This window comes from Osmerus eperlanus, chromosome 14 (assembly GCF_963692335.1).
Source record: "Osmerus eperlanus chromosome 14, fOsmEpe2.1, whole genome shotgun sequence".
NCBI lineage: Eukaryota > Metazoa > Chordata > Actinopteri > Osmeriformes > Osmeridae > Osmerus > Osmerus eperlanus.
Window position 1 is genome coordinate 2782534 of NC_085031.1, and position 60948 is coordinate 2843481.

The 60948-nt window shown below is 42.0% G+C and overlaps 8 protein-coding genes and 5 non-coding genes across 21 annotated transcripts; 4 read left to right on the plus strand and 9 right to left on the minus strand.

Moving 5' to 3' along the window:
• Nucleotides 1-9476: 9476 nt before the first annotated feature.
• On the minus strand, nt 9477-15574 carry kyat1 (kynurenine aminotransferase 1). Of its 3 annotated transcripts, XM_062478730.1 has the most exons (14): nt 15376-15574; nt 15202-15284; nt 15017-15075; nt 14777-14924; nt 14523-14672; nt 14304-14390; nt 14056-14178; nt 13775-13895; nt 13551-13627; nt 12483-12572; nt 10458-10644; nt 10283-10359; nt 10070-10156; nt 9477-9990 (listed from the first exon to the last, which is right to left on the minus strand). In XM_062478730.1, the coding sequence occupies exons 2-14, from the start codon at nt 15262-15264 to the stop codon at nt 9931-9933; spliced, it is 1329 nt and encodes a 442-aa protein (XP_062334714.1). In that variant the 5' UTR covers nt 15265-15284; nt 15376-15574; the 3' UTR covers nt 9477-9930. The 3 variants fall into 3 exon arrangements, 2 of the variants coding, with proteins under 2 accessions (XP_062334714.1, XP_062334715.1); XM_062478731.1 differs by lacking the exon at nt 15376-15574 and having other exon boundaries at nt 15197-15284; XR_009932218.1 differs by lacking the exon at nt 9477-9990 and having other exon boundaries at nt 10134-10156; nt 10283-10381.
• Nucleotides 15575-16143: 569 nt separating this feature from the next.
• surf6 (surfeit 6) lies at nt 16144-18131 on the minus strand. The gene is made up of 5 exons (XM_062478733.1): nt 17734-18131; nt 17379-17615; nt 17220-17302; nt 16886-17107; nt 16144-16739 (listed from the first exon to the last, which is right to left on the minus strand). The coding sequence occupies exons 1-5, from the start codon at nt 17825-17827 to the stop codon at nt 16263-16265; spliced, it is 1113 nt and encodes a 370-aa protein (XP_062334717.1). The 5' UTR covers nt 17828-18131; the 3' UTR covers nt 16144-16262.
• Nucleotides 18132-18145: 14 nt separating this feature from the next.
• On the plus strand, nt 18146-25343 carry LOC134034294 (surfeit locus protein 1). The gene is made up of 9 exons (XM_062478739.1): nt 18146-18297; nt 18447-18507; nt 18736-18863; nt 23791-23873; nt 23976-24167; nt 24361-24433; nt 24557-24719; nt 24870-24951; nt 25147-25343. Exons 1-9 carry the CDS (start codon nt 18202-18204, stop codon nt 25211-25213), a joined length of 945 nt encoding a protein of 314 aa, XP_062334723.1. The 5' UTR covers nt 18146-18201; the 3' UTR covers nt 25214-25343.
• A 193-nt stretch (nt 25344-25536) lies between these two features.
• Nucleotides 25537-28836, minus strand: rpl7a (ribosomal protein L7a). The gene is made up of 8 exons (XM_062478742.1): nt 28813-28836; nt 28071-28191; nt 27223-27372; nt 26748-26888; nt 26460-26539; nt 26135-26265; nt 25849-25918; nt 25537-25681 (listed from the first exon to the last, which is right to left on the minus strand). The coding sequence occupies exons 1-8, from the start codon at nt 28819-28821 to the stop codon at nt 25577-25579; spliced, it is 807 nt and encodes a 268-aa protein (XP_062334726.1). The 5' UTR covers nt 28822-28836; the 3' UTR covers nt 25537-25576.
• On the minus strand, nt 25993-26063 carry LOC134034439 (small nucleolar RNA SNORD36). Its single transcript, XR_009932243.1, has one exon. It is a non-coding gene; the product is annotated as a small nucleolar RNA SNORD36 (small nucleolar RNA).
• On the minus strand, nt 26342-26416 carry LOC134034428 (small nucleolar RNA SNORD36). The gene has a single exon (XR_009932233.1). It is a non-coding gene; the product is annotated as a small nucleolar RNA SNORD36 (small nucleolar RNA).
• LOC134034440 (small nucleolar RNA SNORD36) lies at nt 26609-26681 on the minus strand. Its single transcript, XR_009932244.1, has one exon. It is a non-coding gene; the product is annotated as a small nucleolar RNA SNORD36 (small nucleolar RNA).
• On the minus strand, nt 27001-27069 carry LOC134034442 (small nucleolar RNA SNORD24). Its single transcript, XR_009932246.1, has one exon. It is a non-coding gene; the product is annotated as a small nucleolar RNA SNORD24 (small nucleolar RNA).
• Nucleotides 27462-27533, minus strand: LOC134034441 (small nucleolar RNA SNORD24). The gene has a single exon (XR_009932245.1). It is a non-coding gene; the product is annotated as a small nucleolar RNA SNORD24 (small nucleolar RNA).
• A 197-nt stretch (nt 28837-29033) lies between the features above and the next one.
• Nucleotides 29034-32612, plus strand: med22 (mediator complex subunit 22). 5 transcript variants are annotated; one of them, XM_062478744.1, is made up of 5 exons: nt 29034-29155; nt 29406-29555; nt 29738-29818; nt 30002-30210; nt 31702-32612. In XM_062478744.1, the coding sequence occupies exons 2-5, from the start codon at nt 29433-29435 to the stop codon at nt 31901-31903; spliced, it is 615 nt and encodes a 204-aa protein (XP_062334728.1). In that variant the 5' UTR covers nt 29034-29155; nt 29406-29432; the 3' UTR covers nt 31904-32612. The 5 variants fall into 5 exon arrangements, with proteins under 5 accessions (XP_062334728.1, XP_062334727.1, XP_062334729.1 ...); XM_062478743.1 differs by having other exon boundaries at nt 29085-29223; XM_062478745.1 differs by having other exon boundaries at nt 29085-29223; nt 31708-32612.
• On the minus strand, nt 32535-36846 carry c14h9orf78 (chromosome 14 C9orf78 homolog). Its single transcript, XM_062478741.1, has 9 exons — nt 36636-36846; nt 36398-36457; nt 35902-35953; nt 35717-35787; nt 34906-34983; nt 34572-34769; nt 34193-34329; nt 33872-33976; nt 32535-33521 (listed from the first exon to the last, which is right to left on the minus strand). The coding sequence occupies exons 1-9, from the start codon at nt 36713-36715 to the stop codon at nt 33424-33426; spliced, it is 879 nt and encodes a 292-aa protein (XP_062334725.1). The 5' UTR covers nt 36716-36846; the 3' UTR covers nt 32535-33423.
• A 295-nt stretch (nt 36847-37141) lies between these two features.
• Nucleotides 37142-49760, plus strand: usp20 (ubiquitin specific peptidase 20). Of its 3 annotated transcripts, XM_062478725.1 has the most exons (26): nt 37142-37447; nt 37814-37921; nt 38109-38162; nt 38303-38365; nt 38506-38643; nt 38837-38939; nt 39295-39364; nt 39565-39678; nt 39915-39993; nt 40793-41333; nt 41525-41674; nt 41852-41964; nt 43122-43294; nt 43566-43660; nt 44132-44197; nt 44475-44508; nt 44626-44671; nt 44828-45008; nt 45236-45362; nt 46235-46404; nt 46590-46671; nt 46868-46976; nt 47087-47189; nt 47301-47369; nt 47501-47663; nt 48263-49760. In XM_062478725.1, the coding sequence occupies exons 2-25, from the start codon at nt 37841-37843 to the stop codon at nt 47656-47658; spliced, it is 2919 nt and encodes a 972-aa protein (XP_062334709.1). In that variant the 5' UTR covers nt 37142-37447; nt 37814-37840; the 3' UTR covers nt 47659-47663; nt 48263-49760. The 3 variants fall into 3 exon arrangements, with proteins under 3 accessions (XP_062334709.1, XP_062334711.1, XP_062334710.1); XM_062478727.1 differs by lacking the exon at nt 44132-44197 and having other exon boundaries at nt 37143-37447; XM_062478726.1 differs by lacking the exon at nt 44132-44197 and having other exon boundaries at nt 37144-37447; nt 39915-40014.
• Nucleotides 49761-56838: 7078 nt separating this feature from the next.
• ptges (prostaglandin E synthase) lies at nt 56839-60639 on the plus strand. The gene is made up of 4 exons (XM_062478594.1): nt 56839-57160; nt 57270-57352; nt 58939-60002; nt 60258-60639. Exons 1-3 carry the CDS (start codon nt 57053-57055, stop codon nt 59186-59188), a joined length of 441 nt encoding a protein of 146 aa, XP_062334578.1. The 5' UTR covers nt 56839-57052; the 3' UTR covers nt 59189-60002; nt 60258-60639.
• Nucleotides 60640-60948: the final 309 nt, after the last annotated feature.

A 60948-nucleotide genomic window follows, 5' to 3' on the forward strand; every position in this document is an offset into this window, starting at 1 on the left:
CGCCATTACGCCTATTGAACACACACATTTCGAAGATGCTAATCACAACGTTCTGCTAGATGACGGTAGAGACTGAACAAGCTCGAGCAAAACACCCGAAGATTACACACTTATTTAGACCAGCCAGAGAGGAAGCTATTATCAACATCTCCACAGACAAAACACTACCGCAGCCGCAGGTAGCTAGCAGCAGCACGTCTTCACCAGCAACCAACAATAAATATACTTGCTTAGCCTACTTATTGGCAAGAATAACTGTTTTCCTTATCTCCATTGATTGTGTGTTATTTTGTAGTGGCGATGCTATCCTTGGTGCTGAACTATCAGAAGGCTAGCGCTGTCTTTGGTTTTGAACAATGAAAAATGTGTGGCCGCCTGCGGAAACCCTTCATATCGTGAACATTTGGGTCTTTCTGGGTATTTTACATATTTGGAAACTGCAAACCCACCTGAATACAAATCTGTTTGAATGACTCAGATATCTTTATCACAACTGAAGTTACATAATTTTAAAGTTGACCTGTGTCAAAAAGTGATAAAGGAGAAAATTGCATTCAAAGATTCCACTCTGTTTAATTCCAATTCTTTGGCGATTATGGAAAGGAAATCCTTTTGTTCGTAATCACGTTGTGAATGTATATGTCAGTTCAAGTATAGTGTGACTCCTTCCCAAACACAGTCAGACAGCAAATGGTTTCCTTTATGGGTTTTTAATGAATTCTTCTTCTCCACATCAAACCGTGAAAACTATGTAATACACGGTATCAAACACATAAGACATAACGTTAGCTGGGAAGCAAACACAGCATCAAAAGTAACACAAAGTTAAAGTAAATAACAGACAAAATACCTCGTTGGCTGCATGCTCTGAAAGGAAATCTTATCTTCTTTTATAGTCCTTTTCACCTTTTAAAGGCATTAATATCTTAATGTGATTTCTCTTAACTAACGTACTAACTAACGTGTGTGCAACGACATCAGCTTGCTTCTCTGTGTCTCGCGCTCAAACCAGCAGCTCCACCGAGGTTCCAAAATAAAAGTATTATCTGTTATTACACAGTAATGCTACATACAAATACAAAATATACTCTTCTGGAAAACCTTTACAAAAGATTAAAGTAATATAGTGGCAACAGTTACACTCCCACCAAATCACACAACCTTACTTTGAGATTTCTTACACACAGGGCCGGATTAAGGCAATGGGCTTTAGGGGCTGCAGCCCTGGGCCTCGCGACCAGGGGGGCCTCAGGTTGCCCGATGTCGAGTGAGTCAACGGCACCGCGGATAACATTAGAAACATTCAGAGTGAAAACAAAAATAATGGGCGAAAATGTCCGGTCAAAGAAAGCACGAGAGTGGGGCCAAAATCCGCGATAGGACTGAGCTCGAATAGCTTCGGCGACTTTTTATAGTACAAAATGGCTGTCGATCAAAAGGAGATGCAGTCTTTTGACAGACCCTCCAATCATCACGTGGAAGCCCAGCATCCAGGCCAGCCCACTCCTCCATTCACCCCCAGAGACGCTGAGCGTCCATGGGCGGGACATAATCGCAGCATTTATCCAATGACCGTATAGTTTCGAAGCACTGAAAAAAACTGTTCAAAGCAGCCCCATTGAAGTCCATTGAAGCTGGGCTTCAACAGGGAAATGCACTGTGATGCTACTGGACTGTATGAGAAGGAAATCAGTCAGTCGACCTGCTACGTAGCTGATTCTGAACGAACTCGTCTTCGAGATGAACGTGTTCTTAAAGCATTTAAACTGTTTAAAAACCATTTAAAAATGTTAACACAATCAATAACAACTAGGTCTGCTTCAAGCAGAATGACCAACTTATGCACAGGTCTCTCCAAGAAAACTGTCTTAGTTGTGGATTTACCCTTTTCATTCAATGTGGTGTCACTAACTAACAATCTGACCTTTCTCACCCTATCATCTGATCCTGGATAAACTTGTTATTCTGGCCAGCTTCCATTCATTACGTGGGGCTTGATTATTTTGTAAAAGCACAATGTTGTTCACTTTTAGGTTTCTTCTGTTCTTCTGCCACTTTTGTCTTGGTTGTAAACTCAAAAGATATTCCTTTTTCCATCGAATCCAAAATTCATTGGCTAGATATTGAACTCGATGCCACCTCTTTTGAAGATAAAGATCTTCCTTGATAAACTGTCCAGGTGGAGAAAGAATGATGGTGGACTTCATTGTAAGAATATGATTCGGAGTCAAAGGTTCAGGTGAGGATGGGTCATTCAAGTGTTCCAACGGTAAGTGGTCTGCTATTAATGATCGCCATCACTTCATATATAAAATTTCTGAGAGATGAGCTATCAAGTCTTTGTGCTGACTGGTCAAAAATGGCAGTGAGAACACTTCTTATAGTTCTAATTTGCCTCTCCCAGACGCCACCCATATGACTTGCCGCTGGAGGATTCATCAGAAATTCACATCCTAGAGCCTTTACTCTGTCTTCATCCATTCCTTTCATGAGTTCTGCAAACTCTCTCCTTGCACCAATGAAATTGGTTCCTTGGTCACTTCGAAGTTGCCTCTTATAGCAATGAATGCTCTTAAGGCATTGATGAACGCATCAGTCGTCATGTCATCAAGCATCTCTATGTGTATGGCTCTTGAACATAGACAGGTAAGTAAAAGTCCATACTTTTTAATGTCTTTTCTTCCTTCTACAACATGGATCGGACCAAAGCAGTCGATGCCAGCGTAGGTAAACGGAGGACTTGTTTCCATTCTATCTTCAGGTAAGTTACCCATTTTCTGTTCTTCAGTACATCTTCTGTACTTTCGACACATTAACAGTCATTCCACGTCCCTGATGATGAACTCTTTCATGGAAGTACTTGACAAGTAAATCTGATATGTGACTGTTTTTCGGAAGTATTGCTAGATGCTTCACATATGGGTGTAATGTGGCTTGACTTAAACGTCCTCCCACTTTTATGATCCCTTCTTCATCCAAAAATGGACTTAACTTGTACAGCTTGCTGTGCTTTGTCTTACAGATCACTTTCTTTACTTTCAAGCTCTTTATCTCATCTGGGAACGGTTCTTTGCTTGTCCGCTTTGTGTTCTTTTACTCGTCGTTTCAATCTGGCAACTGCTTGCACTACCCTTGACCAGTCAGAAAACTTCTCAAGGCGGTCCAAAAATGATCTGGTTTCCCTTGCCTTAGTATTCAACACAAGAGCCTTGCGGAGCTCAGGATCATCTTCCTTAACTTCTTCCACCTTGCAAGCTCTGTCAGGTATGTCCTTTTGCCAAAGAAACTTCGGTCTGGAGAACCAATTGGAGGTCTTGAGTTGCTCTGCAGTTAATCCTCGGGACGCATGGTCGGCCGGATTATCCTCAGATGCAACGTGGACCCATTGTTCAGGCTTCGTACTTGACTTGATTGTTTGTATGTGGTTGGCTACAAACACTTGAAATCTTCTTGCATCGTTGTTTATGTAGCCAAGGACGACTGTAGAGTCCGTCCAAAAGTATTCTTGCAGGTCTTGGATTTTCAATTCAGCATGTCACTGGTGCGAACTGTAACTACTGCTGCAGTGAGCTACAGTCTTTGTATTGTTGTCACTTTGGTTGGTGAGACTCTTGATTTTCCCATTACTAGACAGCAGTGGACTTCGTTGGACTCATTGATGACTCGCAGGTAAGTACATTCACCATAGCCGGAGGTGCTTGCATCGGAAAAATTATGAAGTTCATGACCCTTAATGTTGCCAAAACTTGAAGGTAAGTAGAATATTTTGATTTCCATTTCAGGTAGATTGGGTAGATCTCTTATCCAGGACTCCCACTGGGGCTTTAGGTTTTCTGGAATTTCATCATCCCAGCCAATCTTTTCTCTGCACATTTGTTGGAGAATTTGTTTTCCAATAAGGACTAAAGGTGCCATGAATCCCAACGGATCATACACAGAGGCTACTGTAGAGAGCACACCTTCTGGTGAGTGCATTGGACTTTACTTGAACTCTGAATCTTAATGAATCAGTAGTGATGCACCATTCAACTCCAAGCACTCTCTCCATATGAGGTAAGCTCAAGGCCATGTCTTGCTCTTTAATTGTGGCACGTTCTTCTTCTGGGATGGATGCCATCACATTCTCGTTATTGGAGACAAACTTGTGGAGTCTTCGCTTGCCAGCGGAGCAAAGTTCTCTTGATTCCTTGACGATTTGGATGGCTTCCTTCTCAGTGTGAACACTTGCCAGACCATCATCTACGTAGAAATGTCTTTGTATGAAGCGGATCGTGTCTTCACTGTACCGACCCTGCCCATGTGCCGGCAGATGTTTCAGGCCAAAGTTGGCACAGCCAGGAGATGAAGCCGCTCCAAACAGGTGGACTTTCATTCTGCAGGTTGACGGTGTGGTTTCCAGGTTGCCATACTCCCACCATAGGAATCGTAAGTAGTCCTGGTCTTCCTTTTTCACATGAAACTGATGAAACATCCTTTCGACGTCACACATCACTGCGATTGAGCCTTTTCGGAATCTACACAGGACACCCACTAACCCGTGTGCTGCCTTCGGGTCACATGACCCAAAGGTTCATAACGAACCATCGTTGTGTTTACCCAATTTTACCCAATACAAAAACAAATACAAATATTTTTCATTTAACCTTTGCAATGTGGGGGGTCTGAGACAGCCCAATGGTTAAAAGAAAATGCTTCACTTTGTTTTTGTATGCGGTAAAGTTGTCGCAATACGACGGTGGGTCACAATGACTGATGGGTCAGAATGACCCGAAGATAACACAAGGGCTAACAGGTTTGTCAGGTCGGGTCCAGTGAGTAGATGATCGTTAAGAGATGTTTCTTGAAATTTGGCAGAACAGTCAAATACCACACAAATTTTCCCTGTTTTTTTGCGGATGATAAACCCCATGGTGTGGAATATACCAAGCCGGGCTGTTGTCAATTTCCTCCTCAGGGACTTTCTCTGCATCGCCACGTGAAATTATGTCATTCATGAAGTTCACATAATCCTTGTAGTATGCATCATTCTTCATTAGTCTCTTTTGCAGACAATTTAGACGATGTGTTGCACATATCTTGTTGTTCGGTAGTTTTGGTCTTTCCTGTTTGAACGGTAATGGCATTTCGTAGTGCCCATCATCCTTTTGTGTGATGTTTTCTCTTATTGTTGACAGGAACTTGACATCATCTTGAGACCCAGGATCCTCTTCTCCAGCTCTTTCTGAGAAGTCTGACTCAAGGACCTTTAGGATGTCTGAGGGGGTGATTTCTTTGACTTTGGTTCTATTCACATAGTGTACTTCAGTTGTCAGACTGACGGAGGGGTTAACTCCTGGTGTCACTTGCCTCACTACTATGCGATGGCTGATTCCGATGGCATCTCCATAATCTACACAGGCATTCCCATGGCCGACTATGCTCCACCCAAGGTCTGTGCGCTGTGCATAGGGCTCATTTTCTTCGGCAGACACAACTTCTCGTGGGAGTAAGGCTTGCGAGCAGTTGTACCCAATGAGCAGACCTACTTCACAGTCTTGTAAAGGTGCCACATCATCTTGGAGGTGTTCTAGATGGGACCAAGCTTTGGCAGTTTTAGCTGTTGGAATGTGAGTTCTGTTGGTGGGAATAAAGTCACATGTGTAGGTTGGTGGTAAATAAATCTTCTTGTTGGAGTAAAAGCCCCGGACTTGAAGGTTGCTTACTCTCTGAGAGCTTACCAGTGTTGTTCTTGAAGTCATAGCAGAGTTTTAACTTGACCCGCTCTTTGTCGGCCTCCGAAGCATTAGCTACTTCACTGAGAACAAAGGTCGTGTCACTTTGTGAATCCAAAAGAGCATATGTAAGTACTTCTTGTGATGGTTGAGCGGCAGATGACAGCGAGACAGGAATTATTGCAGACGTTTGTTTATTAGTTTCCTCAAGGATTACTGCTAAACCGTTCCAGTTGTGCCTACGTCTCTCTTCCTGCTTACATCCGTGAGCCAGGTGTAACAGTCGCAAATGATCCTTTTGTTGCAACTCTTTGAGAGGTGACCGGGCTTAAGGCAACCGAAGCACAGTCTTTCAGCTTGGACAAACTTGACTCTGTCTGAGACTGCTTTTTCCACAAACTTCCTGCATTTGAGCAAAGTGTGTCCAGTCTTCTTACAGAAAGTGCAGGTTTTCACAGTATCTTCATTGGAACTTGTCGTCAGTGTCTTTGCGTTAACACTTTGATATCTTTGTTGTTTTGGCTTTTCAATTTCACCTTGTTTCAGTGACTGCAATGAGGTTACAGGCAATTTTCGCTTCTCTTATCAGAAATTCAACAAACTGACTAAAGGAGGGGAACTTGCAGCTTTTCTCTTCAACTTCTATGGCCTTCCGATTCCATCTTGCAGTTAGCCAGTCGGATAACTTTAACAGTATTTTTCTGTTTTCATTGCAGTCGTTTAGAATCTCCAATGCTTTGATGTGGACCATTGCGGCCTTGCAACTTCTGAGATAATCAACAAACTCTCTGAGCTCAAAGCTCTCCTTAGTGCCGATCCTGGGCCATGCTTGGAGTTTGTGTCTGTATGCCTTTGCAACTGTAAATGGGTTTCCATATATTTCCTCCAAAATCTCCCATGCACATAGGCAGATTCAGTCCCAAGTAGGAAATAGCCATCCAGTGCACTCTTGGCTTGTCCACTTACATATCTACGGAGGTAGTATATCTTCTCCTTCTCTTGAATATTATTTTGGTCTATCAAAGTTTGGAAAGAAAGCTTCCAGTCACTGTATTTCAATGGATCGCCACTGAATACTGATGGTTCAGGAACTGGGATTCTGTTGGCACTTGCCAGGACCTTGACAAGCTCTGTTGTGCCTTCACTCGTGGAGGTAGTGACGGCTTGAGGGGCAGGAAACACAGGCAGCTGCAGGTGTCTTGTGCAGGGGCGGTGCGTCCCATTGGGCAAGTCGGGCAGTTGCCCAGGGCCTCGGCCACCAGGGGGGCCTCATCGTATTTACATTTTTTAAATTTTTTTATAATTAAAATAAATCACTTGTCATTGCAAACGAATGACAATTCAAACTAGAGAGGGTACAATTTCTGGGGAAATTGTAGGGTGTGCTTGCTTGCAGATGGGTCCGTTTACTAACTGCTATTTTTACAACTGATATTTCTGTATATTTTATATAAAAATGCCTACTTATTATTTATGAAGATCGCATAGATTTAAAAGCATAGCCTACATTTGTTGCTGCTCATGTACAATTGAAAATACAAAAGGTGAAGTGTAGCATGTCCCTGTACTTACTGTAAGTCGCTCTGGATACGGGCGTCTGCTAAAATGACTAAATGTACTGTAAATGTAGAATGAACGTAACCTATAAAATGTCACCTTAAGTTTTTCCTTTCTACAGTAGTGATATTTTCAAGCATTTAGCCCATTCATATTGCATTCATTCATTAAGAACCACCTTTGAAACAAGCTTTTCTAAGTAAAAACGTTCTCACCGGCAGTATTATTAGCTAGATGGAATCGCGATTGAAACAGTACCATCTGCTAACTGAAAATATGCCCCAAAAAACGTAAATAAGCTTGACATTTATTTAGGCGGAAATCGCTAATTCAAAAACAGTTTGCTGGAAGCGATCATTGTCAGTAACAATGCCAAATACGACCATTTGATCTTAGACTAGAGCCCTGCACGGTGGAGAAGCTGACCTCAGTAAATTGTGCTACGAGCAAGTTAGCCTAGCTGCTGTTGCTAGCCAAACTTAAGGGGATTGTTTGACTGCGCCGGAAATGAAAAACGTTCATCAAGTTTAGGCTGTGGCATTGAAGACAGCGACGCACCACACAAGCTTGAGTTTAAATACATTATTTAATGTGACATTACTTACTGTACATGCAAGTCTTGATTTGCTTAAATGTAACCTACATGTGCTGCTAGTACACCACGGCACAATACGATACTCGCTGTGCAACAGCACATCTATGCACGTTGTATCCATACGTTGTTGCTAACGTGTGCTGACGTTATGACGTAGGCTAGCACTGAGTACCCTTTGTTAACCCTCGTGCTGTCTTCGGGTCACATGACCCAAAGGTTCATAACGAACCATTGTTGTGTTTACCCAATTTTACCCAATACAAAAACAAATAAAAATAATTTTCTTTTAACCTTCGCAATGTGGGGGGTCTGAGACAGCCCACCGGTTAAAAGAAAATGCTTCACTTTGTTTTTGTATGCGGTAAAGTTGTCGCAATACAACGGTGGGTCACAATGACTGATGGGTCAGAATGACCCGAAGATAACACAAGGGTTAACAAAAGGCACTTTTTGCCACAAAAACGTAATTTCAACTTAACCCTTGTGTTCTCTTCGGGTCATTCTGACCCATCAGTCATTGTTACCCACCGTCGTATTGTGACAACTTTACCGCATACAAAAACAAAGTGAAGCATTTTCTTTTAACCGTCGGGCTGTCTCAGACCCTCCACATTGCGAAGGTTAAAAGAAAATGATTTTTATTTGTTTTTGTATTGGGTAAAATTGGGTAAACACAACGATGGTTCGTTATGAACCTTTGGGTCATGTGACCCGAAGGCAGCACAAGGGTTAAACCATGCAACGGAAATGTAAATAAAAATACAAGCAACTCAATCGCTAGCAAGACGAAACTTTTGACATCAACGTTGTCTATGTAGTCCAAATATTGACAGATCCTTAGGGGTGGGAAAATAAATAATAATATATATGTGAGAGAACAATGGTTGTGCTCCCCGAAGGCGTGAGCACACCCAATAACAGTAACAATCAAGTTCAGGTTAACTTCATTTATAAATTCAAGCAACCTCTGTGGGTCACGCAGGTTGTGTGTGTCATTCGCAACAAAGCAGGCAAAAAAAACAACAACAAAAAACAACGCAGGATAATCGATTTGCTACGAGCCTACCTGTTTCTTCCTTTGCAAAAATCATGGCATGACAAAACCAGCAAAAAGCGAAAAGTTGATTCAGAAAATCTCAAATTTCAGACAGAATGGACTGACAAGTATGCATTTGTGTCGCGGTGGGAAGCACAAAACCATATGTTTAATCTGCAACGAGACGGTTGCCCTTGTCAAAAGTGGTAGAGCTAACGTGAAACGTCACCATGACACAAAGCATAGACACTTATCAAAATTACCCCCAGAACTCTGAGGTAGGGCCAGAAAAATAAACCATCACTGTTCCGGACCCTGAACTGAATGGAAATTTGGTGAGTGGACCTTTTGAGTTTCTAATTGAGTACCGCTCTACTAGATGATGTAAGATGGGTCTGTAAACCTCTCCCCACTCTGCCTCCGATTGGCTGTGAGGTTAAGGCATTAGGAGTGACCATTGGTTCCAGAGCCAATTGTAAAGTTGGGAAGCACGGGTAAAATGCTGTGTATATGTGCCACCATATTGAATGAATGAAAAAACTAAGGATGTCCCTTTCCTCATGAACTACCAGCATCAAATGATAATAAACAATGATAATTTTTATTATTTATTATTATTATTTTTAGGGGAGCTGAGATGAAATGTAGGGGTGCTTGAGCACTCCTAAAAAGGGTCTTAAATCGACACTAGTGCATAATAATGAATTAAAACAACATTTAAGCAACATCACCTGATCAGACCAGTATTTCTTGGGACCAATTCTGTCCCAGCAACTCGAGAGCACTTAGACAGCAATACAGCAAAGTAGAACGATTTGTCATTTCATCCAAAATAATTTCCCATTATGATTTTTTAAAATAATAACAATTCAACAGACCTGATGCACAAAACATATACATTTGTCCAACAGAGATAGTGCTGAAGATTTTCCTGAGGACGGATTAAGCTGAGCTACCTAGCAAGGGTACTATGCAAGGCTAGACAAAGCCAGTTACAGGGGGCTGTAAGTGGATGCTTTTTAATAGATTTTTCACTTTCCATCACTCCACTTCCTTAAAATGTCCTCAGCAGCATTTAAAGTAGAGTCCTCCTGTGGGAGAGAGGCATGTGAGAGGGACGGGTACAGAGATAAATTTGATTTTAAATGCTTTATATTATCAAATGTTCACCTTGACAAAGCAAAACCTGATGTAGTTTTGAAAATCTTCACGATGCTCCGGGCTATAGAAAGCTGAAACAGGAATTGTCGCCAAACCCTACGAAATTTAAACGAGACATACATTATATACTGTATATATCTACTGTATATGGGAATTACATTTATCTTAACATCATCATGTTGATCAGACTGAATCCAAGCTTTAGCATCTGCTCTTCTTTACCTTCTCTTTGATCAGCCACTTCACAAATCTGTAGTCATGAGGCTCATTTTGAGTGTTTGGGTCATTGAAGTCAACCTCTACACAAAAACAGCAATAAAGCTGAAATCGGATCATTTGTATTAGAAAATAACCCTCTTGGAAAGTGATACAGTAGATTTTCGGAAAAGATACTCACTGATCAAGGAGATGTCTGCAATCATGAAATACCCTCCCTCTGGAAGGATGGGATGCAGCCCCACGCTCTCCAGACACGTGGCCAGCTTCCTGCGCTTGTGGTGCAACCTATCTGGCAGCTGCTGGAAATAGCTTTCGGGGGTCCCAAACTGCTCATACTCCCTCTGGAAACCCTGTGCTACTGCCTCCTGGAGAGATTGAGAGTGTCTGAAAGTCAGTAAATCTTGGAGATTAATTATTCCCACCCCATATTTTGTGCTGAATAATGTTGATTCAATTAATAATATTTTTTTTAATTGCATGTAAAGCATTTTTCATGCTTTATTGAACAGTTTCTTTCAGTGAAATTTGACAGTAAAGGCACAGAGAGAAAGGCTAACTTTTGAAGGGAGTTGTGTCGCTTTTTCTTGTAGGATGCCCTCGCACAACTCCCTGCCCCGCACACACATACACAGCCACACACACACAAGTGAGGAAGTTTGTTGGATATTTCTATGCTACAGTAGATTTAACAATGTTATTTTTGCAGTATCATGATTTTTGATCACCATACATTAATTAGCAAGCTAATGTAATTGGGATTATTAGTTTCATTAGTTATAGTTACACTGTACCTAAGAAATTGGAGATGTTATTGTTGCACTGTAGTGTTCTTGTTTGTTCACTAGTCTGTGCCTAGTAGCTGAGATGTGGTTACTTTGCGATGTGGCCAGTAAATATAGACTGCTCCTTGACTATCTGCATTTCGTATATTCACTTCTTGTACGTCACTTTCGATAATAGTGGCTGCTAAATTAATAAAACTAGTGCATAGTGCCAGTGATGCAGTCGGTGATTAAGATGTCTGTGAAACACGCAAATACAGATTACTTGAACTATAGATAGTGCACAGTGCCCACACACACACACACACACACACACACACACACACACACACACACACACACACACACTCCTGGAATTATAGATAGGGCACAATGCCCGTGATTATGTCGTTGACACACACAGATGTCTGGAATTATATAGTGCAGAGCCCATGATGCAGCTGGTGATGACAGTTCTTCTCCGTGGTTTTGGTACCTATATTTCTCAGATCACAACTGAAATTACTTGTTCAACCTCCACACCATCTATTCTAGTAAAATTGCCAATGCTGTGGTAGCCTACATTCATGAAACTGATTATGTAGCCTTCATCCGTCTGCTGTTTCCTACATAATAAATTGCTTATTTTGTGCTGATAAAAATTTACTATTTTGGTTTTCTGTTAATTGTCTTACCACCAATGGTTGAGCCAGTTGTCATAATTGTAAACCTAATTCACCATACAGCGCTTGCATGTACATTTGCAATGTGCAGGTAAACACATTCATTTATATAATAAAATTCACTGATCTATTCTGAAAGTATATCCACTTTATATTGTCGTTCTGTTAGCTAGCCAGCAAACCCCTTTGAAAGCAGCTGATCGGTTGTAAAAGCAAATCTGCTTCTAAATAACTAACAGAATTTCCCTAATTTCCTTACTACAAACTCCGGTGCGTTAAGCGCTTAGTTTCATTTCATTGAGAATGCCTTTGTTAATTGCATTAGTTCATTATGAAACTAAATTCACTGAAGCCATCATACAGCCTCCGATACAGCCTCCTAGTGCACGCGCTAGTGAAGCGTATGGTGCGAGGGATGACCAGAGGGCCAATTACAGTGAAGGTGCTGTGAAGGGGCTGGGATGAGTTCCCATGATGCCTGTTGAGGCACATGAAATATGGGGATTGTTTTTTAAAATGTCGAAATGCTGACCCAAACAATGTCAATCGCGGCACTGCACTCCATTGGATTATAAAAAGGACACCTACGAAGTTTTGAACTTTGCAGAGTACCCGGTTCTTGAGATAACCGTTGGAAACTCAGATACAGATGTAAAATGTAACAACATGAGTCTAAAAACATGTCATATCAGTCCTATAATATACACATCAGTGTTATACACACTGATGTATGTATAATAATATAATAAGTCATTTAACCTGAGCAGCGGTGGCACAGTGGTACACAGAGTTCTGATGGACGGTCTTCAGGTGTTTCAAGATGTGGCCAGAACCAATGGCCCAGCCCACCTGAAACACAAGCCAATAATTACATACAATCGGAATCTGATATATTACATTACCCCTATAATTAACCTGTACAATTTCACCTATAGTGCATCTCTTCGGCGGCTCTTCTCTCTGTACACCAACAGCTGCACCTCTAGTCATCCGTCCGTCAAACTCCTGAAGTTTGCGGACGACACCACCCTCATTGGGCTCATCTCTGGTGGAGACGAGTCTGATTATAGGTGGGAAGCGGCCAACCTGGTGACCTGGTGCAGCCAGAACAACCTAGAGCTCAATGCTCTTAAGACAGTGGAGATGGCTGTGGACTTCAGGAAGAATACAGCCCCACTCGCCCCCATCACCCTGTGTGACTCCCCAGTCAACACTGTGGAGTCCTTCCGCTTCCTGGGCATAATCCTCTCCCAGGACCAGAGCAGGCTGTAGCGTATCATCCGCACTGCTGAGAAGGTAATTGGCTGCAATCTGCCTGCCCTCGAGGACCTGCACACCTCGAGGACCCTGAGGCGAGCGAGAAAAGATTGTGGCCGACTCCTCCCACCCTGGTCACTCCCTGTTCCAGTCACTCCCCTCCGGCAGAAGGGACCAATACCACACGCCACAAAAACAGTTTCTTCCCTTCTGCTGTTGGCCTCCTCAACAAGGCCAAGGGTTCACTTGACTGACTTCATGACTCAATGTCCTTAAAACACACTGCTTTTTGCACTGCACTACACAATCTTGTACCATTTGTATTTTCTGTAATATTTGTATTTTTTTTTTATATTGTAAATTACTGCAACTTATATTTTATTTTATATTTTATTTTATATTTTATTTTTATTCTAATTCCACTTAGTATTGCTAGTTATGTACCCTTAGTATAGTTAGTCCTCATATTTAAATTTTAGATTCCTGCCAAAGCAAATTCCTTGTCTGTGCAAACTTTCATGGCGAATAAAACCCATTCTGATTCTGATCAAACTGAGATTAACTTATTACCTTCCATCCAGTTGCACTGAAGCTCTTTCCAGCACTCCCAATAGTGACAGTCCTCTCCCACATTCCTGGGAGACTGGCTTTGCAAAAAATAAACAAATAGAACCTGAGAGTTACATCAGTGTGAGATGCAGATCAAACAGATGCAAAGTGTCATCTGTAACACCTGTCAGTTTAAAATATGAAAGCTTTCTACAAGAATCTTGATGTTATCAGTGATATCTGACCTATCTTGACATGCTCAGCTCCATCGTAGGTTAGCCACTCATACACCTCGTCACTGATACACACCACATCATGTTTTATACAGAGGTCAGCTATCACCTGAAGCTCCTCTCTCTTATACACCTGTAGGTAGCAACAACAGTGAGACGTTTTCCTCAAGACGAAGGTCAGGTTTCCTTTGTCATTTCCCACACTGTGAGCTATAATATGTGAAGACAAATAGCATAAAACAAATATAACCAGACAAATACCTCACACACACCCTATAACATTATTATCTCACTTTTCCTAGAGGGTTGTTTGGAGTGTTGATGACAATGGCTTTGGTACGCTGAGAGAATTTACTAGCCAGCTCCTCAGCAGGTAGGACCCAGTCTTTACTAGACAGAACCTTTCCTTCAGCTCTCTAGGAGAAAACAAACATTATCATACTTCTAAATTTTTCATTTCACAAATTACAATTTTGGTCACAATCTAGCAAATTCATGAAGAGAACTTTATGATTGCCATCTGATCAATTTGACAACTCACTGGCCTTAGCGGAACATAGACAGCCTTTCCCCCTGCCATCATAACCATGGGTTGGTAGCAGTCAAAGAACGGTTCGATGATGATGACCTGACAAACCACGAGGAGAAAGACTACATTTTTGCTGTAGCTGAATATGAGTCAACTTTGGTTATGTTCCAGTTGCCCCTGACAGTCGAGATTAGGCTATGGCTACTCCTGAATAAGTGTTGTTGTCTGTACCTCGTCTCCCTCGTCAACCAGAGCCTGGAAAGTGCAGAAGAGAGCTTGGTACGCCCCTACAGTGACTAGAATGTCCTCCATGGCATCCACCTCCCTTCCCACTATCATACCAAAGAACTTGGCCAGAATTTTTACCAAGGGGGGGTGGCCCTGTAAGAGAGGCACACAAACAGTGTAAATCTTTTTCATTCATTCATTCTTTAAATCTACTTCTTCATCAGTCACTTGCGCATGCAGGCAAACACTTATCTTACAAAAGCTCGGGTGTATTGATGCATGGAACATCCTCCGGTCAATGCTTTGCAGAACGCCTCCTGGAGGTAGTTTGGAGGGGAGAAGTCTGGGAAGCCCTGTCCTAAATTAACTGCTTTGTAGTCGGCGGCGAGTTGGGTGAACTCTACCCTGTGAATGAACAGTAAATTAATCATTACAGAGGTTGTTGGTAGTCACAGAACACCATATATAAAACATGCATTTAGAAATATTATGCAAACCATATATTTTTGTCAACACCCTCGATTCTGCGAGCATGGAGACGGCGTGACATTCTTAACTGAAATAAAAAGCAAGGTAAAGAGCCTTAACATAATGCAAATGTCATAAACCATTAAGATTAGTTGTTTGTCGTTTTTGAGGATATTGCCTCATACTTGGTGTATAACACCAATCCTTACCTTACCTCAAATTTCGCAACGTTTTCTATTTTACAATTTACAGACAGACTCGCTATTCTTCTTAGCATACCAGGCCGGGACAGATTACCTTGAAATAAAAGTAAATCTTATATGGTTGCAATGTCGAATGGACGTGCATGCAATTGTGGTAGCCTACTACTTAACTGTGAGTTACTCACTTTGCAGACCGTTCGTTTTTCGCCGCTACCGGTTATAGGTCAATGAGCCACTAATCCTACGGATTTAACCAAGCAAGAATTATAAAAAGTGCGTTTAGGTTACATTTCGCTCTATTTGACAATAAGTAAGCAACACCGTCCCTCTCAATGCTGTTCAACTGCGATCCTTTAGCTGTGAGGTCACATGATCACTAATTTCTTACTTTGATCGCCCTTGTTTTTTTTGCACTTCCTGCAGAGGCGGGACATTGCGATCCAAGACCCAAAACCCCTGCTGACATTATTTACAGCAGTCGTGGCCAAACGTTTTGGCAGTGACATACATACAAAAATATACATAAAAGAGGGGACTTTAAATGTTTTAACTTACCTAATTAACTACTTTAACTTATGACACGCATATTATTGTTTTCCAATATACCATAGACACTTGTGAAAAAAGTATATACAAATACCGAACCAGCAAACATAGCTAACAAAATTTGTCTCTGCCAAAATAATTTTAGCCATAACTGTATGCATATAGCATCTAACATTTTAAATAATATGGTAGGATAGGTATTGAGACAGTTTAGGTGAATGTTTAAAATGCAAATATAAGCCTGGTGTGAATTCTGTCCCATTTCACCAACAATGTATGCTGGGAACATACAAGTGAAGTGTGTTATAGGCACCTCCGCAGGACAATGGACATTTAAAACCAAAATACTAAATGAAGGGTAGGCTACAGTATACACGTGTGGAAAATGTAAGGGAACTCAAGTCTCCCATTTTATTCGATACAGTGACATTATGAATCACACCTACAGTCTAGGTACCAGACTATAATATCCACAATTTACAGTCTGTTTTACATAATCCTAACTTGCCCTATACCCATCCTTTCTTTACAAGGCAGCCTTCTTCAGATCCTGTGGCAGCACTCTGCCCTTCTTTCGTGCTCTCTCCTTCTTTTTCTCCACGTTACCCTTCTTTCTCTTCAGGATGTTCCTTCGTCTCTTGTCCTGCCTGTGCTGCATCTTCTGTACAACTGTCTCACTACGCTCTGTCCATTTGATCTTCCTCTGAGAGCGCATCTTCTCCTTCCTCTTCAGGGAGGTCCTAAGGAGGTTCTCGTCATCTTTGATCTTGAGGCCCTCTGCCTTGTACAGAACGTTGGTCCATTTCATCTTCTCCTCCAGCACTTTGGCCTTCTTCTCATTTGTCTCTCTTAGGTGCTCCAGCTTGGCCTTGCGTGCTTCCACACGGCCCAGAAGCTGCTTGTAGTTTTTCCCGGTAAGAGGCGTCAGGTTGCCCTTCACGCTCTTCTTCTTGTCCTTTTTCTTCTGCTCCTTACTCACAAAGACCTCCTCTACCATTTCCACCTATTGATGATCACAATGGAGAAACATTTTTATCATCCACATATTTTGAAGGCGGTGAAGTAATTTCGTGGGAAACTTCTAGTACAGGTCAAAAATTAGATATTTTTATTTGAGTAAATCTGTCAACAGAAATCAATAAATCAAACCTTGTTAAAAACGATGGCAGTCTCATCCCTCTTGCCAGTTACTGGAGCAGTGACCACAGGGGTGTCTTCCTGTTTGATCTCCTGAGCAAGTTCTTCTCCAGCTTTCTCTGCCAGCTTTTTCATCAGAAACCCCTTCCTTTTCCTCTTCTTCCGTTCTCTCTCCAACTTCCGCTTGGTTCGCTTGGCCTGAACAGCTTCTGAAGATGGATCTTTAGCTGCTCCCTAGTGGTTGAAGAAATTGAGTTTGGACTGCAATTTACGGAATGGTGGGTTTTAAATAAAAACAGCTTATCTCCATCTACTAGGTGCTCCACAGCCCCATTGAGATACAAACCTGGCCTCTTGACTCCTCAATCTTCTCATGGAGCCTCTGTCGTAGAATATCTACAGTTGAGAATGTTGCCCCTGTAGTTCCACCTAGAAGGCGATAAAGTTATGACTCAGAAAACAATGTCAATAGAGTAAATGGAAAACTGTCAAACACCAGCTTTACCTTCAGGCTTCTTTTGTGTCCTGTTCATGCCATTATGAACTTTAGGTTCAGGGACATTCTGTTCCTTAGTCCCAAATCCATTCTTCACTGTGCTTGTTTTTGCCTTTTGAAAGGGAATCAGTGGTGGCTTCTGGTGCTGTGTCTTGTTCATATTGACGTGCTTTCCTTGAGTGTTTTTCTGTTTGCCTCTGTTCTTCTTCTTAGGAGGACCAGCATCACCCCCACTTCGAAAAGGTACTATGAAGAAAAGAAAAAAAGCCTCGTAAAAGGAGTACTTTATACACCTCCCCAAATAAACATAGCATTACTTAAGCTAGTTTGCGTTTGCAACTAAACAAAGGCAGTAAACACTTACCAAATGGACTATTCCTTGGTTCTCTACTCGGTTGAGCACACACTTTACTGGCTAACATTTGTACATAGGAGTCCTTGGAAGCAAGACTTGCCATTTCGGAAAAAAACGACTTGAGCTACTTTCCAGACAACACCACAGTAGCTAGCTACCTATGTATCTAGCTAAATAATGCACCTGGTGTGCACTACTATGCTAGCTTTAAAGCTAACAATAATAGACAATTTTCTCAAATCAGAGTAAATCTAACTAAGTACCCTATTCTGCGATAGTAAAATACAGGATTTATGACTGCAACATAATTGTACAAAGGATAAACATAAGTCAGAACGCGTGACAAGTTCCTCGCTGAAATAAGCACACGTGGGTAGGATCATGTGGGCGTGGTTTACAGGTCGTCATTTGTTTGACAGGATGTAGTTACATTTTAAACGTCCCCCCTGCGCAATGAAGATGTCAGTTATGTAGTCGATGCCTTGGCCGATTACCGTGTACAATTTCGTAAAAATGAACGGTCTGCAATTTATCTTTGCATGTTCTGCGAAGAGGATAATCAGAAACAATATGGTGAGTTACCACTGTTAATCAAATTATTCCACTTTCATAGAAATTAGACTAGCTAACATGATTGTTTCTTTCCACTATTTAACGAACAATTAACCCGGTAAAATATGTAGGCTATACCTATTCATGTGTATATATTTTATTCTCTGCAGATACGCATCTACTTAAAGCGAACTTTCGTACTGACTAGACTGCCTCTCAAATGTTCCGAAGGTAAAGTGGACAATGGTTAATTTCACATACTACTGCCAAAATGTTGCTGATGAGACAACTGCTCCAGCAGGGCTCTCTTGTATTTCTCAGCGTGAGAAATACAAGGTCTTGCGTGAGAGCGTGTGAACTGGTTGTATTTATTGCAATTATTTGAGAGCCCTGTGCTGTACATTGTTACCGTGTTGCATAATTCCGTTGCTTTGTCACTGTTCCGGTCTCAATATTTAGGACAACTGATCCATGTGGGACGACAGTCAAGCTCTACAGCTGCAAGTGCAGAGAAAGGAGAGGACTTCTTCTTCAAATGGTTCTTGCTTCTCATCCCTGCAACCACGTTTGGGCTTGGGACGTGGCAGGTCTGATCCCTTACCTTTTGAAGTACCTTCAGTCAACATAAAGGCCTCTGCACACTGAGTCCGAAATTTTTGTATGCGTTTTTTTGTATTCGTCCAGAGCTGCCAACTTTTCCAAAAACCTTGGAGTGAGATTTGGTATTTTGTGGGGCCAATAACAATTTTCCTGCAAAGCACCAATGCGTGAGAGTTGGCAGCCCTGTTCGTCGGCCTAAAAATTTGTCACCAACAGACACCTTGCACACTAAGTCCGATGCGTATTTATTAAACCTTTGCGAAAAAATACTAAATGGATTCGTCAAGCAGTGAGGATGGTTTTGTTGCCCTCTCTCTCATTAAAAAGAGAGAGAAAAAAGGGAGAAATAGGAAATATTGGGTCCATCCAATCCTGAGATTGCACAGAGGAAGGAGTTTCACCTCCTTATCAAGGAGCTGAGAAATTATCCTGAGAAATTGAAAATCGATTCTGAACCAATCGATCCTGAACAGAGACTGGCTCGATGGGAAGCATGTCAAAATCGAGGCCCCTGCAAACACAGGTTCCCTTTCTTTCTTTTTTTTGTTGCAAAGGCACCTTTTTCAGCGTCCTCCTTGCATTAGTAGATGCTGATTACCGTTTCCTGGCCATCGATGTGGGGAGCTATGGTGGGAACAGCAACGGAGGCATTTTTGCTGATTCTGCACTGGGACGGGCCCTCCAGCGTGGGACCCTGAATGTTCCATCCCCATTGGAGGTCACGTCTGCGCCTGAATTGGGGAAGGTCAACCATGTTATCGTGGCAGACGAGGCCTTTCCCATGAAGCCGTATTGTCTCCGACCCTACGGTGCAAAGCACCTTGAAGAAGACAAGCAACATCCACCTGTCAGGAGCGCGTCGCATCTCTGAAAATGCATTCGGCATTTTTCCCCAAAGATTCAGGGTTTACAAAAGGCCAATGGAGGTGAACCCTGACCTGGCAGACAGCATCATCAAGGCAACCTGCATCTTGTGCAACTACCTGCGCCATGAAGTGGGACAAGCCAGCCAGGGTGACAACTTTGAATTTGACGATGCTGGCAACGCGTGTCTACAGGAGTTTCAGAGGCCAAGGGGCAAGTTTATATGTCTCCCATTAGACCACTCTAGCGCCACCAATGGGTCAAATTTGTACTTGTGTTTACACACGCAACTTTTGAACCGTATGACTGATTTTCAAAAATGAGGTACCATTGGATTCCCTGGATCAAGACAAGTTCAACTTGAGTTCAACTATGACGTCAATTTCCGGTTATATAGGCCTAGATTTCCGCCATTTCCGGTTTTATCAAAAACCTTTGAAAGCCTACTCCTCCTACAATTTCCCAATCTTCCCCAGAATTGGCACACATCATCATCAGAGCAACCCTCACTCAGGTATTACTTTTATATAGCATTTTCAAAACCATTTGTCCGGTACAGCCAATCAAAATTGGCAACAAAGCAGCCAAAAAGGAATTTGGGTCAAATCTCGTCAAATATTTGAGATATCAACACTAAACTTGGTATATCGGTGGAAGACACTACAACATGTTACCATGTTCAACGGCAACTTCATATCTCCAAAAATGATTGATATGAAGCAACTCGAATTTATTGCTAACGCTAAAATAATGCTTTACACATCCGCCGGTCAAAAACTGATACTCTGATTCAATCACAAGTTCATATGAAGACTCTTGAGAATGTTCAGTACACAAATCTGAGAAGTTGACTGTAAGATGAAAAATAGATTTATTGTGAATATTTGAAAAAAGCATTCTTGGCTAATTGCTACGGATATTTCCAATGAAATGTCTCCCCTTGCTCCTCAGCGCGCGCGCTCCACATTCTCACACACTCAGCCTTTCCCTTGACACGCGCGAGCCTGGCGAAACGCACACACAACATGTCAGGACATTGTGGGCTGAACCAAAGCCCCCACTCATTCAGAATCAGAATGGGTTTTATTCACCATGAAAGTTTGCACAGACAAGGAATGGGGTCCTCGAGGTGTGCAGGTCCTCGAGGGCAGGCAGATTGCAGCCAATCACCTTCTCAGCAGTGCGGATGATACGCTGCAGCCTGCTCTTGTCCTTGGCAGTGGCAGCAGCTTACCAGATGGTGATGGAGGAGGTGAGAATGGACTCAATGATGGCTGTGAAGAAGTGCACCATCATTGTCTTTGGCAGGTTGAATTTCTTCAGCTGCCGTAGGAAGTACATCCTCTGTTGTGCTTTCTTGGTGAGGGAGCTGATGTTCAGTTCCCACTTGAGGTCCTGGGAGAGGATAGTGCCCAGGAAGCGGAAAGACTCCACAGTGTTGACTGGGGAGTCACACAGGGTGATGGATGTGAGTGGGGCTGTATTCTTCCTGAAGTCCACAACCATCTCCACTGTCTTAAGAGCATTGAGCTCTAGGTTGTTCTGGCTGCACCAGGTCACCAGGTGGGCCGCTTCCCACCTCTAATCAGACTCGTCTCCACCAGAGATGAGCCCAATGAGGGTGGTGGCGTCCGCAAACTTCAGGAGTTTGACGGACGGATGACTAGAGGTGCAGCTGTTGGTGTACAGGGAGAAGAGCAGAGGAGAAAGGACGCAGCCCTGGGGTGATCCAGTGCTGATGGACCGGGAGTCAGAGACTTGTGTTCCCAGCTTTACGCACTGCTTCCTGTCAGACAGGAAGTCTGTGATCCACCTGCAGGTGGAATCAGGCACGTTCAGCTGGGAGAGCTTGTCCTGAAGCAGGGCGGGGATGATTGTATTGAAGGCAGAGCTGAAGTTTAGCTGTAAACCAGGGTTTGTCGTTGTTGTAGCTCACCCTGGTGCGTGTTGGTATACAGCAGTCCTCACAGAAGCTGATGTATGATGTCACAGCCTCTGTGAGCTCATCGCCTAGCACAATAACCAAGGAATCCGGATTTTCATGCTCCACACTCAGTATCTGGCTGGCGAGCACACGTTGAGCCTCGTTGACGCTAGCCTTGGCTTGAAGCGAAGGCCCTTGTGGATCTTGATGGTATTGCATTTTAGATTTTGTATCCCAATGGTAAGTCTGCAGCATGAATCTAATTGCTATGGCTTTTTCCCAAAATCCTCTCTCCCTCTGCTCCTCAGCGCGCGCTCCACATTCTCACACACACATTCTGTGACGCACACACAGCATTTCAGGACATTGTGGGCCGACCAAGCTCCCACTCACTCCTTGATTTCAGCATAGGCCCTAGAGGACCTTGGTGTCATTGCATTTCCGATTTTGTATGCAATCAGTGTTTCCTCTATGATTTTTTTTAGCAGCAGGTCTGTTTATCCAACAGACCTGCCCATATTTAAATTAGCAAGAACTATAGACTAATACAATAACAGGCTTAAATGAACTGACAACATAAGTTATACGACTTACAGTTCTCAAGGACGCACACACGCAATCTCAACTGCGGTGTGAAGCGCATGTCCGTGCAATTCTCCGACATGCACTCTAACAATCACTGCTGATAGACGGCCTACAATTTTGTACAGCCTTATTTCTGATACCGTGGCGGCCGCCACGGCAAAATCAACATAGAGGAAACACTGGCAATGGTAAAAAGTTCTCAAAATCCTGAAACATTAATAGTATAGGCCATGAGTAACTACCACACCACAAATGACACACCATAGGTGGCGCTACAGGCCAAGCCCTGACGCACAAAGATACCGCTTTCTGGAATGGGTGGGCTGACCAAGCCCACACCCTTCACTCCTTGGCTTGAAGTAAAGTCCCTTGTGGATCTTGATGGTATTGCATTTCAGATTTGTTATCCCTTTGGTAAGTCTGCAGCATGGATTTTTCTATACAGTGACAATTTGTGAAGAATATACATTTTTCAATGGTTCGCAATGTTTGGAGGAATCCGCCATTGCTGCTTGCAGTTATATTATTATTATTATTATTATTATTACATTCAATACAACACTGAACCACAACTTGTTAAATGCACATACTCTGTACAACATGTGTATACATAGTTTCTAAATTTATATTTTGTACATACAATATGTATTCATTTTTGTATTATTGTAGTATTGTTATACAATATTTTAATGTCGAGTCCTGTACATACTCTTGATACAGATCAGAATCCATCATATCTTGGACTAGCCTGGCTCTGCCCTCCTACGTACTTCTGCTCAATTTTGATTTTGCTTCTGTACTAGGTCTGGCCATTCGGTACGTAAGATTTTTCAGGTTGATTTTCAACCGGCCAATCAGCAAACAGAGGGAGTGGCTGAGAACGATGACGTTGATGTTGTGCGCTAGTTTGTGTTGTAGTTCCGTAATGGAGGCGGAGAAAGATGCGAGCGAAGCCATTCGGTCCGTTGTGGCAACGCTGCCGAATATCCATAAGCTAAAGCCAGAGCAAGAACAAATTTTGCTGAGTTTTGTTGGTGGCCATGATGTTGTGGCCCTCCTCCCCACGGGGTTCGGAAACAGTTAGATTTTCGAGCTACGGCAGCTAGCTCTGTTACAGTAGTGGTGAAGGAATTGGCTAAGGCGAACGCTAGCGATTGGTTATGGCAGATCAGAGTGGCTCTGGGCAGATCCAATGGTTTTAAACTTTAACAGAGTACACGCCTACAAGGAAGTCAACGCTTGTCAATGGAGTGAGGCCAGACTCTCTGTACAAATGAAATGTACGAGAGTCTGGTTAGGACCAGGCTAATCTTGGACACCCAAAATCAGTGAATCTCACAGCCAAATTTCAAAACAAACAAGTGGAAGACTTGACTAGGTCTGTGAAATAAACTATTAAAAGGGATTTGATGATCACTAGTCTAGTGATTACGTTATTCTGTGTTGTCATCATTCAGTTTTTTTGTGTCAATATAAGTTATTTGCTATGGACAAAGAACTGATGTTCAAAGATAAATGATGCAATTTCTAAAATCATCTAGGTTAGACGGCGACAGTGGAAATTGCAGATGATGGCAGATTTGAAAAACCTTACCTCAGCTGAACCCATCCCACTTCCCATCGAGTAAGTCTCAGCCTACAACACTCACATTATACTTTCTCTCCCTGTGCATGTTTGATAATGCCTGACCATCTGTTGTTTATCCCCCACTGTGTCTGCCACCAGTCCCCTGGAGCTGAAGGACTTGGAGTACCGCAGGGTAAAAGTGAGAGGTCGCTACAACCACTCCCAGGAGATGTACATTCTACCACGCTCTCCTGTCGACCCAGAGAAAGAGGCCAGGGAAGCGGGCACCCTGTCATCCAGCGGGGAGACTGGAGCCAATGTCATTACCCCATTCTACTGCACTGACCTAGGGTAGGAATTAATGGTTATAACCACACATATGTACATTCATTATTTGTTTGATTTTCTCATGACTCGTGTAGTTAGTTACTTGGTTGTTACTAGTTGACACTTACGATTAGGGAGTGAACTCCTATCTTACCCTATACGGCACCCCTGTCCATTGTATGAGTGGATTCATTTTCTACATTATTCAATCCAACAGGATCACAATCCTTGTCAACAGAGGATATGTACCGAGGAAAAAGATCAGACCTGAGACCAGGACAAAGGGACAGGTCAAAAAAAAAAAAAAACGTTCTCGCCCCATCACTTCAACTATTCCTGTACCTCTGCAAAATCTATTATGTTGCATCCCATGTTAATGGCTGACTTGTATGGACTTTCTCTTTACTCTCCAGGTGAATGATGAGGTGGAGGTGGTGGGGGTGGTGAGGTTGACAGAACCCCGTAAGCCCTTCGTGCCTCAAAATAATGTGGAGCGGAACAGCTGGCACTACCGGGACCTGGAGGCCATGTCTTCAGTCACGGGTGCAGAACCCATCTTCATTGATTCCGACCTGGGTAGGTCTGGCTTTGTTACCAACCAGTCATTGATTTCATAATTTGTATATTTGATTGTAATATACTGGTTATATAACCAATGGGGAACTGAGCATGTTATATCAGAAACACAATGTGTAAACCTTTACCTGGTGGCATGTGTACTTTCAGCCAGTACCATTCCTGGAGGCCCAATAGGAGGACAGACAAGAGTCACGCTGAGGAACGAACACATGCAGTACATCATGATATGGTACGGGAGATTCATCAATGTGCATAGTTGATAATGAACCCCTTCCTTCAGCTTGAAGCAAATTGAATGCAGTTCTACAGTATTTTAAATGCATCTTAAAGTTTGGATGGGCAATTGTCCACCCTATAGACAGACATGTAGCAAAAGTCTGACAATAATCCAAGTCCTCATTTTGTAATTGTTCCTTTTTCCCAGGTATGGCCTTTGTACAGCTACCTCTTACATGTGGTACATAAAGTTCTTCAAAAAGATTAAGCTATAAATGCCCAATCTGGCTCATGTTGGTTTACTTCAAGACTTCAATCACTTCTGAAGCTCTACAGCTCATCAAGAAGTTGGTTTTATGTGAAAAGTTGTGAAATACTGTCAATAAATGTATCGTGATTCACAAACTTCTTGTTTTGCTTGAAAGTGCGTTCTCCGGCTCTTAACATTGTGAAACATCACCAAATCACATTTTAAAGCCTCCTCAGCAAACTGATTTGTCAGGACTCAAGATTTGATGCCATTGAACAGAACAAAAACATCACATTTGTGTAATTAATTCAACCTTGAAAAGTTACACCTTTAATAAAACAGACGGCGTCAAGTTTTTCTTGGGACATTTATTTTAATATCAAACAGTTTATCCGAGCTTGGTGGCCAGCTCCTTGGCCTTTGCCTTCTCCAGCTTTGTGATGCGAGCGGTGGACTTGGGGCCCATGATGCCACCTCCCCAGTGACGACGGATCTGGAGGAGATAGTCAGTGAATTGCATATCAATGCAAACTGTACATTAAATAAAGAAGGTTAACCAATGTAAAGTGCAGTCATAGGTTAACCCCCCCATCACTGCTAGTTCTAGTTCTCAATCTACCGAGTTTCATAGAGGACTAGTCGCAAGATCTTAACACTCACCTCCTCATATCTGTCATTGTAGTTGGTCTTGATGGCTTCAACAAGCTTGGCAAGTGCACCTTTGTCCTCACTAAAATAGAAAAATGTTCCATTTATGATCACTACTGACACTTTACCATAAGTGTAAGGGAAGTATTTTCATCTTTGGCTCAGGGTTAAAAAGCTCATGGAACCACATGGTTTGTTCAGGTGAAGAAATTCAAACATCATAGCCAAAGTGTTGACACATTCCCATCTACATCAGCAATCAAGAATCGACATTACCAACTCGTCACGTTTCACTTACGGGTTGGTCTGTGTAAAGGCGACTGAAGTGCAGGTCTTTCTGTGCACCAGTCTTCCCAGCCTGGCCTTGCCCTTCACAATGCAGTATGGAACACCCATCTTGCGGCATAGGGCTGGCAGGAACACCACCAGCTACAGAGAAGGGCAAAAATGGCATCAAATCTGTCCAATCTATCCAGGGACAAATGAATCCTTAATTCACATGATCTTTGCTCAGGGTTAAAAAGCTCGTGTTTTAATCCACATAGAGAATTCAGGTGAAGAAATTCAGACATCATTGCAAATGACCATATTTACAAGCAACAAAATTAGGTTCAGTGCACTACCTCGATAGGGTCCACATCGTGAGCGATGACGACCAGCTGAGCCTTCTTGTTCTCCACCAGAGTTGTAACTGTGTTCACACCTTTGGGACAAAACACAAGCCCAATTACAACTGCTCTATGTCTTTTGGTAAGACTGTTCTATGCTGGTTGATGCTCAGTGTTAAAAAGCCCTTAAAACTACATGCTTGGTTTCAGGTGAAGAAATTCAAGACATCATTGCATCAAAACCATGTTTTACTGAATTACAGTTTTAAACCCAGTCCTCCAGTTGATCAGTATGTAGCGTACCTGCACGGAGTACAGGAGGCCTCTTGGTTGGGGTGTCTCCTTTCCCGGCAGCCTTCTGCTCAGCACGAGCCAGCAGCCTCTGCTTCTTCTCCTGCTTGGTCTCTGGCCTATACTTGTGGGCCAGCTTGAAAAGCTGTGTGGCTGGGAGGGGAGGGCATGGTTGATAAATTACAATAATTTAAGAACTGATGGCAGTAGCAACCGTGTGAAGAGTTACAGGAATTTTCAGATTAAGTCAGGGCGTTAAGTAGGATGCATCAGTGATCTTGGTGGAAATGTCATCATTGCTTTAAGATAGCAAATATTCTTCACATCATCTGCACACCCCTGAAATTCAAGGCTGTGTAAACTACCACCACAGGGGGTAAGTCAATCCCCCCCTCCCCAGCTTGTCTTATGAGATTGAGATTCAACTTTATTATACCACTTCCCCAGTACTAGTGTGAAAAACAGCACCCATGGTTCAACGTCTTACCTGTCTGACGGTCCAAAGCCTGCGTGAACTGGTTGATTGCAGGGGGAACCTTCAGGCGCTTGTACAGAATGGAACGCTGCCTCTGCAGGCGGATGTAGCGGGGCCATTTCACAAAGCGGGTCAGATCCCGTTTTGGCTGGACGTCCTGACCTGAACCACACAAAATCAGGGAAAAGAGAACGAGCAGGCAGGGGAATTTAGAATCCATCATCAATCTAGGGTGGAAACAACTCTTTATGTGCATCAGCGATCTTGGTGGGAGCTGTCTGCATAATTATTAAGATAGCAAATATTATTTTACATCATCTGCACAGGAATATTTTAAGTACCAATACAAATCCAGCACTCTTCCACTGCATATTACCAGCTTGACCAGACCCTACATGGCTTTTCAATTGAGCATCACCTCCATCTTTGTTCCAAGCAAGCTTAGGCATTATCAAAAGGTGACTTAAACAGTATGCTACTGATTAGCCAGAGACCAGCAACATAGGGAATTGTGCACACACCCACCATCATTTAAACATGCAGGTTACTACAGCAGCCACAATTTATTCCCTGGACTGCTCGGTTAAAAGGCAACCCTTAAAACCACACCATAGTCAATTGGCGGTGCAGACATTCTTCAGGTTGGTTGCCATCAAATGGATGCAGGGGGGTGTTTGTCCTGTCTAAAATTACATGGCAGTGTCATGTGGTATCAACATGACAACCAGCTACATTGAAGGGGATCTAATCTGTTGTGGAAAACAAAGTACCCGTTAACAAAAGTGAGTTGGGTCAAGCCGGTATCATGCGGTAGAAAAGTGTCTTCAGGTACTGACCCATACTCATTTAAGGTTACTCACCAATGCCATAGTTCTTGGGCCTCTTCTCAAAGAGGGGGTTGACTACCTTCTTAGCTTCATGCTTCTTGGCCACTGAAGGGGCAGGTGCCACCTTCTTCCCCTTAGCCTTCTTTCCCTTAGGCTTTCAAAAGAACAAAATTACGTGTTTTAAACTGCAGCAACTAGTTTAAATACGACAGGATTGAAGATTTAGCACAAAATAAGTGAAGCCACATTTTACCAAGAACCGATTCTGAAAGGGTAGCCTCATATTTGCTTTCTTAACACGAATAGCCAGCCGATCAAACTACTAGGCTACATTTAGCAAATCAGGGTCCATCACTTCATTACCATTCAATCGTTTTTTTTTTTTTACATTTAAATCATACTTGATAACAAAAACTACCTCACCCCTTGCTAATTTTTCACCTAATTCATTCCACGTCAAATGCGTAACGGGCCTACGTCGCTACACCAGTTAGCAAATCGTCTAGTCCGCTTCCTTTAACACTAACTTGCACCGTAGAAAAATTATACTAAAACCCCTAAACACTTGCAGATTATGAGATGTACGATAAGATACTAAATAACCGCTTCAAAAAACCGCAGAGTAGGTGGAAATCTGTCCCATAACACGTTGTAACGTTAAATCTCGTGTGTCGTTTAACCGACAGCACTATGGCAATTTCTTAACAGGATTTAATATCAATCAAAACATCATACATTACCATAATAACATGACGTTGGTATTTACATGATGTACAATTGGCATATATAGCACATGTCGTGATTCAATGTAGTTACAACGAGATGTTTTAGGATGAAAACCTTATAGTTTTCTTCCCAGATGAAAAGTCTGCACACTCACCATGTTGGATCAGACAGAAAGGAAGGCCAATGGATTGTGGGTAATTTAAGTACCGCGAGAGTTTTAGTTCCTTGTACTTTTGCTCAAGAGCACGGATCTGGGGTCCGCTCATGCAGTTACAAGTGTACTTTAAGTGTACACATAACTGACTCAGAGTCGGTATTCAGATGGTACTCGGAACCTTGCCTTTATATACGTCATCATCAGTCGACAACATTTTCGTTCCGTTTTTAGCACAGTAAGGAGGATTAGATGTTTGTGTTTTTATATATCTGCCAACGTTCTTCAAAAAATATGCAATAGCTGGTAAGTGAGGAGATTTCGATTTATTGGTTCACAGGCAGTAGATGACCGTTGATTGACCGTTGTGGGTTAATGTAATACCTTTTTTTTCAATAGGCCTGTGTTTGATAAAAATCCAGCTTGTATTTAGCCCCAGTGTGATATTACTCATGGAGTGCATTTTATGTGTTTGTGGTACGGGTTAGGTTTTCTGCTTTCTTCTCTCCATCAACATGGCCGCTCAGAGAGTGCTCCCTCAAAGTAAAGAAACGCTTCTTCAGAACTACAACAAAAGACTCAAGGATGATATCCGGTCCATTCTAGACAACTTCACAGAAATCATTAAAACTGCAAAGGTGTGTTTGGTAGTTTCTGAGTACTACAGTATCTGAAGACTGATTTTGAGTCAGCAGTTTTTCTCCTGGACCAATTTCAAGGACACACCTTCATTTAATGCATGCACGAAAATACAAAATCCCTCCATATATGTCATGGATAGAGATATTCAAATGAACTTTTAAGTGATTTTGTTTTACAGGTAGAGGAAGAGACCCAGGTCTCTCGAGCTACCCAGGGGGAGCAAGACCACTATGAGATGCATGTCAGGGCAGCCAACATTGTAAGTCCATGTCAGACACTTTCTTGCACCCTCACACATCTATCTTGAGGAGTACTTGAATATTAATTGCTTTTGTAGTATAGTCTGTGCAAAGTGGTGTAAACCCTAAAATGGCCTATTCTTCCACATGGTTATCCCTCCCAAGTGATTGTGTGTATTCCTTTGCCACTGTTGTGGTAACAGGTGCGTGCGGGTGAGTCGCTGATGAAGCTGGTGTCCGACCTGAAGCAGTTCCTGATTCTGAATGACTTCCCATCCGTGAACGAGGCCATCAGCCTGCAGAACCAGCAGCTGCGCTCACTGCAGGAAGAGTGCGATAAGAAGCTCACTTCCCTCCGCGACGAGATCGCTATCGACCTGTACGAGCTAGAGGAAGAATATTACTCCTCCAGGTACAAGTAGAAGGCTCACACCGCCACTTAGTTAGCCCCCCACCCTGTGCCTACCTATTGCCCCACCCCACCCATTCTCCCTTATCACCACTCATCACACCACTTTGCCTTATTAGTTGTTTCCCACCATCTCATACTGTTTTCAACTTTGATTAGATTGGCTGCACTTACAGTAGCTAAACATCCTATTGAACAGTAAATACAATGTTGCAGATGAGAATATAAAGTGGCTGAAGTGCAATAGCATCAGTGGTTCAGGTCATGATGTCACTTGGTCAGTATTATCTATGGCCCTACTTATGTGAATTAAGTGCCTTGTTCTATATGACCCAGGGAGTTATCATGGGTGTTATTTCAGTCTGTTTGGAAGGCAGGAAGTCCCAATGTGGTTATAAGGAGTTTCTCAAATATGTGGTAACAATGAAAGAACTGTATTATAAAAGCACTTTACAAAAAGGTATTGTGTACATTTTAAGGACTTACAGTTATTGTGTAATTAATACTTTTATGCAGGGCTCATGGATGTTAAGATCTAGACTGTACAGATTTGTGAAACTTCAAGCATAAGGCTTTGGATGGGGAAGTTATCATATTCTACAGTACCTCCCCATGATGTACCAAAATTTGTAAAGATAAAACAAATTTATAAATAACCAAAAACAATATAAAAATAATATAATCAAACATATCTCGGACCATTATTGTTGATATGTATGTTTATTATTATCAGCTGTGTATTCATAGCCTTCCTGATATTTTTTGATTTGTGTTATTTATTTTCTATAGAAAGATGTATGACTATCAAACAAAGGAAGAAAGTTTCCTAGACCTTGCCTTCTGTAAACAGAATCTAGCATGTTGTATTTCTTTACAGATGTCTCTATCCCTCAAAGTGACACTATTCGTAACTGCAAACCATGTCCAGCAAGCATGCACAGTTGCACACTCATTTACCATACATGGCCATGTGTATCCCGTCTGTCAGCTATTTTCATAGGCTTATGCTCTATTTAGTCAAAAATAAAATAGAGACAAAATAATGAAGTAGTTTGTCTAATTTGTTTTATTGAGATACCTGAAAGCTGTTTTTGAATGCTTCTTGGCCACGCTAGGTATGGTACTCTTTTTTACAGAACCTGATTTTGCACCTTGTTCTTTCTCCTGTATCAGGCCCTCAAAATGCAAATCATTATGCCTCAGAAATATGTATATTTCAATACATTGTACCTGATATCCTCCTTTTTTACAGTAATATTTACAGCATAAACTGATACTGGCCATGTTAACCCTGCAGTATCACAGCGCCAGATGTGATGCTCTGCCATTCTACTTGCTTGCCCTTTCTCACTGCTAATCCTAACCCTGCCTGTCACTTGCAGCTGTACCTGTGTATTTCAAGGGTAGCTTTATGTGTGTGTGTGGATGTACCTACCTGCTTGCTTCTCTGCTGTGCTGATTCTATGCCTCCCCTATGGTTTGTGTTCTGGAAAGTTACAGTCAGTGGGAAAGTACCGACCTGCCCCTGTGTGAGGCCTACCACCGCCGGGACAGTTGGGCCTCCCCAGGCATCGCCTCTGGTTCTGCCCAGGGGGCTGCGGAGGACGCCGAGGGACCAGACTCTCAGGAGGCCACGCCTAAGCACCATGTGAACGGGCATGGGACCAGCAACGCTGCCGCCACAGAGAAACCCTGATGAGATGAAGCTAAGACAGAGACTGTGCAACACAGAGAATCACAAGACAAGAGTTCTGTCAGCTTAAAACTAGTCTCTATAATGTAGTCTCATAATAGGTAGGGTAGTGGGAATGTAGTCCCGCTCAGCAAGGCAAGCCTTGCACTGAGCATTGTCTCTGGCGCTGAGGCCAAACATAACAGGACAGGACCTGTAACTGCTCCCTGGGCATTTCCTCTGTGCAGTCTTCCTAGAGACATGGCCACAGATGCATACAATACGAGAGAACTCACCATATACCTCCAATTGAAGTCAGTGCATAAGCTGACACTCAGATCAGCACAAGGCATCACATTAACCGTTTAGACAAAAAACAGGAAATTCATCCTGCTGTTTAAGTTCTTGTAGCTACACTTTGTTTTCCATCTTCTCAATATACAAGCACACTTTAAACAGTATTTTAAATATATTAAAATGTTGGAATACATGAGTTTCTTCCATGGCAGCAGCTTCTTCCCAGATATTTCCTTTTTGTATAATAAAATATGAGTATAGGACTGCATTTTATGTTCATGTTCTTGGATTTATTTTGTGAAATTATTTTTGTATATGTACGTTCTTATTTTTGAATAAATTACCATCATCAATAAGAAGACAAATGTAATTGATCTCCCTTAAATTTCTGACACAATTACAAAATGTAACACTGCAACATACAAGTTATATACACTACTGTTCAAAAGTTTGGGGTCACCCAGACAATTCAGACGGTTTTCCATGAAAACTCACACTTTTATTTATCAAATAAGTTGCAAAATGAATAGAAAATATAGTCAAGACATTTACAAAGTTAGAAATAATTATTTTTATTTGAAATATTGATTTTGTTCAAAATTTGCTTTTGTCAAAGAATGCTCCATTTGCAGCAATTACAGCATTGGAGACCTTTGGCATTCTAATTCTTCTAATCATCCATTAGTCTTCTAAGGTAATTAGCAAACACAATGTACCATTTGAACACTGTAGTGAGAGTTGCTTGAAATGGGCGGCTATACACCTATGTAGATATTTCATTAAAAAAACAGACATTTCCACCTATAATAGTCATTTACCACATTAACAATGTATAGTGTTTTTCTGATTAATTTAATGTTATCTTCAGTGAAAAAAAGTGCTTTTCTTTGAAAAATAAGGACATTTCTAAGTGACCCCAAATTTTTGAACGGTAGTGTACATATATAGATATATGCACACGCGCGCACGCGTACATATATAGATATGCACGCACACACACACACACACACACACACACACACACACACACACACACACACACACACACACACACACACACACAAACACACACACACACACACACACACACACACACTTATTGTAGACATTAAGGAATGAAATGTGATACTTACATCATACCCTATCTTTAATTACATGACTGATATACATAATCACATCGTAGGCAAAACTTGAGAGAAATAGAATGGTGGAAAAGAAGTAACTATAGAAGATGCTCAAATGTTTCCTCAGTATCGGCGATTCATCTTCTTGAACTTCTCATAATGGTAGTCATCAGTGGCCTTCTCATTGTTGGGTCGTTTGCGATAGTTGACTGGAGATGCAGCTGTGAAAATTTAGATATGGTTTAAGTTTCAATTCTCTTTTTGGTTCAGCATTGGTAGATAATGGGATTCAAATGGAGTAAAATTGTACACATCTCGGGATAACAGAACGGAGCTAGGTACAGAACGACATTTACTCCTATAGTATGTACTATGTGCATGTTTACATCCTCAGATATAATAAGTCTTATTCAAATGGCTTTATTCTGATATTTATTTACTTCTCATGCGTATTCAATGGGTTACTTCTTTTGTATTTATTCAGTAACTGCAGAGTTACTTGAACACTGGAATTTTCTTTTGGGATGAAAAAAAGCAAAGTCAATTGACCTTCCAGTCAGTCTTCTCTTACCTTCTGGACCAGGTTTCTCTGTGTCTCCTACCCTCAGCGGCCTGGCTTTGGGCTCTTCTCTGTGTCTGTGGTGTCTCTGGGGGGCATTCACGTCCTCATGGTAGACTGAAGAAGACATATTCCAACCAGTTAGTTAAGGTAGTATTGCATGGCTTTGAAAATCCACATGACCACATCCTAACCCTGACAGCTTTCAGAAAGCCTTGTGAAATATTTTGAGCTGAATATAAATATAAATAAAAGTCCTGTTACTTAGGTCCATATTCTGTCTGCAAACATGTAAAGAACATTGTGTGACAGATGAACACAGACAGAACTCACAGCGGTTGTGCTGTACGTAGTTGACGGCGATGTTGGTCGGTACAAATGATGTGCCATTGTCCTTCTTCTTGTTCCTCTGTTCTGCCAGTAGTTTGGCCTTAGCTTCTTCTGTGTAAATTATGTTTTTTATCTTTGCACTGAAAGGAAATAACAGTAACAGTGCAATATAAGGATGAGGCCTGCAAAATATACGTTTTAAAAGTTGAAAAATATTCAGTTTCAGCAAAAAGAGGAAAGGAGTTGAGAAAGAACCTGTTCTAAAGCAATGGATTATTTTACTGTAGCGACACCTGGATATGCAGGCATTTTATTGGATATTCAGCTGCACTAACTTGGAAATGCCAGTCATCTCATAGGATGTTTAGTTGAGGCTACTTACTCAATTCCCAGGTCCACCTCAGGAATTCCACTAAGCATCTGATTGGACAACATCTCCTCTGTCTTCTTGGCAGAGTTGACCCGGATGTTCTCCGGCAGCTCATACAGAAGGTCTTCAGCGTTTTTCACCTTCACCTTCTGTTCCTCTGCCTCCACCAGTCCTTTCTTCTTCTTCAGTTCTGTCTCAATGTACTTCATCCTTAGAAGTAGAATTACATTGTCAGAAATAAAGGAAGAATGAAAGAGGAAGACAGGAGGGAGAGTAGTGAGATTTAATACATTTGCAGTTTCAAACCATTTAAAAAGGTTTTGTAGCAATGAAAGTTAACACATACATGTCAGCATCTTCATCTCTTCTGTTTGTTTCTGCAGAAAAAGAGGTACCCAAATTCAGGTCGGTCTCATCCTCTGTCCTGAAAGTAGAAAATGTATTTGCATGTTAAACGTGACAAAACACAAGCCTAAACATATACAAACAAGAACTATGATAATATTAGCAGAGAATGCCTAATAAGGGGAGAACTGTCACTCTCGGGAAACTTCCGGCTTCTGAACTGGTTGCTGTTCCACGAGGTTCCATATGAGGGCGCTCACAGGCGAATGCAGAATGAACTGAAGTCTATGGAGCTATACCCATCAAAATCCACTTTTCTCAGGATATATTTTTTTTTAAATGTTCTTGTAATTTGAATGTTGCATTCGAAAGGAGAGGCAAAGAAAATACACACTGCTGTGTGTTAGATTTCGCTTTTTGTTCTAAAAGCCTTTTAAAATGTCAATGACGTCATACTCAGCATTCATTGGCAGAATGCTAGCGTGTTACGAGCAACAACGACTCACCCTGTAAGAAATCAAAAGGACATAAGTACTCGTTCATTCAACTTTCGACCTATAATCCATGTTGAACTTGAAATCAGGCGAAAGAGACAAATGTAGCCGTCTAGCTCCATAGACTCCCCTTCATTTTGCACTCGCCCGCGATCACCCCCAGTGGAACTTAGGTGGAACTGCAACCAAATTCGGTACAATGGGGCTTAATAGGGAGTGAACAGGCTCTCCGACGGGCTCTGGTATGAGTGTAATCTTATTTTAGGCTAAAAACGAAAAAACAGGAAAACAACTGAAGCCATGGAATGGTATGCTCACATGTCTCTGTTCCTGTCTTTGACTTTCTTCATGTCAACAACACCTCCCGTCTTCAGTTTGAAAGGGTCATCCTGTCAGAAGACTTACATTTCATTGTTGAATCGTATTAACAGGTTCTATTACTGAACTACGAACTGTACCAATTACATAAAGGGGAATAGGTGGAAAGTAAATGGGTATGTTACGTCAATCGCAGCTTCCAGTGGTAGCTTCTCTCCCACCAACAAAGCGGCCACGCTAGACAACACAACAAAAACAAAATATGAATATAGCTGCAAGCAGCGAAGCGGGTTCCTGAAACATTGTGAACTGTGAAACAATGGACAATGTCACAAAGTTTCCGAATGTTGACAAATGGGGTGGAAATGCCATCATTTTTTTATTTATTTTATATTTGGCTGAGACCTGTAGCGCCACCTACGGTCGAATATGTGGTGTGAGTATGAGTGGTAGGCTATCAATGTGCCAACTCTAGTAAGACTAAATGTAGAGAAGTAGAATTAATAAACTCATCAAAAACAATAGGTTCCCTCCTCACGGGGGAACCCTAAATAACCAGTTATTCACATCACATCGCAGTAAAAACTGTGATATACGTGTTGTAATGATAACTGCGCATCCTGCTAGCTGTTGTGCGACTCGTGGAGGCAAGAAGATTGACAGAACTGTACAGTAGATTACCTGACTCCGGTCTGTCTTTTCCGTAAACTTTGTAGCTCTTTGGCTTCGTCCAGTTTAGATCTGATTACGGAAAATGCATTAGGCCTATTGATCATTTGACTAACATGACCAACTTTAACCTAAGCTAGCTAGACTAGCTAGTAAAATGCTAAATAACAAAGCCAGCTAGCTAGCTAGCAAGCAAGACCAACAACGCAAGTGTGTTATTGTGGCCTAACAATGTAAAGTAGCTACCTACCTAACTTCAGCAGTTATCTCGTCTTCCTCTTCTTCTGAAGAACTTTCTCTTCTCCTCCTGAAATTCTTACCAGACGGCATTCTTGTAGTGTGCTAGCGAGATAGTTTAGTTTTATGTGTAAGTCTACTAGTACTGGTAGAGCTAGTAATTCCTAAAGCCAACAATGTTATCGGAACATCTAAAAGGGTAGGATGGAGGGTGAGACTAGTGGGGAAATAATTTAACGACGGACCTATTTGATTGTTGTAGTAAACTCGATGACTATCTCCGTGCCCCATGGTACACGCCGAGTTTCATTTGGTACACAGTTTAGCACATTACACATATTGAATTATTGTGGGATTAAATGGAAGGATCCATATTGGTAAATCACTTTTATTTATAAAATCAGTACAGTGTCGTAACAGGTAGATACAAGCACATATACTACCTTATACCCGCATCAAATATAGCTTGCGGTAAAACCTTTTATACAAAAGGAATAGACCTCTTCAGACGCTGACTTTTATTCTTGAAAAGACATTTGATATAGTCAATGCTGCGGCCGGGAATGTATTAGCTAGCTAGAGCTAGCTGGCTATCACAACAGCCACTACCTTTAGCTAACTACCAAAGCAACTCAATTTCTAGCACTTTGACTCTAAAATGAAATTCTCCCAGTGTTTATTTTATATTGATTGATGTTGGTAAATATAATTCATTTACTTTAGAATGATTTGTTGAGACTGTCATCAACGATTTGTGAGATCGCAGTTGGAAAACAGGGCCTGTTTACTGTAATTTGCTGCAGAGCTGTCATTTGTGGTGGACAGGTTAGCGAGGTTTCTTCTACAACATGCTTGCTATATCGGTGTTTTCAAATTGTAGTCAGAGGCAGTGATATAATGTCACATTATTTTTGTACAAGCTGCAAATACGTGTAAATTGTTGTTGGTGTTTTTTCTGTTTTACGCCCACACAATGAGCTAGCTAGCTGATGAAACACATTTTGTAAGATACGATGGTATACTGTAAGCTAGTTACTGTAGCTAGCTCTCTAATGTGTCAGACATAGTCTAGCCAATTAAAAATTTCGCACGCCTGGCTCTGTTTCTGCTGGAGTCTTTCAAATGGTTACGTTGCCATCTTCTAATGCTTTTCTAACCTCCATGGTCCTTTACACACCTGTGTTGTGATAGATCTGCATCTGAAAACATTTAACAGATATGGAAGATCAGAGGGACAACTGTCCTCATCTGGATTCCATAGGAGAGGTCACTAAGGAGGAACTTCTGCAAAAATCCAAGGTGGGATCTGTTGAACCATTATCCTCCCTGACATACAAGAAGTGGCTTTATACATTTTAAGTAAAAAATCAGACAATCCCTATCATTCCCATTGGATGTCAACATGTTGGATATATAATTACACTAATGAGAAAATAAAGGGTTCCAAGACTATAGCTAGTGTAACCTACTTTTCTGTCTTCTAAAGGGAACATGCCAGTCATGTGGAGCTGGAGGTCCCAACCTCTGGGCCTGTCTGCAGGTAAAAAAAAACAACCTGATGTTTCCTCTGTCTGTACCATTTTTTGTATGACTAATATCAGGTATCATTAAACTTTACTCATGGATTCAATTTGGCTACTGTATTATTCAACCAGTAATGCCATGTGTTCCCATTGTTAGAGTGACTGCCCATATGTTGGGTGTGGAGAGTCGTTTTCAGATCACAGCACATTACATGCACACGTAAGCACAATACTTCGCTGCTCTTCTGTCTGTACTTCTATAACTATGGTCCTTTACCTTCATTACTCACTTTTGTAGACAGAAGTCTATGATAAATTAATGGTGGGTGTTTGTGCCTGTGTCTATGTTTGTTTCCCCAGGCAAAGAAGCATAACCTCACTGTGAACCTGACCACATTCAGGATATGGTGTTACATGTGTGAGCGGGAAGTCTTTTTGGACCAGAGACCTGTGGCACAGGCGTCCTTCACCCACCACCACCGCAAAACCTCTGAGCAGGTACGGGCTCGAACCAAGATCGGCCCAACCTGCTCACCTACAAACTGTCTACAGGTGTTTTTCCAATCAGAAATGACAAAATCGCATCAATATGATTTTCTTTGGACTGGAAGAGTCAGAGCAGCTGTTGGTTTTTATTGTTGGTGTGACTTTATGAAGTTACATTCAGTTATAAAACATTCTGATGTTATAGGATACAGTGCATCACAATGTAGGACACAATTTGAAGGCAGTGCCTATCGCGGTGGCAGAGGAGGAGGGGTCCGAGTCAGAGGAGGATGAGCTCAAACCCAGAGGTGAGTATAGACCTCCTTTTGTCACTATTACCAAACTTGCTGTGGTAGACTAACTAGCCAGCAAGTTAGCTTGAGAGATGTGCAAACTCAACATCTCATGCTTTAGTCAATGGAAAGCTATTTTTATGAGTGAGAAAGTAATTAGATTAGTTCTGACTATTCAAATATCTTCTATTATGTTTGTATTAATTAATTTAGCAGATGCTTTCAGCCCAATCAACAAACATGTTGAATATTGGAAGTACAGCAGATAATCAAGGACTGGAAATGTATGGTTCAGTAAAACAACATTGGAAAACAACTGCTGTAATGAAGTAATGGTCTTGTTGCTCTGGTCGCTTGTTCCTTTCCTAAGGCTTGACGGGAATGAAGAATATCGGGAACTCTTGTTACATGAACGCAGCCCTTCAAGCCCTGTCCAACTGGTGAGGTCACTTTCTGTCTTTGGAAGGTTTACATTTTCTCTCTCTTTTCTAGTATTTTTCTTTATACAACTTGTTAACATCCTGATATGATTGATGTTTGGCATGTGGCCTTGTTGTTGTTTGAAGTGTTGTTTCTGATTTGTTTGTTTTTTAACTATACGTTCCTCTTTATATTCACTCTATCCTCTCCTTTTTTCCAGTCCTCCTCTTACTCAGTTCTTCCTGGACTGCAGTGGGCTGGTGAGGACAGATAAGAAGCCGGCTCTGTGTAAGAGCTATCAGAAGCTCATATCTGAACTCTGGCACAAGAAACGGTAAACAAACCACGTGTACAGTCACTTACACAAGACCCCATGTCTAATTTCTATCCCCATTGTTGCAGGACTGATTCAATGAGATAATGAACTGTAGCAGCAAAGATATATACTCAGATAAAACTCAAAACACTCCCATTAAAGAACATTGGTTGAATGAAAATGATTTGTATTAATTGCTGACAAATTCAGTGAGTGGCCATCCTCACCCTCCTCCTCTTCCTCCCCCCTTATAGGCCCAGTTATGTTGTGCCCACGACTCTCTCCCATGGTATCAAACTGGTCAACCCCATGTTCCGAGGCTACGCCCAGCAGGTAGGGGGAACATCCCAGCAGGTAGGGATCCAGCCACGGCCGACTACACACCCCTCTCGAACCCCTGACCTAACCGCCATCCCTAAACCCTTTCAAGAGCCCACATAACCTCCCCGAAATGACCTTCCCCTGTGTTGCTGAACGGCTACTTACCACTGCAGTTATTGCTATTTCAAAGTAGGGTGTGAGCAAGATTGTGAGGTGATCTAGATCACCCAAAATCCAATGCCTGTGTTGTTGCCTTGTTTGGGTGAATTTGCCTAGAATAGTTTTGGCAATTGCTATGGACATTTATGCAAGATGCTGTTTAATTGTACCACTATAGAGCCAAGATAGTGTCAGTGTTGGATTTTATTTATTGTCTATTGATTGACATTGTATCCTACACACACACCCATACTCTTACAGACTTTAGATACTGACTGCAAGTATCCAAAGATGTGTCCATAGGACCACAGTATTATAAATAAATCTCAAAGCACTGTTCCTCCCATCTGTAGTTTCTATGGAACAGGCCTCGTAATGGCTTCCTCCTCTGTAAAAAAACAAAACAAAAAAATAAACCCACACTCTCCCTCTGTTCCTCTGTAACTGTGATGTATAGCTAGTTTCTTTCTATCTGTAAAACACACTTCCACCCATGCATATACGCACAAGCGCTAGCTAACCAGCTGTGCTTCTCCTAAATCCTTACATCCATCCCTCCACCTCCCTCCTATTTGTTGCTGTGCCTTTCATTCTGTACGTGTGCATGTTAATGTGTGTAGTTTAACCAGACCACCACTTTGTTTCTCTGCAGGACACCCAAGAATTCCTTCGCTGTCTGATGGACCAGCTGCACGAGGAGCTTAAGGAGCCTCTAACTGAGGGTGGGGGGGTGGGAGGGGGGATGGGCTTGGGTGAGGGGGGTGACGTGGACGAGCACCGGGATGGTGACCGCTCCCCCTCAGAGGACGAGTTCCTGTCCTGCGACTCAGGCTCCAGCAGCGACCGGGGAGAGGGCGGGGGTTTGGGGGACGCAGAGATGCTCATCCAGGACGAGGGTGTTGGACCAAGGCCTGGGGTGGGGGGTGGCGGGGGGCCAGCCGGGGTAATCTCGGAGAAGGAGAGGCTAAAGGAGAGGAGGGTGTCCGGCTCACCACTCCATGGGGGGTCCCAGGAGATGGACGAGGACGCAGACGTTGACACAGCGGCAGAGGACAGGACTTCTGAAAGGGGGGACAAGGAGGAGGAAGAGGAGGAAGCGGGGGTGACCCCCCCCAGCCCCCGGACCCCGGCCCCAAGTCTGGAACCAACGCAGGCTGAGATACAAGGAGAAGGACAGAGTAACAGTATTCCAGGTATGAGCTTCTAATGGGAGTGTGGTGGTTTTCTAGAGTGTGTCTTAAGTTTGTGAGTTGCAATGCATTGTTTCTTGAACTTGTGGTTTTATGTAGTGGATTACATCATTTATCCAGTGTGACAGGTACTTACATCTCATATACATATAACCCCACCCCCTTTTTTGTTGACAACATTGCCCCCTCTGCAGAGCCAGACAATGAAGCATCAATGTCCCACGCCCAGTCTCGCCCCTGCAGCCCTGTTCGCGCCGTTCAGGAGCTCCACCCCAAACTTTCTTCCAGCCCCCCACGGTCCAGCCCCCTCCGCTCTGCCCCCCCAGCCTACTCCTTCAAGAAAGGTACTGTCTGTGTCTCTTTTATACAATTGTTCTGTTTCTATCTTTCTCTTTCCTCCACATATTAACTCTCCATGCTTTTCTGCGTCCACCTACACATTTAAGTGCTAAAAAAGACTTTAGCAAACTAGTTATTTACTTTTTTGTCTCTCCTTCTTCACCTCTCTCTCCCTTCTCCAGCTCAGCTCCTGCTGGGGGCTAAGAAGAAGAAGCAGTCTCGTTACCGCAGCGTCATCTCTGACATCTTTGACGGCTCCATCCTCAGTCTGGTCCAGTGTCTCACCTGTGACAGGGTGAGCTGTGCTGTACATCAGGGGGCACTACTCGCATGGGAACCTCGCGATACCCATTCACACCTGAACTAGTGCCCCTCTTGTACACAAACAGTATTGAGATATGTAATAGCTTGAGAATGCAATGCTTATCAAATGCTACAAAATGCCTGAATTATGTCTAGAAACACATTGCATTTCTTTGACCCAAGGAAAAAAAGAAAAGAAAAAAAGGTTGATGGTTGGAGAGTAGTCACATATAGGGATGGAACGTTGTATTTGCCACAGAGCCAATCGTTTGCAAATGCGCTGGTTGGATGCGGCAGATAATATTCAATATAAGAATCATTTTCGTGCCACATGAAAGTAATTCTGTTGGGCTGCATGCAGAAGTTCTGAACAAACTCTCTGATGGGATGTCCTACAGACCCGTATGGATTTGTACCAAAATAGAATTTATGGCTGGCTTCTATCTAGAGTTTATATGCATTTATTAGTCATCTGAGTGGAGAGAGTAACAGCAGAGCATAATTATGACTTAAGAATAATAAAAAGATCAGACATGCATATGGTCTGCTGCAAAGTTTCTCTGAGGCATGAAGGTCAGAGGGCACACTTTTTATACGGAACTAAATGATAACAGAAGAAATACAACCAACAGGTATTAGCCTACAGTGCATGGTCTTAATCACAGACAAGACGGTTATCATATATCAGTCAGGCTCAACCAGCTCAATCAGAAGGCCTCCTTCAGCCACAGGGCCAAAATACTTAGAAACCTAGGCACTGGCCCCTGACTGGCCCATTGATGGTCTCTTGCAGCTGAGTGGCCTGTCCTCTACAACCGTCCCTCTATAATCAATGTGAATCAATACATTTACATTTAGTCATTTAGCAGACGCTCTTATCCAGAGCGACTTACAGTAAGTACAGGGACATTCCCCCCAAAGTAAGTAGGGTGAAGTGCCTTGCCCAAGGACACAACGTCATTTGGCACGGCCGGGAATCGAACTGGCAACCTTCAGATTACTAGCCCGACTCCCTCACCGCTCAGCCACCTGACTCCCAATACAATCAATAAGACCGAGAAGATGATGCTAAATAATATGATATAAGAATGATGATAAAGTACTACTTGTTCTCATAATAACTCAACAATTTGATTATCCCTCCGGTAGGTATCTACAACAGTGGAGACCTTCCAGGACCTCTCCCTTCCTATCCCAGGAAAGGAGGATCTGGCAAAGCTCCACTCCTCCATCCACCAGAACCTACCCGCCAAGACCGGCGTCTGTCCAGACACTTATGGCTCCCAGGGCTGGATCTCCTACATCATGGACTCCATACGGAGGTCAGGGGTCAGGGGTCAGAGGTTACAGAGCAGGGTCAGGAAGGACTTGGAGGAGGTTAGTATATAGTGGGCAGTGTTTGAGGGGCTGAGGTAAGAGTAGTTGATGACTTTTGGGGGACTTGAGTGTATGCTTTTATAAGAGACTTGCTAAAAGAATGCAGCGTGAGTTAAAAAGGAAAGATCCAATGTTAAAAAAAAATCGGTACACCCTGACTTGATTTGTGTGGTCCTTGACTTGGTCCTCTCCTCTTTCCTCTCCCCCCTCCTGCAGATTTGTTGTTTCCTGCATCCCCAGCTGGTTCTGGGGTCCCATGGTAACTCTGGAAGACTGTCTCGCTGCCTTCTTTGCTGCTGATGAACTCAAAGGTAGGAAGAAGAAAAAGAAACAGATGAAGAAATATACCTCTACTCGTGCTTCATCCACAGCAGACTCTGCTCTAAACACATCAGTTACATGCTTTTGAAAATTTCAGTGAACACTCACTCATTTAGTTCAAAGTTTCTACCCCAATCTTCTCAATGTTAAAGGTGGTGTATGCAAGTTTTGCAAAGCTAGCTATTTTAGCTTCTATTCCAAATGATTCAAACCATAAAATCCAACCCCCTCCCTTCAAAGCCATTCCCGCAAAACACATGAAGCCGGGAGACCAGTCAAGTTAGTCCACAAGAGTTTTTTTTCACAAATTACCCCATGTCGCATTCACATGTAAGAACACACAAAACACTATCATAATGAACATAAACATGGCTAACGTTAGTACCCACTACTTTCATCTTTTAACTGTGAAATCTGGAACTGAATTTATTGCCTGCTCTTTCTCCACCATTCTTGCCTAGCCTGGTTGAAAACCACAGTAACGCGCAATGAGTGCAGGGGCAGAGTGCACGCAGGTAGACAGACAGGTAGCCCGTCCAATCATTAGTCTCAGAATGGTCTAAATGATTTGTCATGTTTATTACAGTCCTGCAAAGCCCACAGATGTCAGATAGATTTCATATTACCATGAAACCTTTAGATGTATTGGTTGCTATCAAGATGTGAAGTTTATTTTGGCAAATATGACAAAAGGTGCTTCTCAACAACATTGCCTACACCAGCTTTAACTAAAGTGGCTGTATAACTCTGGAGTTCAGTGTGCCTGTTCTACAAAACTCATATCCCTATGTCATTGTTTTACAGGGGACAACATGTACAGCTGTGAAAGATGTAAAAAGTGAGCTTTAAAAAAAGTTTTTCTCAAGTTGTGAAATATTTACTCAGAATTCTAGTATTGCGATGACTTTATCATCAAAGGAAGATCAGCACACGCCTTTCCGCTTATTTCCGGCAGGTTGAGAAATGGTGTTAAATATTGCAAAGTGCTTCGTCTACCAGAGGTAAACATTTCTTCTGCCAGCCTTGGTCATGTGTGGACTTCACCACACTGACATCCTGTTTTAAACCCTGTTGGTGAAAGTGTGGTGAGTGATAATTAAGCATTTGAAGATGAGTCATATCCTGTTTCATCAGTGCGTGCGTATGTCCTGACACAGATTCTGTGCATTCACCTGAAGCGCTTTCGCCACGAGGTCATGTACTCCTTCAAAATCAACAGCCACGTCTCTTTCCCCTTGGAGGGCCTTGACCTCCGACCTTTCCTGGCCAAGGAGAGCCCCTCCCAGATCACCACCTATGACCTGCTGTCCGTTATCTGTCACCATGGAACTGCAGGAAGTCAGTTTTCATTCTCTACATAACAAGAACTGCATGAGCTTAATTCATCTGTAGGACTGTGCTTACCGTTAAAAGCAGCCATTTGTTAAATACTCAATCTCTCCTATCTCTTTCATCTCTTCCACGCATTTCTTCTCCTGTGTGATTTATCTCCCCATTGTTGAGGCTTTCTCTCTACCTTTCCTCTAATCTTTCTCCCTCTCTCTTTCAACCCTCTGTCTTTCCAGGTGGCCACTACATAGCCTACTGTCAGAATGTGATTAACGGCCAGTGGTATGAGTTTGATGACCAGTACGTGACCGAGGTCCATGAGATGGTGGTGCAGAACGCTGAAGCATATGTCTTATTCTACAGGTCAAACATCAGACCTAACATGCAGACACAACTTTTACAGAACAGCTGAAATGGAAGATAACACAAGTTAAAGCTGGTCTATGGAATGATGAAATCACGTTTTTAATTTATTAATATAAATACCGTAATTTTCGGACTATAAGCCGCGCCTTTTTTCAAATTTTTCGACCCTGCGGCTTATATAACGGTGCGGCTAATCTATGGGTTTTTACACCTAACGGCCACTAAGATATCAGTAAATTTTCTCTTTTAAATAATATAAATATTCAAAGATGTGCACACTTTTTCAAGGTTTTTCAAAAATAGCCAAAGTTAAGTGGTTAAATGATTGAGACGCTATTAACTAATTTTGCTGGGGAACCCCTAGCACTCCCTCAAGGACCACTGGTTGAAAACCACTGCTGTAGATCACTGCCGGTATGTGCGCTGGGAGCGCACCGTTTAAGTTTGAAAGTTGAAAAGTTTGTGTCTGAAACGCTATGTGATACAGTACAGTTTACACAGCACAGTATATGTTCTGTAGCTACTATTGCACTAAATGGTAACACTTGAATACGTTATGCAAATATGCAACTTGTTTGTTGAAATGTTAATAAATGGGAGCTTCCTCAAGCAGCCATCTCTTTCCCGACAATCCCCTCTGTGCACGAACCCTTACATATGGTAATTAAACATTAAAACACCTGCGGCTTATAGTCCAGTGCGGCTTATATATGTACACATCATTCAATTTAGCTGCTGCGGCTTATATTCAGGTGCGCCTTATAGTCCGAAAATTACGGTATATAATTTTTTTCAGATTACATGACTGTGTGTGTGTGTGTGTGTACCCATACATGTGTACCCATACATTTGCCCATGTGTTGGTACAGGAAGAGCAATGAGGACTCTGTGCGAGAGCGTCAGAAAGTAGTGGCTCTGGCCAACATGAAGGAACCCAGCCTGTTACAGTTTTACATCTCCAGAGAATGGCTCAACAAGTTCAACACTTTCACAGAACCTGGCCCTATTGGCAACCACACCTTCCTCTGTCAGCACGGAGGTGAGGAACCAATCTAGCCTTCAACGGGGTCTCACACACATGCAAACACGTGTAAAGCCTATCAACAGCAAACCATGTCGTGCTAACTTTGGAAGTACGTTTTCAGTAAAGTCAAGGTCGGAGTGACTGACAACCTTGATTTATATAAGGTCACATCATGAGAACCTTGTGTGTGTTGTGTCCAGGGATTCCTCCTACTAAGTACCACTACATAGATGACCTGGTGGTGATCCTACCCCAGAACGTCTGGGAGTACCTCTACAACAGGTCAGCTGTCAGTTGGTTGGTTCTGTCTGTAACATTCTGTCTGTCTCTCACTGTCCCTTCATTCCTGAGCCGAAAATACGGTTAGAACTTATGCACTTCTGATGCTTGATTTTCTGCTGTACTTTCTATTTGTATTTTTTACTCAAGCGTTTCCAAAATGAAAAAAAGGAATGTGTTGGTTTCTCTGTATCCCCAGTTTTGGAGGAGGCCCAGCAGTGAACCACCTGTACGTGTGTGCCATCTGCCAGGTTGAGATTGAAGCCCTGGCCAAGCGCAGGAAGGTGGAGATTGACACCTTTATCAAGGTAAGCCCGAGGATTGTGTGTTTATTTGTGTGTGTGCCTCACCTTTTTGTTTGTGTGTGTATGTGTACAGTATGAGCTACTGTGTCATTGGTGTGTGCGCGTGCATACAGCTAAACAAGGAGTTCCAGGCAGAGGAAGCACCTACCGTCATCCTCTGCATCAGCATGCAGTGGTTCCGGGAGTGGGAGAGCTTTGTCAAGGGCAAAGACAATGGTACGGGCAGACAGCACCCAAAACAGTCAATACCTCTCCACACCCTACAGCCGTCTATCCACTCGTACACTGTGTTTAGATGTGACTTGATTGTATTTGTGTTGTTTTCAGAGCCTCCAGGGCCGATTGACAACAGTAAGATCGGTGTGATGAAAGGAGGACACATTCAACTCAAACAAGGCAAGTAACAAAGTTATGGCACATATTCTTATATGCTGGTGCACATTTGCTCTGTCTCAGGCTATGTCTGTCTCATGGTGCCTCTTACTGTGGGTCCGTCCTGTCCCCCCCCCCATCTCTCTCTCTTATAGGGGCCGATTATGGCCAGATCTCAGAGGAGACCTGGCTGTACCTCCTGGGGATCTATGGTGGAGGGCCAGAGATAGCAGTGAGACAGACCGTGGCCCCGGCCAACACAGAGAGCTTGTATGGGGAAAGGAAGATTGAGGCTGAGACCAGGGCGCTATGAGAGAGGTAACTCAGTGTGCGCACACACATACACGTGTTTACAAACACTCGGATTACACATCTGACTCACATACACACGTTGGAGCACTTCAACATCCTTGCTTCCAAACATACTCAAACAAACACTTGGACGCAAACATACGCAGTCACACACACACATTTACATGCTCACACACACAAGCACGCTCACAGTCACACATTATAGACATTAGCACACATAGAGAAGCCAGTTCTTTTTGTAGGGGGTGTGGAATGGATAAACATTTCTGGCTCTCACAAATACCTTCCCAGAACCCTACCAGGCTCCTGTACTTGACTGGTACTGGTCTTTATCAAGCTGAACATGATCTCTCTTCTCACTACATTCCTTTAGTGCACCAGAGGGTGTATGTGTGTGTATGTGTGGAAATCACCATATTTACTCATAAATAGCTTGTAAATCTGAAAATCACAGTCTGCAATGAACCTCTGGTTTCGGTCAGCGGTGGGGCTGTCCATTTGTTCTTGATTACTTATCCTTGACTAGATTTTCTCAACTTTTTTTTTTCCAACTTTCTCCCTCTCCTCCATGTTGTCTGACTCCATCCTCACTCCTTCTTTCACAGGAACCTTGGATGAATGTGCATGAAAGAAGAAGCCTTGTTGGGAGCGCCATGTTTAAAATGTAGCGTCTCTTTATCGTCCCCTGTGAAAGACATAGTGGTACTCGAATACTTCCTATCATAACTGTAGTGGAGTGTGCTATTTATTGAACCAATCTTAAGATGTTTAAATGGAAACAAAGAACATGTCATTCCTCCTCTGTGGGGCATTGTGGGTAGCTGTGGTGTGTTAAAATGGCCACTGTATTTGCTAGCTAGTGTGTGTGAATTGTTAAGCTTACCTGGTCTTGCTGGCACCGGACCAGATTGACTGATGTCACAACCCCTGTAGCCTCCACTACCAGGTTCCAAATATCTACCTGGTTTGGAATACTCCAGGTTTTCTGTCACAATCTGAATGCTACCAGGTTGTGACTCTATTTTACGGTGAATATCACCAAATCTGGGAGTGGCGATATCAGTCTCCTGCACCAGGCTGAGGGATGAGAGGGACATGTGTTAACTGCTGCTTGATGACTGTGCCACATAAATAACTCACAGCTGAATAACTCTAACGTCAGCAGCACTCTGCACCATTTTAGCACTTTTTCCTTTTTGTTCCTGAGACAACCATAGTGAATTGATTGTTGTACATATTTATGAACTGGTTATGACCAGTCTTTACTTATTATGATTTGTGCAGAGTTTGCAGGGTTTGAGTCACTCAGGACCTGGATTACCACAGTTGTATGTAGATAGTCAATCTGTTTTAAAGAGTTAATTTATTGAAAAACGAATAAATGGATCGTTTTAATGTGATCCGAGGTGTCCTAATGTAAGTTTACATGTATATAAAAGTGTTCTATAAGTTATTTATTTAATGTTTAGAGACACAGGAGACATTGGTAGATGTAGCCTTGCCATCACAGAAGACTACATAACCCACAATGCACCTTTATCACAGATGACTCACTAGCCTGCACCGTCCAGTGGGGTTTCTCTTCTGCGAGAGAATAGAAGACAACTCCACCCTCACAATTTCTGTTAACGTACCCTTCAATCCCATCCAATTATGGATATATGCATATGCACAATTGGATTGGATGGCACTCGTTGAAATAGGTTTGATGTTATTAGAATCAATAAACAATCAAAACGACTTTGAGGACGAGGACTAGTAGGAACATGAACATGGAACTGCCAGGCAGAGTGATTACATTTTGATTCTTCCCTTCAGCCTTGTGAAACACAGGAGTCTCAGTATTCTAGATTACCATGAAAGGGTGAGTTGACAGAATGTGTTTCAACCAGTCTTTACAACAGAGTTGACCTCAGAAAACATTTCGGGCTACATTAGCTGACCAATTTACCCAAAATACCCAGATGATATCCAAGTGTACATTTAAAGATAATCTTCCTATTTTAGGATCCCTTGTCTGCAATTCATTGCTGTCAAGTTTGGAGACTATTGAAGTGACCCATCCCTTTGTTGTGTAAAAAATACAGTGGATTACACTATTAACCCTTGTGCTGCCTTCGGGTCACATGACCCAAAGGTTCATAACGAACCATCGTTGTGTTTACCCAGTTTTACCCAATACAAAAACAAATAAAAATAATTTTATTTTAACCTTTGCAATGTGGGGGGTCTGCGACAGCCCAACGGTTAAAAGAAAATGCTTCACTTTGTTTTTGTATGAGGTAAATCTGTCGCAATACGACGGTGGGTCACACGGCTGATGGGTCAGAATGACCCGAAGATAACACAAGGGTTAAATAAAACAAATTATACCACATACCACAGTGCTTGTGGAATTGATCAAGATATTGTTCAATTGAGTAATTACTCAGTTTCAGAAGAGTACACAAAAATGTGTCCCTTTTTAAAGAAATTATTCATGATTACTTTATTTTCTTTTTTTCTGAATATGAATATACAGTTAGGTCCATAAGTATTTGGACATTGACACAATTTTCATCATTTTGGCTCTGTATACCACCACAATGGATTTGAAATGAAACAATCAAAATGTGCTTTAAGTGCAGACTTTCAGCTTTAATTTCAGGGTATTTACATCCAAATCAGGTGAACGGTGTAGGAATTACAACACATTTTATATGTGCCCCCCCCCCCTTTTTAAGGGACCAAAAATAATTGGACAAACTAACATAATCATAAATCTAATTGTCATTTTTAATACTTGGTTGCAAATCCTTTGCAGTCAATGACAGCCTGAAGTCTGGAACCCATAGACATCACCAGACGCTGGGTTTCGTCCCTGGTGATGCTCTGCCAGGCCTCTACTGCAACTGTCTTCAGTTCCTGCTTGTTCTTGGGGAATTTTCCCTTCAGTTTTGTCTTTAGCAAGTGAAATGCATGCTCAATTGGATTTAGGTCAGGTGATTGACTTGGCCATTGCAGAACATTCCACTTCTTTGCCTTAAAAAACTCTTTGGTTGCTTTCGCAGTATGCTTCGGGTCATTGTCCATCTGCACTGTGAAGCGCCGTCCTATGAGTTCTGAAGCATTTGGCTGAATCTGAGCAGATAATATTGCCCGAAACACTTCAGAATTCATCCTACTGCTTTTGTCAGCAGTCACATCATCGATAAATACAAGGGAACCAGTTCCATTGGCAGCCATACATGCCCATGCCATAACACTAATGCTTCACTGATGAGGTGGCATGCTTTGGATCATGAGCAGTTTTTTCCCTTCTCCATACTCTTCTCTTCCCATCATTCAGGTACAAGTTGATCTTGGTGTCATCTGTCCATAGGATGTTGTTCCAGAACTGTACAGGGTCTTTTAGATGTTTTTTTGGCAAACTCTAATCTGGCCTTCCTGTTTTTGAGACTCACCAATGGTTTACATCTTGTGGTGAACCCTCTGTATTTACTCTGGTGAAGTCTTCTCTTAATTTTTTACTTTGACACAGATACGCCTACCTCCTGGAGAGTGTTCTTGATCTGGCCAACTGTTGTGAAGGGGTTTTTCTTCACCAGGGAAAGAATTCTTCTGTCATCCACCACAGTTGTTTTCCGTGGTCTTCCGGGTCTTTTGGTGTTGCTGAGCTCACCAGTGCGTTCTTTCTTTTTAAGAATGTACCAAACAGTTGATTTGGCCACACCTAATGTTTTTGCTATCTCTCTGATAGGTTTGTTTTGATTTTTCAGCCTAACGATGGCTTGCTTCACTGATGGTGACAGCTCTTTGGACTTCATATTGAGAGTTGACAGCTACAGATTCCAAACACAAATACCATACTTGAAATGAACTCTAGACCTTTTATCTGCTCCTTGTCAATGAAATAACGAACTCCCATGAGGGAATAACATACACCTGGCCATGGAACAGCTGAGCAGCCAATTGTCCAATTACTTTTGGTCCCTTAAAAAGGGGGGGGCCACATATAAAATGTATTGTAATTCCTACACCGTTCACCTGATTTGGATGTAAATACCCTGAAATTAAAGCTGAAAGTCTGCACTTAAAGCACATCTTGATTGTTTAATTTCAAATCCATTGTGGTGGTATACAGAGCCAAAATGATGAAAATTGTGTCAATGTCCAAATATTTATGGACCTAACTGTATGTATTGTTGAAAATGTAACATTTGTATGTTTTCTTTTCTTTTGGAGAAGTGCAATAACAAATGCTGCATAATACATTTTCAAAGCTTGAGAAGGAGGAAAGCTATCTGTTTTAATGGTTTTATCAGTTGTGGTACCTACTGCAGTGATACAGTAACATTTTACAACTGTCAGTGATATGTCTTCATTATTGTCACATCCAAAACTAGTGCGTGTGTACGTTATGTTTGGTTTTCTACACAGTGGCACACACCCATGTGTATGTGTGTGAGAGTAGAGTCCAAGTGAACATTAGAGCATATAGAAGTTGGGAAGGATTCATGAAACACATTTTTGTTGTTATTTAAAAAAGCAAAATCGGACTTTGTGTTAAATTGTATTTCAGTGTATGAATCTCTTCATGATTCTTGCTGGTCAGAGTAACTTTGATGCTAACAGTTATAGACTACTGGGTCTGAGGCATGCAGTGTTCTCTGATGTCTATCTGTAAAACTGATGTACTCATAACTAAGGACACAACTAATAAATGCCTGTTTTTTTCTTTCATTTGCATTAGTTTTTGGTGTTCACTTATTTGCATCTTTCAGGCTTACTAAAACACTCTTGGAGGGGATCCAAGAGTGCTTTAGTAAGCACAGGTGAAGAAAGCACTTTACAAAGTAAGTAATGTTTTTTTCATTTCAACACACGTCCGGATAAAATATTTAGTCTTGTGAAATATCTTTACAGCTAAAGAATGATAGCTCTTTGACTTTGTACATGTATGTACTGTACAGCAAATTAGCGCCACCCTCCCAACTCCAATCATTAGAAAAATGTATTTTAATGATACTAGTCACATAATAGCCCTATCCCTGTTTGTCTGGATTTATGATTGATGGGATATTAGACTTTTTGATAGGATGTTTCTGCCAGTGTGAGTATTCACCAGACCAATAAGTAATTCTAAGGGATCAGTAACTCCTCATTGATTAAGCTCTTAGAGTACTGACCCCTGCTGCATGCTGGGAAATAATGATATCATCAGAGCAATCCTTATGTTTTTTTATGTTAGTTAATCATCCATTAGCTTGTTCTGGTGTGTATGTCAGAAGAATGTTTGTGACTATCGGTTTACTGTTTCAAAACATTAGTGTGTGTTTCACTGTCCTAGTGACATAGTATGACACTGAACTTGTTAATGAAGCTGTTAGATTCTCTGTCAGGACTGCTTCACAACTATCACATACTAGATGCATGCATGTTTGGTTCTGATATCATTGCTTGTGTCAAAAATGTTTTGGCAGGAGATGAACAATGGTAACGGTTTTAATGTTGTAGATGAGAAACAAGAAAGAAGGAGATACAAGTTTATCAAAGTTTTCATATGCCTGATCAAGGATGTAGGCTCAGGCTAAATAATGGGCTATGCTGGAAAAAAGGAAAAGAGAAGTAGAAAAAGCATCTTCATAGCTGCCAGATCTGCCCATATTTGGTGTTGTCTATGAGCTGGGGTGTGGCACCTTGGCAGCCAGACACTTAGCAGCAGCCCACTTTCTCCCACTTACCCCTGCAGATGACATCATTGGCTGTTCAGTTATTTGTAGAAAAGGAGACATGCTTTGCATGTAACTGTGACTGAAAGGAATGATGTCATTATTTCAGCGGAAAGGTCACTGTTTGGCAGAGAAACGTGTTCAGATCTGCTCTTGTGAGCCGGAATAATCACTCATTACTGTAATCACTTATTAGACAGGTTACATGGAGATTTGTAGTGCCGTCTCCGCCTTTGTAAGAGGAAGTTACAGTGGCACGCAATGCGGGATGGCAATAGGGTACTAAAGGGCATAGTAAATGGGATGACTACTACAACTACATCAATATTTCAGTGGAATATTTGGCTGGTGAAAATAACTCTGCCAGTCTCTGTCTGTTTCGAAGTAGTTGATCATATTAGTATATTAATATTAGGTTTTGATGCGCCCCTCTTCTGTTTCCCTCCCTGGGATATTCAATTAAAGCGATCGTATGTCTACCTGAAGGGATCTGAAGATCAATGAAGACAACGCAACCTGACTGCAACACAACCTGACCTCAAAAACCTGCCAGAACCTAACCTGACCACAATCCAGCCAAATTCAAAATGACAGTGACTATAAATGGCCATATTCATGGTGATATGTAATCCCTTCACTGTGTCAGAGAGCAGGGCTCTGGATGAGAAGAAGAATAACCTCTTGTAAGGAAGAAGATGGTTCCACAACTGACAAAAACACACTAAAAGCTCAAGTATACACACTCCAGTATTCTTTCTGTAGGCCAGGCTAGATCTGTTGGCAACTTTTTGTGGAATTAGCTAAATATTTACATTGTTTACTCTCAGATACAGTGCGTCATGGGAACAACTCTATGACCCTGTGACCTCTGAATTCTCTGTACCCACTGTGGTATCCTAGAGCAGGACTGGAAGCAAGACAGCTGTCTGGGTGTGGTTAACCAGGAGAAGAAAATGAGAAACCTGGTAAACACAGTAAACATTTTCTCTCATCTCTACTCTCCTGTGCTCCACCCCCCTAGGGCCCTAGGCAAGAGTTTTGACGGGGGAGAAGCAGGCAGAAACACATTCCCGGAAGAAGACACTCACAAATACATCAATGCTTACACACACACAAAAACACTCACCTACTTCATCACTAGCCTACGTCAAATTGGGGAAATTTGATTTGGTAATATGAGGGTGTTGTGTGTTTTCAGTGTCTGTCTCCTTCACTTTTCTGTTATCTCTGTGTGTCTATGTGAGTGACAGTGAGTAACCCGTGACACGTGTCTGTCTAGGACCAGACAAATACAGCATTTAGTTTGTAATTACGCCTTTGTTGCTTTGTCAGTGAGCAATCATGCGTGTTGCTGAATTCCTGTGTGTGTCTACCTGGGCTCATGCACAATGGGCTGTACCATGTGTTCCCAGCTAATAGACATGTGGAGTGTGTCAGAGCGACATTTGACCCGCAGGGCGATGGAGCTTACTGCACTGCCTGAAGCAGCCCAGGGAAGGTACCATCGGGCTATGGGTCTCCACTATATGTCCTCCTTCTCGGATGCTGAAGACTGCTGCGATGACACCAGCACCAGTAGCTCCCTCACCATGGAATGGCAGGCAGGGGCTGGGGACTGGTGTGCAGAACCCGAACTATGCACAACTCACTGAGCCTACAAAGATAAAAAAAAAACATACATTTACATTTAGTGATTTAGCAGACACTCTTATCCAGATCGACTTACAGTAAGTACAGGGACATTCCCCCCGAGGCACGTAGGGTGAAGTGCCTTGCCCAAGGACACAACGCCATCTGACCCCATACAGAAACAAATGGATGAAAACAGAAGAAACTGGAACCATGTACAAATGTTTGTGTGTGTGTGTTGTGAGGGTGTGTGCAAGAGAGTTGACTAGATTTATGGATTGGTTATTTGGTTATGGTTGATTATTTTTCTGAGGTGTCTGTGCTTGTTTATTTTTCAGTCTCTCAGAGGAGGGCTGTGTTGGAACGGTCTCTGAGCATCTCAAAAGAGAGGGGTAAAGTCATATCAAGATAACCCACTAAACCCAATCTGAGCTGGAAGAATGTATGTAGAAATTTCAGAATTGCAATTCAAATATCAAATCAAACCATGAACTGTAATAAATAAATAGACTTACTACATCAACACAGATTTTATAAATGTATTCTGTTCCTGTCTGAGGACAAATGTCTAATGTCTAGTGCAAATCACTTATGTGAGAAATGCCTGTTTGGTTCGTTGACATGAGGGTGATGAGAAAATCTCCCCACCTCACTGTGTATTCTATTCCAACCAGACACTGAGACCAAGAATACTTTTGGCTGAAATGAAGAATATCTGACACCATCTGTATATGAAAGGAGAAGACCAAACGTCTCATTTAATGGACAGAACTTTAAGAAAACTTTCCATCCCTTTTTTCACGCCTCAGGGGTCGTTTTATTGACCCAGCAGGAAACCTTCAGAGTTGGGAATGCAGGCAATCACGAACATGTTTTTTTTTGCTACAGCATGTTTCTCCTACAGCTTACCAGTTGATTGAAGTTTTGTTCAATCAAATGATCTCAAAAACATGTAGACATGCCATTTTTTAAATATTACATGTACATGTAGGCTATTCATTTATCAGACTTTAATCTAAAGCAGCACATAGGGCTAAAACTTAGACCTAAATCCAAGCATTTTGGTTCTATTGTTTGGCTCCTAAGCCTTACCAGGGCTGGTCTCAGAAAAATATTTTCTTCTTGGGTTGCTTTCACATTGGAGAGGAAACCGTTTACTTAGCATGTCCAGTTGATGTAAAAGTAACGCATGTTTGGTTCTGATATTATTGATTATTTATTATTGACAGTAATGATGAAAAACGGTAAGCTTGGTAAATCAAACCACTGCAGCAGAAGTTGCTAGGAGCTGGGATGGTTAAAACTGGTTCATATGGTGTCGCTTATGCGAGGGGCTGCAAAGCAGAAATCACACCACAGCAAAGATGTCACAGGGATTAGATTTATTCACGCATTTTACCACCTGCCTGTCTAACAACTGTGCTAGACTTGTAAACAGTAGGCCTACATGCAGGCCAAAAACAAAGTTCAACAACCACACACGCTTTCCGAAATTATCTTTTTTTTTTTATCGTCCCCCCCCCCAATGTTGACTCCATTGCTACGGCCTTGCTCTACACACAATAACGATTGAAACATGCAGGATCCTCCAGAAACAGTATTATGCAAAATGTTATAGTTGGGTTAATTAATAATAAGTTCAAAGTGTAAAATAATAAAACTGTGGTATTGATGTGCTTGGTAAAATCGAGTGGTCCAATTCCTTCCAACATTGGCATCTCCAGCTTTGCGCGTCTGAACAAACACATTATACACGCTCCACATAAACCGAGGCTTTTTTTTGGCTCGAGATAGCACTGACAGGGCACTATTAAAATTCCACCTCCGCAGCGGACTAACTTGCGTGAGACAGGGAGAGAGAGGGAGCAACTGAGAGATTGAGGAAGAGAGAGAGAGATGCTTCAGGGAGGGCAAACAAACCCTGCCAAAGTTAAAAAGCTCCAGAGCCAATTCCTCTCATTTACCAATTAACAAGCTGACAGCGCACACTTACTTAACCGACGTGGATTTCGGATTCTATTTTTCTGCTTCGGAAGAGAAAACATAGGAGTAATCATGTTGCTGAACACTGTGTTCTCATGCTTCGTCTTTTACAGTGTTCTCCTTGTATTGAAGATGTACATCATTGCCATCATAACTGGACAAATGAGGCTGCGCAAAAAGGTGAGTGGTGTCATGACATACCTATCAACCGGTTATGTTATCTATATCATATCAAGGCAAATCCCACGGCCTCTTTGTAGCCTACATACACGTTTTATCCCCGTTAAAGGCATTCGCGAACCCGGAGGACTCACTGAGGCACGGAGGCTTAGATCATTTCAGAAAGGACCCTGACGTAGAGCGGTGCAGAAGGTGAGACCCAAACTAGTCCTTTTGCACTTTTACTATCTAGAACTATCCATACACCTGCTTCATGCTGAACTTGATAACTGGTCTGTCCGGCTAAGGACTTGGACGTCAACAATGCTTTTAGACCTCCGACAAAGGAATTGACCCTCATTTGTATTCGTGGGTATGGATTATTTTACTAGTAATGGGCTAACACGTACCCCAAAGGAATCGACACTATTTTGTATTCGTGATATGAATATCCTAATTTTCATATTACTTAAAGTGCAAGCCCGGGGGCTGTGGGTAACTGTCTGTGTTTGTTTTAACTTGTCGGAAAAATCCGCGACGTCGGGTAAAACATGTTTTTCAAAGAAAACTTTCCATCCCTTTTTTGTCACCCCTCAGAGGTCGTTTTATTGACCCGGCAGGAAACCGGGTTGGGAATGCAGGCAATCACGAACATGTTTTTTTCAGCATGTTTCTCCTATAGCTTACCAGTTGGTTGAAGTTTTGCTCAATCAAATGATCTCATAAACATGTAGTCATGCCGTTTTTAAAATATTACATGTAGGCTACATGTAGGCTATTCATTTATCTGACTTTGATCTAAAGCAGCACATAGGACTAAAATTTAGACCCAAATCCAAGCATTTTGGTTCTATTGTTCGGCTCCTAAGTCTTATCAGGGCTGGTCTCAGCAAAATATTTTCTCAGGATTTGCTTTCACACTGGAGACTCTGGACTCTGGACTCTGGACATGCAAAGTTTCCTCTCCAGTGGAGAGGAAACAGTTACTTTGCATGTCCAGTTGATGTAAAAGTAACTGGACGACATTTTTTGGCAAGGGCTAGAAAGACTAGAGTTTACTTGGGTTAATTTGTCCTGTAAGACACACTTTTCCAGATCTATCTATTTAGTGATGATGGAACCATACTAAATAATGACCTGCAAACTCTCAGAATACATGAGATTCCCTCATGACAGGCAAGAATATAGGCTAGAGAAATATTGTTTCATATGTGAAACATTACTGTTGTGCCCTCTCTGGGAACTGAAGATTATCCACAATTATTGATTATTTTATTGTTGATTCTTTATGATTGTCAATGATTTGCACCTTATTTATTAATCATGGTCTTTATTATGAATTACTGATAGTACTCCTTGATGGCCTTAGCATAAGGAGACAGCAGCTGCCTGCAGATGTCATACTGTACAGACATACAGGAAACCCCTAAATTAATATTTTTATTTGAGTCACAAAATATATTTCACCCCGGGGTTTTAAAAATGCTGAAAGAATAATATATAAGATGAGGAAAGCAGCCTTTTGCTAAACCACAGATTTGCCTTGATTGCATTTGTCTTGATTGCCTAATCGAGAAAATTCCATCCGCGTGTGAATCAGTGGATGATGTATTTTTGTTTTCTGACCCTCTGTTTTTGATCAAGCCCAGGAAGGCTGCGTCAAAACAATTAAAATCTCAGTAAGATTTTTAATAAGAAACAGCTGTTTTACTGAGGCCATGATGATTGTATATTACAGCCCAGCACAACTTCCTCTTTGTAAATCTATCAACCTCTCTGTTTGCTTCTCTCTGTTTCAGGGCTCACCGTAACGACATGGAGAACATCCTCCCTTTCCTGTTCCTGGGTGCTGTCTACTCTCTAATTAGCCCATCTCTGTCTGTGGCGCGCTGTCACTTCCTAGTTTTCTTTGTAAGTCGTCTTGTTCACAGTATGGCATACCTGTGCGCCCTGCCAGCGCCCACACGTTCCCTGGCCTATGTTGTTGCCCAGGTGCCTTGCGTGTCAATGGCAGTGCAGGTCCTCATGGTGGTGGCCTCATACGCATGACTGTAGTGCTTCAATGCCACACTCTTAAAAGGGTGGCTAGTAGGTTGTTAAAGTTAATTTGTAAGATCGGATGCACAGGAACTACCATACATAGAATATGTAATTTGTCATTGTGTACCCTAGGAGCTACACTGGTGTGATGTTCTGTCCAAGTTAACGACCAACGTAATGTGTGACTCGTCGTAGAGGTCATTTTGCCTGCATACAGGCATCCAGTATCTCCCATGAAGGAGACCCTAAACACAGTACATACAGAAGGGAAAATAGAAGACTGCTGCTTTTTTAGCTGTCTATTCTATCTTCCTTTTTGTTACTGTCAAAATTGTGTTCTTGCTTTGTTGAATACTGTTTGACCACACTGTGTTTGTTGCTGGCTTATACTGCCTACGAATCCATGTCCAAGTCTTAAACACTCACTATCAGCAGGCAATGCTATATTTTAAAAGAAGATTGTAGTTTTTGAATGTATTTTAAAGGCACAAAATGAAGGTTATTTAATTACTCTTTTATCCTTTATTATGGATGGTTTAAAACTTGAGAACTCCAATGTGGGATGTTGTCCTACGTCTCAGCTCACAAGGGTTGTCCTACAACATGACCCAAAGAGCAGAGAGGTGATAACTGACAGCTCAGAGCCATATTTCCCTTTCATGAGTTTGTGTATTTACAAAGCAACGGCCACCATGTTGGCAACTGATCTTGCAATATGGGACTTCATTCTTACTAGAATATGAAGGCTGTCACTGCTCCTTTACACTTGGTTGCCCCAGACTGTGGAAAATAAACTATTTGTAAGTCGCCTTCATTAACCCTTGTGTTATCTTCGGGTCATTCTGACCCAACAGTCATTGTGACCCACCGTCGTATTGCGACAACTTTACCGCATACAAGAACAAAGTGAAGCATTTTCTTTTAACCGTTGGGCTGTCTCAGACCCCCCACATTGCGAAGGTTAAAAGAAAATTATTTTAATTTGTTTTTGTATTGGGTAAAATTGGGTAAACACAAAGATGGTTTGTTATGAACCTTTGGGTCATGTGACCCGAAGGCAGCACAAGGGTTAAGACAGAAGTCAGGGGCAGGCAACACTAATGCTTCTATTAGTATATCTGTAACATATGTAACATTTGTGAATTCTGAAGACATAAATTCAAATTCATATTTATGCTAAGTTATTTTGGACTGTGCTTTGTTATTGAATGTTTCTCTTGTTAAATGAAGAAACCAATGTTTTTGGCAGTGAGCTGAGATTTACACATCAATGAGGAGCCAAGTTTTCATAGACAAGTTAAAACAGTTTACTTGAATTGAATCTGCTCTGTTTCACTCTCTTGGATAATCCTTTAAGAACTATAATGGTTGCTTTACTCAAATGAGATGTAGCTCTGCCACTAAAGCAGTATTTTATTATATGTATATTTATTTAAATAAATGCATTTTCCAAAAGTACAGATTTAATCCTTGGCCTGCTTATTTGCCCAACATGGTAGTGTGTACCTTCGGAGCCACTGCTAGTGACTATTGCACTCATTTGGTTGTCTCTGGTCTGTAGTGGGGTAAAGACTTAGACATTCCTATGACCTGACAGAGGGGGAGGGAAAAGCAGTGCGGTTGTGTACGTGATATGATCTTTCTGGTTTCACTCTGTGTCTGGTGATGCAGAGTACAGGGCTGAGCTCCAACTTACCTCTTCCTTTTACATGATGCTCTGTGCTACAAGAGATCAACAGAAAGAATCTTGGAAGAATAAGTGTAAATCT

What these genes read in the sequence shown, in the direction of transcription:
- rpl7a (XM_062478742.1), bottom strand. An exon ending in GCCTCCTGTACTCCGTGCAG is followed by an intron (nt 26,540 to 26,747) that starts GTACGCTACATA and finishes TTTGTCCCAAAG; the next exon opens with GTGTGAACACAGTTACAACT. An exon ending in ACAATGACAGATATGAGGAG is followed by an intron (nt 25,682 to 25,848) that starts GTGAGTGTTAAG and finishes TATCTCCTCCAG; the next exon opens with ATCCGTCGTCACTGGGGAGG.
- kyat1 (XM_062478730.1), bottom strand. Translation starts at nt 15,264, where the DNA reads ATGCTAAGAAGAATAGCGAGTCTGTCTGTAAATTGTAAAATAGAAAAC. An exon ending in AAAACGTTGCGAAATTTGAG is followed by an intron (nt 15,076 to 15,201) that starts GTAAGGTAAGGA and finishes TTTTTATTTCAG; the next exon opens with TTAAGAATGTCACGCCGTCT. An exon ending in AGCTGAGCATGTCAAGATAG is followed by an intron (nt 13,628 to 13,774) that starts GTCAGATATCAC and finishes TTTTTTGCAAAG; the next exon opens with CCAGTCTCCCAGGAATGTGG.
- med22 (XM_062478744.1), top strand. Translation starts at nt 29,433, where the DNA reads ATGGCCGCTCAGAGAGTGCTCCCTCAAAGTAAAGAAACGCTTCTTCAG. An exon ending in AAATCATTAAAACTGCAAAG is followed by an intron (nt 29,556 to 29,737) that starts GTGTGTTTGGTA and finishes TTTGTTTTACAG; the next exon opens with GTAGAGGAAGAGACCCAGGT. An exon ending in ATGTCAGGGCAGCCAACATT is followed by an intron (nt 29,819 to 30,001) that starts GTAAGTCCATGT and finishes TTGTGGTAACAG; the next exon opens with GTGCGTGCGGGTGAGTCGCT.
- surf6 (XM_062478733.1), bottom strand. Translation starts at nt 17,827, where the DNA reads ATGGCAAGTCTTGCTTCCAAGGACTCCTATGTACAAATGTTAGCCAGT. An exon ending in TTGAGGAGTCAAGAGGCCAG is followed by an intron (nt 17,108 to 17,219) that starts GTTTGTATCTCA and finishes TTCAACCACTAG; the next exon opens with GGAGCAGCTAAAGATCCATC. An exon ending in CTGCCATCGTTTTTAACAAG is followed by an intron (nt 16,740 to 16,885) that starts GTTTGATTTATT and finishes GATCATCAATAG; the next exon opens with GTGGAAATGGTAGAGGAGGT.
- LOC134034294 (XM_062478739.1), top strand. Translation starts at nt 18,202, where the DNA reads ATGCCTTGGCCGATTACCGTGTACAATTTCGTAAAAATGAACGGTCTG. An exon ending in TTGGGCTTGGGACGTGGCAG is followed by an intron (nt 18,864 to 23,790) that starts GTCTGATCCCTT and finishes AAAATCATCTAG; the next exon opens with GTTAGACGGCGACAGTGGAA. An exon ending in AGACCAGGACAAAGGGACAG is followed by an intron (nt 24,434 to 24,556) that starts GTCAAAAAAAAA and finishes TTTACTCTCCAG; the next exon opens with GTGAATGATGAGGTGGAGGT.
- c14h9orf78 (XM_062478741.1), bottom strand. Translation starts at nt 36,715, where the DNA reads ATGCCGTCTGGTAAGAATTTCAGGAGGAGAAGAGAAAGTTCTTCAGAA. An exon ending in GAGATAACTGCTGAAGTTAG is followed by an intron (nt 36,458 to 36,635) that starts GTAGGTAGCTAC and finishes TTCCGTAATCAG; the next exon opens with ATCTAAACTGGACGAAGCCA. An exon ending in AAAGACAGGAACAGAGACAT is followed by an intron (nt 34,984 to 35,716) that starts GTGAGCATACCA and finishes TTCTACTTTCAG; the next exon opens with GACAGAGGATGAGACCGACC.
- ptges (XM_062478594.1), top strand. Translation starts at nt 57,053, where the DNA reads ATGTTGCTGAACACTGTGTTCTCATGCTTCGTCTTTTACAGTGTTCTC. An exon ending in AAATGAGGCTGCGCAAAAAG is followed by an intron (nt 57,161 to 57,269) that starts GTGAGTGGTGTC and finishes TCCCCGTTAAAG; the next exon opens with GCATTCGCGAACCCGGAGGA. An exon ending in GACGTAGAGCGGTGCAGAAG is followed by an intron (nt 57,353 to 58,938) that starts GTGAGACCCAAA and finishes TCTCTGTTTCAG; the next exon opens with GGCTCACCGTAACGACATGG.
- usp20 (XM_062478725.1), top strand. Translation starts at nt 37,841, where the DNA reads ATGGAAGATCAGAGGGACAACTGTCCTCATCTGGATTCCATAGGAGAG. An exon ending in AGTGTCTCACCTGTGACAGG is followed by an intron (nt 41,965 to 43,121) that starts GTGAGCTGTGCT and finishes TCCCTCCGGTAG; the next exon opens with GTATCTACAACAGTGGAGAC. An exon ending in TGCTGCTGATGAACTCAAAG is followed by an intron (nt 43,661 to 44,131) that starts GTAGGAAGAAGA and finishes ATTCTTGCCTAG; the next exon opens with CCTGGTTGAAAACCACAGTA.